The 72089-nt window shown below is 44.7% G+C and overlaps 1 protein-coding gene across 1 annotated transcript; it reads right to left on the reverse strand.

Annotated features, from left to right (window-relative positions):
• Window positions 1-586: 586 nt before the first annotated feature.
• KIAA1958 (KIAA1958 ortholog) lies at window positions 587-24616 on the reverse strand. Its single transcript, XM_056848400.1, has 2 exons — window positions 23458-24616; window positions 587-1675 (listed from the first exon to the last, which is right to left on the reverse strand). The coding sequence occupies exons 1-2, from the start codon at window positions 24614-24616 to the stop codon at window positions 630-632; spliced, it is 2205 nt and encodes a 734-aa protein (XP_056704378.1). The 3' UTR covers window positions 587-629.
• Between the last annotated feature and the right edge of the window lie 47473 nt (window positions 24617-72089).

Consider the following 72089-nt stretch of genomic DNA (forward strand, 5'->3'; position numbering starts at 1 on the left):
GGACTCCTAAATCGTAGTCTGACACTCATAGAATCATACAGTTGGAAGGGACCACCAGGGTCATCTAGTCCAACTCCCTGCACAATGCAGGAAATTCACAACTAACCCCCCAACACACACACCCAGTGACCCCTATTCCATTCCCAAAGGATGGCCAAGATGCCCTCTCTCTCATGATCTGCCTAAGGTCATAGAATGATTCTAAGCACTACCAATGATTACAGTACAAGTAGCCATTGGAAAAGTAATGACAGCTAGGGTAAATTTACACTGGTTTAAATGTGCAGTGCATATCTTTTCTCAGTTGATTTTACATAAAGATTACGGTCTGTCTCATATTTGCTCAAAAATTATTCCTCCCTCCTTTTAAAACCTGTCATTATATTACCATCCCATGTAGATTTCATTCTTTTTTCATGTAAGCACTATAAATACTATATAAATAATACTAAACTATTTCTATTCACTCAGTTGTATAAAGAAAAATATATATATTATTTATTTCAATAAAGTGAATTGATACTGGGGAAAGGTGATCAGGGACAGCAGTGTACAGTCACAGTTGATATGTGTTACCGGGCACAGATCCAAAGCTTAAAACAGAAGACTGTCCTCCACTTCAAGTCCTTTCAAGCAGTGTCCGAGGAAGAGTCATAAGAGGCAGACACGATGAAGTTGCCAGAGCTGGAGTGGCTGGCCATGGACTGAGCAGCTTGTTGGCTTAAATTGTTGCAGATTAGCACCAGCTGGTTGCTCTGAGCTTCCGAGAGAGTGCTGCAGCTCTGGTAGACACTGAAGTTGGTCTTCCTACCAGGGATGTTCCCCTTCTCGCACATGGTCTTAACCATCTTGGCCAGCTTGTTTTTACCGAGAGCTTGACAGTTGTACCAGTGAAGCGCAGCCAGATTGACAACTGGCTTGATGGACAGGTAGAAAGGGGCATCCTCGTACCGCATGGCAGGGGGCCGCCTTTGGGCATACTCTTTGTAGTCTTGCACCGGGCAGGTCTGTGGCGCATGCTGTGTTGCGTACACCCTGGAGTCTGTGCCCCCTCTCTTGGTTTTGGTGCTGCCGTCGCCGCTGTCTTGGCCCATCCATTCCAAATATTCCAATCCAGTCTCTGTCACCCGAAGCCTTATGTCCCCCCATTTGAGGGTAGACCCATGGAAACCTGTACAGTGGCCAAAGGCCTTGGTATTGTTAAGCCAGACAAGATTTAGCAATCCTTCAGGATTATATCGGCTCAGCAAGCCTCTTTTGCGCAGGATAAGCTCATCGGCAAAAGTAAGCTTCATGGACTTGTGTGGCTTGTTTCCTTTACCTTTGCACCGTAGTTCTATCTGCTTTTGCTTCAGTGCTTCTTGCGACCTCTTGAATTCCTTATCCCGAGTAATACTGTATCCATATCTGTGTTCCTTGAGATACCGCTCCAGGCCACACTGGTAGTTGGCCAAACTATTTGGCTCATATTCTGAACCATCCTTCTGGCGGGCGTCAACAAAGAATGAAGCCAGGTAAGCATCCAGTTCTTTGCAAGGAATGACATAGATCTCCCGGGTTTCTGAGGGATATTTAGAGATAAGGAATTCTCTAAAGTTACGGAGAGCAGTTTGGGTGCTGCGGATCGTTTTCTCGTTCTGCTCTCTGCTCAGTTCAGCTGCTCTCTCATCTTGATCTGGGACAGGCAAAAGAGAGAAGGCAGGAAATAAGTTTGGGACATGTGCCTTTTCACAAATTAAATTATCCTTAAAACAAAAGAAAAATTAATTTTTTCACAAAGATCACAAGGTATTATTCATTACATACCTGATATGTCTGAAAAGCCAACTTCTGTTTCACAAATGATGTTATTTTGGGGTAGTTGGAAATCATTTTCTGTATATGCTTTTGTATCAGTTCGGCTATTAGCCGTATTTTTTAATAAACCCAAATGCTGTTATTAAGGATATGAAAAACAAATCACTATGTGTTCTTCACGTCACTGGCACATATTTTAGTGCATGAAGATTTGTAAGGGGGAAATTCAGAGATCTGAGTTGGTCTGGATTTTAGAACAAGCTAGAAAATAGAAAACTTTATATTGACTCCACTGTTTTGTGCAGAGGCCTAATTAGAAAAAGTAAAAACCATTCTGAACAATTTCATTTGTGAAACCAGAGGTTCCCATTTTTTAAAAAAAGAACTAAAGCCACATTTAATTACATCAAAACTGCTTTTAATGAAATGCTTTTTTCAACCTGCTAAATAAACAGTCTGTTGGTGTAATACATATTAGTGGTTGCTACATAATTTTAAGGTCAATGTGCAATGCAGTTTGCTACAAGTGATCCAATCACACAACCCATCATTTTCAGAGATAAATTAAGAAGTCACAACAATAGCACTACCAGTTATGTCATAAGTCTAATGGTCTGTTGAGTGAAGCTTTCCTCTGACAGAATAAAGTGTGCTTTACAGTCCATAAACAAATAAGATGCCATCTTAAAGATGTCTGTCTGTCTATCTATCCATCTGTCTATCTATCTGTCATGGGGTTCTCCATTGTCTCCCATCCAGGCACTGATCAGACTCACTTCTATTTAGGTTAGTCAGGTGTCCTCAGACCAATCACAGGGCTACAAAATCAATCCTTTGCTTTTGATGTGTTTACTTTTATGTGTAGAAGGACAGCAGAAGAATAGAATTGAAATATTATGGTATAATGGATCTCCACCATAATCACTTCTCCATTGTTTTGATTTTTCCCTATTTTGACCAGTTAATTTTAGTTGCTTAAAAATTTCAGTCTCTTGAAAGATGGGGTGTCTCAAAGATAGGGAACCAAGTCATAAAAGTGACATACATCTGCTGGAATCTCCACTTAAATGAAGGTGTGATGTTGCTATTACTTGTGACTGTTAAACAAATATGGGCACCCCTTCTGCCTCCTGTTCACTTAAATATATTTTCATCTCTCAATGGCCTTTATTTGGTTCCATTAAGACAAATTCCATACAACCACACTTCCACACCCCCAGGGGATTCAAACCTGGGTCTCTCAGATCCTAGTTCTGCTCTCTACCCGCTATACCACATGAGGAACATGTGGGGAAACAGTCTTCCTTTCAGGTAAATATGGTAATACGGATAGACATGCACTTCAGTGTATGAGGGGGGATGCACTTCAGTGTATGCCGCCAAAGCAACAAGAAATCAAACTAGAGATTCACAAAAGATTTGGCAACAGTGCAGGTGTAGGTTGAAGGGAAGTTACAGGACCTTCAAAGGTTTCACATATTCCGCTGCAAGACATGGAGTGGTCAGATAGATATGCCTGTGAATTGCATCAGGGATGATATCCTACTATAGCCTGGGACTCTCAAACAATCACATTCTAAATCAGTGGTTCCCAACCGGTGGTCCGCGGACCCCCAGGGGTCTGCGAGAACTAAACCAGGGGTCCGCGAAACAAAGTTATACCGGTGGTCCGCGGACCACCAGGGGTCCAGCACGCAGCTCTCCCCCTCTCTCTCAGTTGAGCTGCGGCCGCGGCTCAGGGGCCATGTGTGAGGTAAAGCGCCCTCCTACTCCCCCCCTTTCCCTCTCCTCACAGCGCGGCCGGGTTTTGCATGCGGCGCTCGAGGGCCGGCGGTGCCAAGGCGGGCGGCCGCTGGTTTTGGCTGGTGGAGGAGGCCGAGGCGCTGAGGACGGGCAGATGGCAGGCCCCCCGGGGAGGGAAGGTAGGAAGGAGCCCAGGCGGCGGCAGCGAGGAGGAGGAGGTCTTGGATTTGCCTTCCCGTGGCGATCCTCCTCGGCCTCCACCCCGTTCCCTCTTTATAGGGCCGACCCCCTCTTAAACGCCTCCCCTGCCCCCACACCTGGCTGGGCCGGGACTTCCATCAGTCTGACCCTTCGCCATCCACCCCGCCCTGGCCGGGCTCGTCTGACGCCCAGCTAGCTGGCAGGCCGCTCAGAAGCTGGCGGCGCGTGTCTTCGACTCGCTCGTCCTCCTGTCTCCCGGCTGTTTGTGGGAAGGTCCCTCGCTGTGCTCCTCTCTCGTGACGGCTTCCTAGTGGAGAGGGGACATATTGGCAAGGGACCGGCTGGGCCTTGGTTCTCCCCAGCCCCCAGGCCGCTCACGCGGCCACCGTCCTCCCTTGCCAGCGACTCGACCGGAGGGGCGCTTGTTGGCGCGCGTGCCGCCCTCCCGGCTCCCTCTGTCGGAAGACGGCCCCCAGGGCTAGCCTCCAGGCATGGGTTGCCCCCCTGTGCGGTAAGTGTGCGGCGTTGTTGAGGGCCTGCGATGGAAGGGCTAACAGCCGTCGCGGGACGGGGTTATTGGCCATTTGTGAATGGGAGGTTTTGCCTTGGATTTGCCACTCAGATGCACGTTTTCCCCATCCAGATTCTCAAAACTCTGCATGGGGGGTTATTGGCCATCTGTGAATGGGAGGTTTTGCCTTGGATTTGCCTTTCAATAAAAAGTTGTTTGTATCATTGAAAGCTCTGCTATTGTGTTTTTCTTTTAAGGCAAAAGATGTTAACATATGAGTTGTTTTTTCTAAATTAAAACGTCAGTATTCAGGTTAAATTGCCGCATTGGCACTCGGAATTTTTAATTTGAACCTTGGGGTCCCTGCACCGAACAAAAAAGTTCTAGTGGTCCCTGGTCAAAAAAAGGTTGGGAACCACTGTATAATCACAAAAACAATAATTGATACAAAACCCAGCTAACAAAAATATTGCATGTTGGTTCTGAGCCAGTGTGCTATTTCTGCAGCAGAAGTGTTTCTTCCAGTGGGGTTACAAATGTACGCTTGGTGTGTTGTAATAGTCAAGATCTAAATTTAGTCATTATGGGGTTAATGTATTTGCTTAGCAACATCATAGACCTGACCTTGAAGTATAATCTGGCTTTTAGCCAATCCTATGTATTATTTGGTGTGCTTGAGAAACTGATTTGCAAATTTGAATTACATCATTGTTTGAGTTGGTTAATGAGCTGAATTGGTTTCCTGTAGAGATTTTTAGTAAAATGGCTAATTTGTAACTCAGTCGTATAGCCACTTGCCGGCTGTGCCTAATTGCTTGTTGGTATGTAACTTAATGTTTTAGTAAGCCGACTATGTAGAGCTTAGGAGTTTATTATTTTATCAGGAATTTCCCATTTTACCTTTTCCCTATAGACTAGATAAAGTTTGTTACCTTGATTAATAACTATCGTCTCAGTGTTATTATTTTCAACATGGTGCACCAAAAAAGTGGTTGTGTAGACAGACTCTTCACTATCACCATTCTTTATGATGCAGAGATTGATATGCCTGTACACTCGAGTCTTGAAAAGTTTGGGAGAAGCTGGAAGAGCTTCAGCAGGGCTGGCCCAGGGTTTTTTGGCACCTTAGGTAAACTTACAACTTTGGTGCCCAACCCCACTTCCAATATGGATACAATTTAGAGGTTCAGAATGTACTTTGAAGTTCATTTACTTGGCATTTGAAATGAACAATATAAAGATTAAAAAACACTAACATTTTAACTGATTTTTACTATTCATTAAATTCACTTCTGTCTGATTTGGTGCCCCTGGCAACTGCCTAGTTTGCTTATATGGTCAGGCTGGCTCTGAGCTTGGGCCAAGTCCTTGAGGAACTCCCTGTTGGAGCAGGGGATTGAAAACTGCTGTGAAGTTAGAACAGGTTCATGCCGTGGGAGGCAGGAGATGGGGTGTATCCATTCCCAAATACAGTAGGCCCTATTCTGACCACAAGAGTAGGGTTGCCAGTCTCCAGGTGGTGGCTGGAGAGCTCCCTCTATTACAACTGATCTCCAGGCGACAGAGATCAGTTCACCTGGAGAAAATGGCCACTTTAGAAGGTGGACTCTATAGCATTGAAGTCCCTCCCCTTTCCAAACCCTGCTCTCCTCAGGTTCCACCCCTAAGATCTCCAGGTATTTTCCAGCCTGGACCTGGCAACCCTATATAAGAGAGATGTAGGAGAAGTTGATATCACTGAGAAATGGTCACTTGACAACAGTGTGCCTTCCCTGGCCTACCTCTGAGGAGTTACTCATGTAGTACAGAACGTGTGTGCTGCCCATGAAGGTAGTTATAAAACAGGAGGAACCATTCAGATCTCCTTTTCAAGAGCTACAATTTCCCTTACTCAAGGGCGACTGATAACAGGAGAATGCAATCTACAGAATAGCAAGAAGACCCAAGAATCATTGTGCAGATACCGTTTCCTTCTTTGGTTGCTGTTAACTTTACATTTGTTGTGAAATGTTGACTGGCATGCAATTTGCATGTCAGCAATTTTGACAAGATGTCATATTTAAAGCTGATTGCTGTGACAAGGACTAAATGTTTTCTAAAATAAGCTTAGCCTATGCAAACAAATTATTATGAAGGGCTGTGACTTAACAGTGCTACCGTAGGGAGAGTTACGCCCTTCTGAGTCCATTTACTTCAATGGATTTAGAAGAGAGTAATTACTTAGAATTGCACTGTAAATAGCTTTAGGAGATTTATTGTCCTATTTTCAACAAACACGTGCTCTATTATTATGCAGTGCCATTTCCTCCCTCAAAGAAATGTTATAATTCCAGTTCTGTTTAAAACTTGTACAAAGAAGATGATCTCAAATAAGATTCTTTATATATTTTTAAAGACAAGGGAGAACCACCCATAATTCCCCTGGTTCTCAATGGAGACACTAAGACTAATAAGTGTAATTTGCAGGTAGGGCTGGTCTCAGCCTTCTAGCCAGACCCCTCCGATTTTAACCACACAGCTGCAATAATTGTGCAAGTCAGTAGTGTGCCTTTCACACTACTTAAGGCTTAAGGGCTGATCTACAGAACTATTAAGTCATGCTCCAACGAAGGATTTGAGGATCCAGCTGCCAAAATGTAGGCTATAAATAGATTCTGGCGAGCTCAGCGAGCCCATACAGCTGGGAGTTCGGGCACTGCAAGCCCCTGAGAAAAATTTGAAATTTGACCAGTTACAGGGACATTTTGAGGCCATATGAAATGGGTATTAGAGCATATTCTAAGGTCAATGTGAAATACTTCAAACCCATTGGCTTATGATTCTATCACTAAAATAGCCTTATTTTAATAACAACCACTTAAAAAAAACTCCATCCATTTTGTTGAAAAATTCACTCATTAAAAAAAATTTGCTTCAGGGCCCCTCCGGGATTAGGGTCCCTGAAGTTTAAGCTTCATTAGTTTCATAATAGATCCACCACTGGGTCAGTACAAACAGCAACTGTTGTGAGTGAGTGCCCACGCCACCCCACAGGAGCCTTCTCTTCCTTCTTTCCCTTGGGTTTTTTTCCCCCAGGGCTCTTTTTGCCTCCCAGTCTACCCCTGGATGTGGAGGTGGGGCAACTTCAGAGCAGGGGTCAGTAGCAATCATCTATAGGGTGGTCAGGCCCCCCCACCACTGCCCTATGGATGATTTCCCTAGCTGCCGCCCTTAAACTGCTGCGGCCTGACATGGCTCCAGAAATGGCAGAGACTGGTGGTGGTGCTACAGCAGCTGGGCGGTCAGGGGCCTCTGAAGCAGTCCCCTTCCCTGTGCAGGGCCTGGGGCTGCTACCCCACTTGCCCCATGGCTAAGACCCCCGCCCCAGCTGATTCAGATTATACATTTATAGGGTTGCCAGGTCCCTCTTTGCCACTGGTGGGTGGTTTTTGGGGTGGAGCCTGAGGAGGGAGTGGTTTGTGGAGGGGAGGGACTTCAATGCCATAGAGTCGAATTGCCAAGGTGGCCATTTTCTCTAGGGGAGCTGATTTCTATCGGCTGCAGGTCAGCTGTAACAGCAGGAGATCTCCCTCTACTACCTGGAGATTGGCACAGTGACAAGAGATCATTTTAGGTATACTGAAAAATCTTGACACTAGCTGATAACATCACATGGTTGGCTACAATATGGTTATTACTATCACAGCCATTTTTAGAAGAATTCACAATATCTTTTTTAAAAAAGAAGAAAATACTGGTATTATTTGCTGATGTCAATACTAAATTCATCCTATTGTTCTAGTGAATATTCAGGCATCTATGTTGTTCAGAATGCTCAGACTCCAGAATATTTCACACCCACCCACCAATTATTTTGGATTTTCTCAAGCCATCAGAATCTGACAAGACTACCATTCTAAAATATGCCCCTGTCTAGACATCCTAAATGGCTCAGCTTGAAACACACTAAATGCTCATCACATTTTAATAGATGGGCTTGTCACAACACAAGAGAGTCACTCCGTCATGTATATTTGTGTTGTGGCTTGTTTACATTGCCTAGTAAAAGGGACCGACGCATCTAAAGTGGGGCCATAATATCTTTTGTGCATATAAAGCTCCACCATATGAACTCACCAGCACCTCTGGAAAAAACAAACATTATTTGAGCTATGCAGATAGAGGGCCTAATCACAGTTTAGGGATCAGGAATGAGCTGAGTGAAAGGCTCTGAGTTTAGAAGCAACCTTCACCAGAAATAGCACTTCCTTAACCAAGCCTGGAAGTAATTAGATGCAAATCCCTGCATGTGGAAAAGAGGGAGAAGGGCAATGTGCACAAGAGCACAGAGGAAAGGGGATGGTGGTAGCCTGACCACTGTGTAGAGTGAGCTGGCCACACATCATAGCAGAAGATTTTTTTAATGTATGTGATGGATTTTTAGTCAGCCCTTCCTCTAAGGAGCCCAAGATGTTCTCCCTTCCTCTATTTTATTCTTACAATAACCCTGTGAGGAAAGTTAGGATGAGGGTGGGGGAAAGCATGTGACTGGCCCAAGATCGCCTAGTATAGTAAGTATAATGGGAAGTAGGAATCTGAACATGGGTCTTCTCAGTTCTCATCCAACATCCAACTATACCATTAAAGGGCAAGCAAACTACCAACGATTTAAGTTGTTATTCTGTTTTTACCACCACGAGGCAGGCTGTTTTGGTTTCATTCCCAAGACACCAAAAATGTCTTGGGCTATCTTGGGCTACCTGTAGCAGTGCTAATAGCTCAGACTGGCCTGATCTCATAAGAGTTTGTGAAGATTAGCAGAGTGGGCCATGGTCATTGCTTGGACAGGAGACCACCAAAGAAGACTAGAGCTTCTATGCAGAAGAAAGCAATGGCAAACCACCTCTGCTCACCCCCTTGTTTTGAAAGCCTCATGACATGGAACTTCATGGGGTCGCCATAAATTGGCTGCAACTTGATGGCACACGTATCTATGGGAAGGGAAAGAAGCAGGTCTGGCTCCGCCTTAAAACCAATTTATGTGGTCGCCTCGGGTGGTGGATTTTGGTAGGACAGCAACCTTACTTGTTCTGCACCAACTCAGGAAAAAATGAGAAGCACTTCAGGCCAACCTACTTTTGACGTTGCAGTGCTTCCTGTTTTTCCCCCTAAGTTTGTTTTACAAAATGCAGATTTTAACTGTTTCCCTCTACAGCGGTTTTCCTTTTGAATTACAATTAAATGATGGTGTTTTGTTTTAAAGGATGAAAACAAGAAAAATGAAACACCAACGTGTCTTGAGCAGTGACATCCCGAGCAGAATAATAGCGCAGTCCTAACCAGAGTTAGGACAGCACTGTTAAACATTCTAAATCTAAGGGTCAAATGAGATGACTTCTTGGCAACCATATTCTTTTGTTCTCATGTCTATCATGTTTGTGTATAAAGTAGAGATGGGGCCCCCTAATTTTATCATCAAAGGGGTCGCGCAGCTGTGGAGAACTGAATCCTTTCCACCACGGTTGCCCCAGACACTTTTCTTCCTGGCCTGCTCATTTATGTTATTAAAACCGAGCTGCCGGGAAAGGGGGTTGGGGGTTGGACTGTGAAGAGATCAGGATGGGGTAGTTCCAGTGCCCCATGCTTGGATGTCCCTTTGGATGTTAAAATTAGACCTTCCCCCAACTTTTTTGGAGAGCCAGCATGGTGTAGTGGTTAAGAGCAGTGGTTTGGAGCGGTGGAGTCTGATCTGGAGTACTGGGTTTGATTCCCCACTCCCTCCACATGAGCGGCGGAGGCTAATCTGGTGAACTGGATTCATTTCCCCACTCCTACACATGAAGCCAGCTGGGTGACCTTGGGCTAGTCACAGCTCTCTCAGCCTCACCTACCTCACAGGGTGTCTGTTGTGGGGAGGGGGAGGGAAGGTGATTGTAAGCCGGTTTGATTCTGCCGTAAGTGGCAGAGAAAGTCGGCATATAAAAACCAACTCTTCTTCTTCTTCTAAAACAGGGGCAGGCAAAGTGGCTGCCATCTTCCTCGCTATCTCAGTTTTGGAATCAGATCCTCTAAGTAGGGCACTAAGCAAAGAAACAAAAAAGGAGGGCAGGGGAATATGCAATAAATATTTTATTACATTAATCATAATAAGCTATGCTCTAGTTGTAGCCAAAGAATATTCTTAAATCAACTTTAGAATGTGATTGTAATTTCAGGCTTAGCAGCATGAATCCACAAGACTGTAATTAATATAATAAATCACGCTCTGGGTTTTTAACAGAACTTCATGGTAGTTGGCTGATATATGATTTATAAAATGGCCCATACGGTCCTTTGCCCCTGATTCTTTTTATTACACCGCCAAAGGAAATGAATCAAAAGTACCAAGTTCTGATTTATCTGTAATATCCACCAGATATGTAAATATACAGTGTGTGCAATGAGATATTGCTGTCAGCTGCTAATATCACAGGAAATCATAGATGCTTCTTAGGAAATCTAATTTCCACATTTTTTCCTCCTTAGAAGGAGCATAATAACATAGCTACAGCCCTACTGCTGTTACAGAATTCGCTTTTTCATCTCAAAGTTTTAATCAGATTAAATTACTCATTTTTAAATACGTTGTCTTAATTTTCCTCAGTGTACATTATGCATAATTATCAGTCTCTGTAAGTCTCAGAAGGAGCAACAGAAATTTCTGCCAGTAAATGCTGCTGATAGTTGCAAGAAGGTTTCCCTTTGAATAAGGATTATCTAAAACCAGCTGCTCAGTCAATGTCCCATCGGGATGGAGATACTTTATTGTAATAACATTTTCTCGGCCTCCAGATCTTTTGAACTTTTCATTAGTCAACTGAATCCTGCAGCTATGTGTGGCGTGGACTCAGATATTTTGCCGGGATTTTTTAAAATGGAATGCTAAGGTTCCTCCCACCGATACTGGTGTATTTATTCAGCTTCATAATGTTTGACATGTTAATATCAGTGAATTTATTTTAAACTGGCTGAGTTCATAGATAATACTAAACCACCTATACTCAGGTATTCTAATTCCTTCATAAACCATTGGCCTATTCCACACGTATGGTTTTTATCAGTTTGGGCCCTGAACTACTTCAACAACTTTTTTTTTCCTGCATATGTTTTGCCCCTAAAGAAGAAGCTGCGATTTCCCCTCAGCTTTTCTCTGGCTTTTTTACGAGCGCTTTTACTAAGAGGTTTTCCCCCCAAGCCGATTCTGTGTTGGTTTCACTCAACATGCAGAAATGCTCCTTTGGGGTTTTTCCGCCACCCATTGATGCCCACTGTGAGGGTTCGTCTTCCCTGAACCCCACAAATTTGCTGCCACTAAGAAATGTGAGGGTTTTTAATAGTTCTTAAACCCTACACCTGGTCTTTTTTGTTTGTGTGAGAAGAAGCTTCTCTTTCCTCCCCCCAGATGAAATTCAGAGGCTTAGAGGCTGTAGCTGATTTTATGATAATGAAGATAAACTGAAATTTATTATTTACAAAGAGGTAGACAGACTGATTGCTTTACTTCAAGAGAGGCACAAAGCTTAGTTGGTTAGGAACAGTTCAACTCTTGAATGGTTACAGGCACAGCACTTAGTTTTCAATTCGGACTCTTCAGGCTATTCAGTAAATATTCAGACTTTGTTCATTATATTCAGTGTGGACTCGGTTTACCCTAGCACAGAGAACACCAGAGAGTGGAGGTTTATCCCCAACCTTTCCCACTCCTCACATTTGCCCACATCTTGTGGAAAACAAATCTTTCCCCCCCAAAACACTGAATCAGGAGTCTCCCTATTTCAGAAGCCACCTTCCACTTTGTGACCGAAAAAAAGGGTTTATGTACACTAGGTAATATGTGAACACACAGGTTCTAAGAGTCTCAACACACAACTGCACAGTTTGGGAACTCAGAGCTAAAAGATCTCTCCCTCCAAGAAGACTCCGGTCAGCTCACCAGACTCTGCCCACTGCCTGATGGCCATTGGGTGACAGAATTCCTCAGTCTCAGAGTTTACATTTAACCCTGTATCCATCACACCCACCCATGCCCACATCCAACCTTCCCAACTGATTCCACACACCCCTCCCACCTTCCCTCTCCACCTCACCTGGGGTTCCTCACTCCTTTTTAAAAAAAAAAAATTAATCGTGCAAGATTAATGATCAAACACTGAGGAATCTGCCTAAACACAGGGAGGCTCTTCTGGTTAGCCTGGCTGCTATGAAACTGACCAGAAGTAGATAGCACAGGTGTTTTTTTCCCCTCTCCCCTGCAATCTGGTCAGTTTCATGGTACCATCGCTTTCTGGTCGGTTTTCTTAAAAAAAAAACACACAATAAAATATCGCTCGATTGCCAGAGCATTAAAACAATAGTCTTAGCAGATTCTCTGAATTCCCAGCTTTGATTTTCCCCCCCAGTAAGTCTCTATTCTCTGTCTTCACAGAGATATAAGGGAAAGGGTATATATCTCCACAAGAGAAGGGGCTAGAGACTTTTTTAAAAATTACAGCTGTGAATTCCAAGACTCTACTAACACTATTTCTTCAACACTCCAATGATCTAGCGATCTGTTGTTGCCATGTTTTTTCAAAGGAAATAACTTGTCTTCGGGGGGTGGGGGTGGGGAAGAGCGGGTACTTCATATACTATTTAAAATGGCACCAGTTAATGCTGGCTCAGGAGTCATTTTCTTTAGCGTTCTGTTCCCTGACTCATGTGCATTCGCCTTCCCCTCAATGTTCCATCGTTAAACTTGTCCTTTAAAAACAAACAAACAAAAAAGCCACTTGCACCAGCTACTCTGTAGGGAGACTCCTTCTGTTCATTGCTACTACTTGTTGAAAGAGTTTTGCTTCACAAATTATTTAAAATGGCTCCAGTTATTGCAGAGTCAGGAGCCATTTTGTTGAGCGTTCTCCAACCCTTCCATATGTGCAGAGAATTGCCAGTGACAACAGTTTTGGTAGAGGAGGAAATGTCTCTAGCTTTTCTGCTCAGTAGAGCAAGACTCCATGTGCAAAAAATAAAAAGAGGGATTCCCAGGGGCACCCATGCCGCGACAACCACAACCGATGGGGCCCGCGCTGCCGCCGCACCCATACGCCCCACCAAGGGACTTACAAGCGGAGTTCGATGGGTCAGTGGAAGGGCTTCCCTGTTTCTTACATCAAGTTGACAGTTTTATGAGAGAGCAGGGACCCATCTTTTCCACGGAGGACAGTCAGGTCAGGTATGTGTCATCCCTACTGGAAGGAGAAGCAGCAGAATAAATGATTCAACAGTTTGATCTTCGGGCCTGATCCGTACAAACTTTGAATGACTTTATATGGGCGTTGCGGAGACGCTTCGACGATCCCTTCCGGAGCGAGAAGGTTAGACTGCCATCCTCCAACTGCGCCAGGCCACTAAGTCAGTCAGGGAGTATGCGAGTGAGTTCCAACAACTTGCCAGTAAGATTGTGGACTGGAGCGAAGCCACACAGGTACAGTATTTTCGGGAGGGACTGCACCCCGAAATACTGTATTGGGGCCTTATGCCAAGAGACCCTTGAAGAATAGATACTGCTGGCAGAAGAAGTGGAGAGTCGTCAGCAACTCCTTTTCCTCTCCAGGCGTAGAGCGAGGGAGAGTAGACAATACTGACCTTTAGACCAATTGTCTGATTCAGTACAAGGCTGCTTAAGGTATTCATGAGAAGGGAGCATACAGCCTGAGGATAGCTCATGTAACACCAAACCATGGGCTGGCATTCCAAAGGTGTCCCGCACCCGGGCAAGCCCGTCGCGGGCCTGCCCGGCGGCCCACTCACCGAGTGGGAGTCGTGGCCGGCTCGAGTCGGAGGGGCGGGGCCGGCTGTCCCACGGCCCGTGCCTACCCCGGAGGGCTCGACGTCCTGGCCAGAGGGGTTGGGGCTGGACAGCGAGGTGACGTCGCCCGGCACCGGCAGGGACCGCGAGGGGGCTGGGCCGGCTGGGCCGTGGCCCTGGAAGAGTCACCGTCCCGGCTGGGAGGGCTGGGGCCAAGCCGCGAGGCGGCGCCGCCCGGCGATGGCAGGGACCACAGGGTGCTGCCTCCGAGGGCCACGTTGGAGGTCCTGGCTCTGCGGCAGTCTTCCCCAACAGAGAAGGGGCCGGGAGGGGCACAGGCCGCAGGGCAGTCAGCCGTGAGTGGGGGGGCGGAGCAGGTGCTGCCGATCAGCCGGGACAGGGCCGTGGTCCCCCTGAGAGGGAGGGTGGGCTGACAGCGCTGGCGGGGGCTGACTGGTGGAGCCCCTGCCCGTCAGGAGGAGGAGGGGAGAGGGGCGGAACCCAGGGGGCCTGGCCTATATGACCAGGAGGGGCGTGGAGGCCAGGGAGGAAGCGGTGATGGTCTACTGTGGAGCAGGTGGCTCAGTGGAGCAGAGACCGACCGAGGGGCTGAAGAGGAGTGAAAGACCTTCTCTCAGGAAGCCCATTCTGAGGCCAAGGAAGCCCCCTTCAGGTCGAGTTGGCCAGGCCACGGGGCAAACAGGCGGGGCCTAAGGGACGGTTCCTCACAAAAGGAGATTCATGTGTTCCAAAGGAAGAAATAGTGTGTATTTTATTTCATTTTACAAATTTTCTGCTCTGCCTTTCTGCCCTCACAAGGGCTACCAAGGCAGCTAATATGTATATCTGTATTATATACAGTTTCCAGAGGTCTCGTCATATGAAGTAATAAATATTCATAATTTTATTTAAGAGTGAAGCTGGAATTATACTGTTTATGTTGTTATCCATGCTTCCTTTGCCTGACAGCAATCACAGGCAGAGAGGAAGAATTCAGTACAACTAGAAAATACTATGTATGGGTGTGAGAGCTGGACAATGAAAAAAGCTGATAGGAAGAAAGTAGATTCCTTTGAAATGTGGTGTTGGAGGAGAGTGTTACAGCTACCCTGGACCACCAAAAAAACAACAAATCAGTGGGTTTTAGATCAAATCAAGCCTGAACCCTAGAAGTTAAAATGACTAAACTGAGGCAGTAGTACTTTGGACATATTATGAGAAGAGAAGAGTCACTGGAAAAGACAATCATGTTAGGAAAAGTTGAAGGCAGCAGGAAAAGAGGAAGACCCAACAAGAGATGGATTGATTCTATAAAGGAAGCCACGGCCCTCAATTTGCAAGATCTGACCAAGGGTGTTAAGGATAGGACACTTTGGAGGACATTGATTCATAGGGTCGCCAAGAGTCGGAAACGACTTGATGGCACTTAACACACACACACACACAGAGAGAGAGAGAAAATAGAGAAAGTAAATAACAGGATTGTAATCCAAACAGAGAACAGCATGTAGAGGCCCAGTTGAAGCGAGACTGCCAAGATCAGCCTCTCTGCCTCGTAATTTTCTTTCCCTGGACTTCCATTAATCAAATAAGTTACGCAGGAAGTGCTCCATCTCATTTTACTGAGGTGACTGTACTGATGGGCGGAGGGGGTGGCCAGGAGATAACAAATGTTCAGATTGCTGAGCATGGGAGCAAACAGTTGCCAGAGCCCCTTGCTCCGCTCCCTCATTTTTTGTGCGGAAAAAGACGGGTGACCTACGATTATGTATTGACTTTCACAGACTCAATGCAGTCACCCAAACTAATGCCTACCCCCTTCCATTGATTCCAGACCTGCTCAGCCAACTAAAGGAAGGTCACATTTTCACCAAATTGGATTTAATCGAAGCTTATTACCGTGTTCGAATAAGGAAAGGTGATGAATGGAAAACAGCTTTCTCCAGTTGCTTTGGGATGTTTTAAATACCTGTTTATGCCTTTTGGGTTAAGTGGGGCTCCTAGTGTCTTCATGCAAATGATTAACGAAGTGCTGCATGACTTACTGTTCAAAGGGGTGATTGTTTATCTAGATGACATTTTGATTTACACAAAAACTCATGAGGAGCATGTAAAGTTAGTCAAGGAAGTCCTGAGGCGTCTCAGAGACAATCATTTGTTTGCCAAGTTATCCAAATGTGAGTTTCACCAAGATAAGCTGACTTTCTTGGGGTATGTGGTTTCGTCTAAGGGTCTAGACATGGATCCTGAAAAGGTACGAGTGATGTTGGTTTGGGAGCCGCCAACCACCGGCAAACAGCTGCAGCAGTTTCTCGGTTTCGCTAATTTCTATAGGGGGTTTCTCAACAACTTCGCGCAGGTGGCGCTGCCCATCACAGACTTATTAAAAACTAAGGGGATGGGGGGTGCAGCACTCGAGCCTTCCGCCCGGCTGGATTGAACACCAGCCTGTTAGCATGCATTTGATACCGTGAAAAAACTGTTTACTTCAGAGCCCATAGTCAAACACCCTGACTGTGAGAAACCTTTCATTGTGCAAGTAGATATGTCTGATGTAGTGATGGGGGGGGCGGGCTCTGTTACAAGAGGGGGAAGCAGGGCAGCTGCAGCCCGGCACATACTTTTGCAAAAAATTCTCGTCGTCTGAATTGAACTGGCCCATTTGGGAGAAAGAGGCAGCCGCAGTTAAACATACTCTCACGGTGTGGAGACATTTTTAGAGGGGGCTGAGATTCCGTTTGGGGTATGAACGGATCATAAAAACTTAGAAGCTTTAAAAGGAACTCGCAAGCTCACAGCAAAACAGGTGAGTTGGGCAGAATTCTTCTCTAAGTTTTGTTTTTGTGTTGAAGCATGTCCCCGGTAAACAAAATCAGTTGGCAGATGCGCTGTCCCGGTTCCCTCAATATCAGAGCAAAGTGGACCGTCCTACAGACTCTCTCTTTATCCCCGAGCAGCGGGGGGTTGTGCCCGGGCTAGCCATTCTTACTCGGTCCCAAGTGCGGAAGTCACCCACCTTAAAGAGACCACCAGACTCTTCCAAAGTTGGAGGGGCTGCCGGACTCTTTTAAAATCGCTTTAGCCAAAGCCTGCCAAGCGGAAGAAGCCGCAAATAGTCTGTCAGATAAACTGACTCAGCGGGGGGAGTTTTGGTTCAAAGAAAACAAACTATACGTTCCTGCTTCTCTATGGAGGGAGGTGATGGATCGGGGCCATGGCTCTAAGATAGCAGGGCACTTTGGTTTCGTTAAGACCCTGCATTTGTTGTGCAGGCAGTTTTGGTGGCCAGGAATGAGAACGGACTTGGACTCTTTCATTTGCAGTTGCCCTACATGCGCTACAGCCAAAAGGGTGGTGGGGAAACCAACTGGACACTTGAAGCCTTTGGAAATGCCTTCGGCTCCCTGGGAAGTCATTGCCATGGATTTTATCACAGATCTGCCCCCCAGCCGGGGGAAGACGGTACTGTGGGTGGTTACAGACCTTTTCTCCAAACAGGTGCACCTAGTCCCTTGCATGGGACTGCTCACAGCATAAAAATTGGCTCGATTGTTTGTGTCACGTCTTTAAATATCACTCTTTTCCGCGCAAGGTGGTCACGGATCGGGGCCCACAATTTGTGGCAACGTTTTGGAAAGCGTTTCTTAAACTGATGGGGGTGGATCAGGGGTTATCTAGTGCCTATCACCCTCAGACTGATGGAGAGACTGAACGTGTCAATTCGGTACTAGAATGTTATTTGCGTTGCTATGTGAATTATCACCAAGATGACTGGGTAGATCTCCTGCCTTTCACAGAGTATGCCTATAACAATGCCTCTCATCAATCCACAGGTTTCAGCCCGTTCCAAGGGTGTATGGCAAAGAGTTTGGGCCTTTTGGTAATGTGATTCTATCAGCGAAGGAGGGTGGTACTGAGGTGGCTGACTGGATGAAGGTGTTACAAAACACCTGGCCCTGGTTACAAAAAAATCTAGAATGGGCCAAAAGCAAGTACAAAGCACAAGCTGATAAACACAGTTCCCCGGGGTGGAACATTAAGGTGGGGGACCAAGTGTATCTCTCCACCAAAAACCTACGCTCTCTACACCCATGTAAGAAGCTTAGTGAAAAGTATGTGGGGCCTTTTTGTGTCTCACAAATCATCAATGAAGTCACAGTGGAACTAAGTCTTCCCAAATCCCTGAGGGGAATCCATCCAGTATTTCATGTCAGTCTTTTAGAGAGAGCTGTGCCCGCGCCAGAGTGGCACCCAGAGCCTCCTCCTGAGGTCCCAGTGTTGGTAGGGGGGGAGGAACATTTTGAAGTGTCCAAAATCCGGGATTCCCGCATTCGCGAGGAGGTCCTCTACTATCTGGTTCGCTGGAAGTACCTAGGTTCTGGTCATGATGAATGGGTTGCAGAACATCACGTAGCAGCCCCCTGGCTGGTTCGTCAATTCCCCAACGCCTATCCCCACAAGCCTAGCTCACCTGCGGAATGTGAGGGGGGGCCTTAGGGGGAGCAGAATGTCAGGCCTTCCTGGCCTTTGCTGGTTCAGACCCTTGGCATGAGTAGGCCAGTCTCTGCCTTCGGGTCAAGTCCTTGGTTCACATGCCTGTTAGATTTGTGTACAGTTTCGTTTGTCCTGTTTTGCTGCAGCTGTGATATTGTTTAGTCTATGTTTCCTGGGAACTCTTATCTAGGAATTGCTCTGCTTAGTTTGCCTTCACAGGCTAGAATGCTTTTAAACCTGTACTCTGCATCAGTATCGCCATTAACAGCCTTTTTCTGTTTGATGACAGTCAGCTCTTTTATTTACCTTTTTGCTTCCAATAAAGTATTGCTTCTTCAGGATTACCTGCCTGGATGAGTTTGCTTATGGGATGCTAGGGGTAAACGCCTGAACCTCACATGAAGCTGCCTTCTATAGAGTCGGACCCTTGGTTTATCAAGTTCAGCATTGTCTACTCTGACTGACAGTGGCTCTCCAAGATCTCAGGCAGAGGTCTTTGACATCATCTACCCCCAGGCTCGCCATGTCCTCCACTCCTCCGGCAGGAGTTTTTGGGGGCAGAGGTGAGGCAAAGATCGCACATGTGTGCGGACACACCAATGCGATCACGTCACTTCCGGTTTACACCGGAAGGGGACTTTTACCACCCAAACTGGGGTTTGAGTGGTAAAAGTCCTGTTGCAATGTGGCACTTCCGGGTGTAAACGCATCACAATGGGCCATTTACCAGTTCCAGTTTGAGTGGTAAAAGGCCCCTTGCGATGCATTTACACCCAGAAGTGCCGCATCACAAGGAGCCTTTTACCACTCAAACTGGGAGTTTGAGTTGTAATAGGCCTGCTGTGATGCAGCGCTTCCGGGTGTAAACCGGAAGTGACGTGGCGTAGTGGGCAGGCGCGCTTGCCTGCCAACCCTCAGCTGGTCGACGGGCAGCCAGGTGGATTGGCAAGGGTTTGCCTACTACCACCTGGCACTTGGCAACCCTATCTACCCCTGATTATTTGAGATACTGGGGTTGAATCTGGGACCTTCTGCAGGCAAAGCAGATGCTCTACTACTGAGCTATTCCCACCCAGCCCTCCCCAACAACTACATAAGCATTTCAGGAGAGAAGGTTAAGCATTCACTAGAGATTACAGAGGCATTTTGAACAGTCAGAATTACAAAATATCAGAATTTAAACCTATGTTTAAGTTCAATAGACTTTTTTACTGCATAGCTGCTTAGATAACCACGGATATATAACTGGTGAACAGAAAGTTTTATTTTCATCATAAAAGGTTTGTAATGGACTTTGGCTAATCAAACTTCCATCTAGGAAGGCTGCCATATAAAGGATTCTAAAAATCATATAAAAAAATCACTCAACATTTGAAATGAATCACTTTTTTGTTCAAAACAATTTATGCCTCTGGGGCGTTCAAAAACAAATACTCTAGACAAGCATTCTCTTTTCTCAGTTAATAAAAAACCTGCCATTTGTAAACATTCCCATTTCTTCAGCTAATTGTTTGCACAGTTATATGTACAACAAGGGGAAACATGCAGGATGTAAAGCATAGATATTAAACCAAAAAAATCCCCTACTAGCTCAATAGTAATTTCAAACATTTTAAAGAACTAAAATCAAATTAAAGTTGCATCATTAGAAAAATATGATTTCAACACCCACTGCACAGCAGGAAACTTAAACGAGTGGAAGAGAAGTATTAAGTTAATACTGCAGTCCTATGCACATTTATCTGGGAGTAAGCACCACTGAATAAAGTGGCATTTATTTCTGAGTACACTGTTTAGAATTGTATTGTCAATCCACTCCATTTGTAAAAATTGGGGGCAAAGATTTGCAACAGCCAAACAACCGCCATGTTAATCCGGTACCTTTTGGGCCCTGAATTGGTAGGGTTGCCAGCTCTGGGTTGGGAAACACCTGGAGATTTTTGGGGAGGGACCTGAGGAAGCAGGGTTTGGGGTGGGGAGGGACTTCAATGCCATAGAGTCCAATTGCCAAAGCAGCCATTTTCTCTAGGGGAACTGATCTCTTTCGGTTGGAGATCAGTTGTAATAGCAGATCTCCAGCTAGTACCTGAAGGTTGGCAACCCTATCTTGAGGAGATCTGCAACCTAGAGGTTGGCAACTCTAGGCCTAGACCAGTGGTGGCGAACCTATGGCATGTGTGCCAGAGGGGGCACGTAGAGCCCTCTCTGTGGGCACGCGCACTGTTGCCCCAGCACAGAAAAGCAGCCCCAGCAGCAGCAGGAGAGGCGGCAGGAGGGATCCCCCGAGCAGCCTCATGGTGGCAGCCTCTCTCCTCTCCTTCTTTTGGCAGTCACGAGGGGAGGGGTGGGGGGAGAAAGTTGAGCTCCCCGGATCCTCTTGCCGTCGCTGGGGCACCTGCGAGCTTCCTTCTCTCTTCCCCTCGGCAGTGCAGGACCGGCCAGGATGGCTGGCGGCATGTCCAGGCTCTCCTCGAGCGGGTGCCGCTGTGCCGCTCCTGCTTTGCCCTGCCAACGTCTGTCCCGCACGGCGCGAGCGGCGGTGAGACTGGAGCTGGCTCCAGCTGCCTGCGCGGTCCCCGGCCCTGCCCTCGGAGGAGTTCCGCCGGGGCAACCTCCACCCTCGCTTCTCACCCAGAACTGCTGCTGCTTGCGCGGCCTGGCCAACTTCCCCGAGGCTGCAGTAAGTGGGTGATCCTGAGGTAATACGGCGACGTCGCCTTGCTTGCCCGCCATCGCAGGGATTCCTCCCCTGGTACGATTGCCAAAGACAGGACTTTTTGGAGGACTTTGATTCATAGGCACTTAACACACACACACGATTGCCAACCTCCAGTTGGGGCCTGGGAATCTCCCGGGATTACAACCGACGGCCGCTCTACACAGATCAGTTCCCTCCCCAAACTCCCCTGTCCCCCAGATCTCCAGGAATTTCCCAGCCTGGAGTTAGCAACCGTATTCAGGTTAAATTGCCGTGTTGGCACTTTGTGATAAATGAGTGGGTTTGGGGTTGCAGTTTGGGCACTCAGTCTCTAAAAGGTTCGCCATCACTGGCCTAGACAATCCGGAGGCCTCATTCTATTTGCCAAACATACAAGCTGATGTTACACTTTTATTTTCCATTTTGTGCCTGTAGAAGACAGACTCTGGGATACGGGTGCAGGAGAGTGACCACTACAGAGACACCTGGCAAAGATGATGAAAGTGTGCATTATTTGAGGCAAATCAGGATTTGAATGATTGTCGGTGAGCAGAATCCTAGTTTCACCCCCCCCCCAAAAAAGCTATAATAAACTATGGTTTTGAGTTATGTCTGAACTGAGCCAAAGATGCAGAAGTGAGCTGTGAGGCAGATGCTTTCAGATCAGATTCTGTAGTGTAGTTAATACAGACAGATTCATCCATTCTCACTTGTCCTCTTCCAGAGGAGGAAAATTCTCTTCCTTTCCTATCTGGATTATTTCCAAGAAATCCCAGGAAGGACCAACAGATTAACATAACAGTGCATAGATTTAAATAGGTTTAGACAGCAGTAACTCTGCATGAGATTGCACCATTAAACTCATACTCACCTTGCTTAGGCTATAATTATTCAAGACACCTGAGTCCAGGAAAGGTGGTGCCAAACAAACACACTCTTCCACCAGCCACTCTAACCCCAACATTGTTACTAATATGGTGAATATAGTACAAATATTGATATTGGCACATCAATGTTTTTCACAAGGCAGAATTCAACATTTTGGGAGAGATGCAAGGACACTGCCAAAGCTGTAACCATTCTTCTAGGTCTGCTTCCCCCTTCCCTGCAACATCTACTGAAAACACCATGCCATGGAGCATGGAGCTGCTATCCAAAGATGGGTGGGGGGAGGACTTGCAGCATGATGTCATCACATTACAGGAAAAAGGAGGACGACTAGATAATGAAGCTCCTGTTTTCAATCAAAGCCCCATAGCTACTACTTGGTCTATTTCTGCTCACAGTCCTCTAGTACTGGTTCCCTAAATGAGTCCAAAATAAAGTTCTTCCCCAAGAAGAACTTGCTGTATATACCCCAAGAAGAACTTGCAGGTATACATTCCCCTTCCTAGAGGCATGCATGAGGTCCCAAAAACCACTCTATGGAAACAAGTTATGGAGGAGCCATGGTTTAGTGAAAGAACCTCTACTTGGCATGCAGAAGGTCCCAGGTTCAATCCCCAGCATCTCCAATTAAAGGGTCTAGGCAAGTAGGTGATGTGAAAGACCTCTGCCTGAGTCCCTGGAGAGCTGCTGCCAGTCTGAGTAGACAATACTGACTTTGATGGGCCAATGGTCTGATTCAGTATGAGGCAGCTTCATGTGTTCTTGTGTCCCAGGTCCAATCCCTGGCATCTCCAGTTAAAAGGACCAGGCAGTAGGTGATGTGAAAGACCTTTGCCTGAGACCCTGGAGAGCTGTTGCCATTCTGAGTAGACAATAATGACCTTGATGGACTGATGGTCTGATTCAGTATAAGGCAGCTTCATGTGTGTGCATAAGTCCCTTTGAAATGTATTCTTATTTCTGAGCAACACTGGTTCCTGGTGCATTTTAAAACTTCAGACAAAATGTGTTCAAGACTGTGCTCAAGACACATCAAGTCACTATCCAAACACAACCAAGCGTGCACCACAGCAAGTCCTAGTGTGAAAAATCCCTTAGTGCTTATCATTATGAACTACCTTTGCATCAATCACGTCATTCCCAAATTGCACCGATTCTATACCAATGTTAATACTTTCTTGCATACTTATTTCCCTCTTAGCAGCAGCCAATCAGTACTTGAATTGTACTAAAACCTTGACCTTCAGAGCACACACTGAATTTTTTTAAGCCCTCGCCCCCAAATGAATACATCTCAAGAAGCATCGTAAATGTTGATACCTGGTATTGTCTGTGCCAATGGCTCAGTGGTGACAGTGGGAGCAGTGCTTGGCTGCTGCTGGCTCGAGCTAACTTCTGGCTCTGTGCTAACGGAAGGCGATAACGCCACATCGCTGGGAACTTGGTTAGACACAGGATGGAGGAGATCTTCCGAGGCGGCTTGCTCTTCTTGCCCAGGGAGCTGCAAAGCCGATAAAGGAATGCTTATTTGTTTGCCGGCGTTGGAAGTGCTGGCTGGCATCTGGAGGGCTACCTGAGGGTTGGCTGCTGGGGTGCTACCAGGCCCTCTGCTTGGAGAAGCCAGAGTGATTTTGGGGGGCTTTTGAACTACTGGCCGTGGTATGACAGACGAAGAGGCAGAGACGCTTTGTAAATCAAATTCAGCACCGAGCGAAGGTGAGGTATGTGGAGTTGGCTTAGGTGGCACAGGGTAGGAAGCTCCGGGGTGAGTTTTGGGTTTTGACATTTGTGTCAGTGATAATGTAGGCCCATCAATGCCGCCAGTAATCTCTGCATTAGCCACGATATAATAATCCTCAGGGATTTCTTGCTTGATTTTTTTTACTATAGGATCACCGCTGCTCCCATCGACAACCTGAGATCCTGAATGAAATGAGGAGGACAGGCCCGGGCCTGGCCTTTTACGTGAAACAGTCTGAGTTCTTTGTGGATGAGGTTCAAAGTCGCTGTCTTCATCTGTCACTGAGGACTCGCAGACCATATCGAAAAGTGTCGCTTCGTCTTCATATTCCTCCACAGTTTCATCTAATTCCGAAGGCTCGCTGCAGTAGGAGAAATCATAGGAATCTCTGGTTCTGTTGCAGTCCAGCTTAGCTTTCCCTGGCCTTCCAGCGTACCGTTCCACAGGGCTGGTCTGTGTGTCGGAGGGCATGCCTATGATGCTGGGGCTGTCCGAATTGAAGCTTCTGTTGTCCTGGAAACACACTCTTTCCTGTGAACCAGCCCTACAGGTTGCCGTGAGAGGCCAGTGATAGGCGTGGCCTGCACTGCAGCCCCACATAGCTGTCAGGTTGCCATGGGACCCCTCTGACAGTAGATGTTTTAGATTTGGAATGAGACTACAAATGGTTCCATGACTGTGGGCCCAGCTGACCAGTTTAGCAAGATTTTCAGAGGAAGTGTGAAGGCAGTCCTCCATGGTAATGGTACAGCCACTGCTGTTTCGTTCCTAGAGGGTAAAGAAGAAAGCTTTAGGTGGGAACAGAGGTTTGTACCTATGTGTAGTCAAATTTGAACTCCAGTTTTACATATGCAAACAGATGAGGGGAATGAAATGTGGTCTGTTACTTGCATAAAGATGTAGAAGAAGAAAACAGCCATAGTCAATCATAGGTAAATAACCAACGGGCTTTATGTCATAGCACAGCGTTTGCATTTATTTTTATAGAAGCTCAGTGTTTTTACACCATATAGGAAAGAACTGGGAGTAGCATAAATATATAGGTTGCATTCAATATGCTTAATGCTGTAGTCCTATGCACACTTATTTGAAAGCAAGTCCCACAGAAATCAGTAGAATTTACTTCTGAATAGATATGTTTAGGACCAAGCTGTCAGTCATGCTGTAAGCAGTGGGACTGAAGTATGTTCAGTTATGGACATGATCCAACTAAAGTTTAGCAATCTTAGATCCCAGAGATTTCAATAGTGGAGGATAAGGATTTGTTGGCTGACAACGTCTTAGCTGAAGATAAGGTTGCTTCTTGAAACCCAGAATTCTGGATGGAGCCTGGTCGTGAATTCTTCTGGTTCAGGGTGCAAACCCCAGAGCAGACCCAATACAGAGGCTCGGTTTGGGGGGTTCCAGGGACAGAGCTTAATCATGATTGGTGAGTCCAGGGGGTGCAACTCCAACAGAGCAGCTCTCTAAAGACTGATAGGGGGAGAGTAAGCCTCTTGTTTTTTTGGCATCTAGCCCAGAAGTAAGCAAACAAAGCAGGCCAATTTAATTCTGGCCAGTTGGCAATCATACCCTAAGTAGAATGGAATTAGTTTTGGATTTACTCTTTTTTAGCATGGTTTTGTGGTAAATCTTTTTTCTGGACTTTAGAACTTCAGGCTGCAGGTGGAATAACATTAATTCAATGCTCCCCCATCAAAAAAATAGAGCTATGTCAGATAGAATAGTTGTAGCTGTTGCACATTATAAAAGGTAAAGGTCCCCTGTGCAAGCACCGGGTCATTCCTGACCCATGGGGTGGCATCACATCCCGATGATTATTAGGCAGACTTTGTTTACTGGGTGGTTTGCCAGTGCTTTCCCCAGTCATCTTCCCTTGCACATTATAACAACAACATAATTATTTCCCACCTTTCTCACTGAGACTCGAGATGGGTTACAAAATATAAAAAGCCATTCCATCAGATAGCAAAGACCTCCACTAAACAATGCAATAGGACTAGGATTACAGAACTGGAAAAAAATACAAACGAAAAACTAAGTCAACAAAAACTGTCTGAGGCATGACATAATGAAAAAAAGAGCGTTTTAAAGGTAGAGCACATTGCACTAAGAAGGGAGATAATATGTACAATAAACATTACAATAGATTAAAGTACTATCCTTTATAGTAGTGCCTTCTGAGCTATTCCATTATAATACGGCTCTAATCTTTTAATAAAAATGCCCGCCTGAACATTTCTGTTTTGTTCTTTTAATTTGTTCTTTAAAATGACAGAAATGCAAGGGCCTTCCTGACCCAGGGTTGCCAACCTCCAGGTAGTAGCTGGAGATTTCCTGCTATTACAACTGATCTCCAACCGATAGAGGTCAGTTCACCTGGAGAAAATGGCCGCTTTGGCAATTGGACTCTACGGAATTGAAGTCCTTCCCCTCCCCAAGCCCCACCCTCCTCAGGCTCCACCCTCAAAACCTCCCGCTGGTGGTGAAGAGGGACCTGGCAACCCTATCCTGACCGCTTCAGGCAGGGCGTTCGGCAAAGTGGGAGCCACCACAGAGAATACATGTGAATGGACTGTTGCCAGCCTTAACTATTAGCAGAGAACACAAGTCTCCACCTAAGTGGCTGTCATTTCGGTGCCACTCCCATTCCGTTTAGCCTTTTCCATTCTCCGGCCCCAAACACCCTCCTTCGAAACCCTCCCCTTCCTTCCATTCATCAAACCTCTTGGCTGCATTTTATTTAATGTTTTCTTGCTCTTGTGAGAATTCATTACTGTTCCCAGTTCAGTTTTTATTTATTACCCTGTACGTCGCAGTAACTGCTTTAAAATTCACTTTGCCTGCGTCTACACTCAACACAGTAGTAACTGCAGGTTACTTTTTTTAAAATTAATGCGTTTTAAATTGCTTCAACTGTGCAACAGCATGCTCATACGAGAACTCCTATTCTTACTCCTCTTATCAGGATAGACTGTTATAACAATACAGCATCACTAGAAGGTGATCTCATAAACGGGGAACATTTCTTTCTTTCTTTCTTTCTTTCTTTCTCTCTCTCTCTCTCTCTCTCTCTCTCTCTCTCTCTCTCTCTCTCTCTCTCTCTCTCTCTCTGTGGTATTTTAATAAAGTATTTTGTTTTCCATTCATTTAAAGACCAATGCACTGCCACATTCCTTCTAGTCTACCACTATCGTTCTTCTAAAATGGGCAACCCGTCAGGGAACTTAGCTTCCTTGCCAAGAACGGCATGGCACAGTTTTCAGCTAAGACTGCTCAACAGGTGTCGAACAGACTGCAAACAGATTGCCTGGGAAAATAGCTTCTGCCAGAACAGGCAAAAAAAAAAAAAAAGGACATTTCTCCTGAAAATAGTTCGGGTAAGATTTGCCCAAAATAAGCCCAGATGCTTTATAAATCTCTAGTAAATAGTAAAGTTTAAGCAAATTGTGTTGCTTGTATTTCAGTTTCCACTAAAATTCTGTTTTTTCTTCTGTGAACAATTTCCCCAGAGGCTTTCAAAACATTCAGAAATTTTGCATCTGTACCCCATGCCTATTTTTTTATCTCAGTTCATGTTCTTATTTCCTTAATGGTGCCCTATGGTACCCTTCCTTAAGATTCTCTATATGTAGGGTTGCCAGATGGGTGGTTTCGGCTGGCAATTTGGGGCTTTGAGTGCTAAAGCAGCTATGGCAATGCTGCGCTTCCAGAAGTAAACACAGAAGTGACATCATCGCATGCGTGCAACCTTCCCAGCCCCTAATATCTCCCATTGATCAAGAGGAGGGACCTGGCAACCCTATCCATATGGCAGGGCTAGCATCAGCATATCCTGGGTAAGGCAGTTGCTGAGGCTCAGGACTTGTGCTGGGGCCCGTTGATGCCACCACATCTGCCTGCTCACCCTTCTATGATACCCAGCTGTTTGTTTGCATAGGCCTTCCTACCCCTACCCTCATGCTCCTGGCCACCCATGCTATTCAGCACTGCAGGAGGACCAGTATGTGGGTGGTACAGCAGCAGCAGGATAGTTATACCAGTACAAGATCACAGCTTGTCATGCTGCAGCAGTGCAGCAAGCTAACAGTTCACTTGGTAAGAGCATCAGGTCCCCACAGAGCTATCCACAGTATAACAACCTAATGCCTCTGTTACATATTGCCATAAGCCTTCCTAATGGGAATGCAACTGTTAGGCATCACAATAGAACAGTTCTTTCTCAAATGCTTTGCAAAAGACACAAAATAAAGGAGGGGGATCCTGTATAGGTACTATTTATTCATACTATTTATAGAATTTAGTCTTTCTTGGTACCTTGGTAAATTATAGGGTATACACAGCCATACCTATGTTTGTGTTCCATATATGCTATTAATTAGATATGATGTAAACAAACTGTAACATTTATCATTTATAGTCCAATAATATCTATTAATTAGCTGATTAGCAATATATCCCTTAGCTACGGTATATCTATGCATAAGCACAGATGGTCTTTAGTTCACAAAATGCAGCCTTTTGATAATTAACTAACGACTATAAAGGGCATTGTTATTCTAGGAACAGAAATAATTACATCTATCCTCTAATGTGAGCAGGCCATGAATGACCTATTAGCTGATCATTAGAAACACTGGAGCGGGGGGGGGGGGTGGGCATTGTTTTAAACGGAATGATTCTTACTTAAGTCCTTATTGGGCAGTGAGCAACACAGAAGAAATGTTACATGATGTACACAGACAGCAACTGCCCAGGACTAGTCCACGCACATCTCTTTTCATCTACTATATTATGAATTCCTTCCTGTGTTCCCATTGCCGGGATATTTAGGGCTTAAACCAGGAAACCTCAGGATCTGAAGGTTAGACCAGACCCGATGAACCACCATAGAACATGCATGCTCATACCCTTTTCAACATGAAACATCAGATAATGTGAATGCCCCAGGCCTCACATCTTTGTCTTATCAAAACAGCAATGTATTCCTTTTGATGCTATCCAGCTGAGGCTATTGTCCTCCAGCATCACAGGCTTGATATGGGACCTTGACAGGACCATGATACCTGTTTTTTTAGCCAGAGTGCTCCTTACAACGAGAGTTCTGTAAATCAATCATTCAGTCTGCTGAAGTCACCTCGGATGCCACACTTTCTAGGAAGCAAAGAGACTAACTACAGGAGGAAATGCAAGTGCCTTCAGATGAGCAGTGAATGGCTACAAAATGGGACTCCTTGATTATTGCATAGCTTAGCAGCCAACAAGAATGGGTGCAAGAAGACTCAAAAGTAACTGGAAATGAGTGTTGTATTACCAAGAGAAGGAAGTAATTGTAAGCTACATACTTTCCCCCTAGGATTGCCAACTTCCAGGTATTAGCAGGAGATCTCTTGCTATTACAACTGATCTCCACCCAATAGAGATCAGTTCACCTGGAGAAAATGGCCGCTTTGGCAATTGGACTCTATGGCATTAAAGTCCCTCTCGTCCCCAAACCCTGCCTTCCTCAGGCTCCGCCCCCAAAACCTCCCACCAGTGGCAAAGAGGGACCTGGCAACCCTAGGCCTGTAGATCTCCTGGAATTAGAGCTGATCTCCAGACTACAGAGATCAGTTCCCGTGGGGGGAAATGGCTGCTTTGGAGGGTGGACTCTATTTCCCAAGCCAGAGTTTGCAAACCTATGCACCCACCCCTAGGGTTGCCAAGTGCCCGGTGGTGGCGGATAAAATCCCGCTGATCCACCAGGCTGCCCACCAGCCAGCTGATGGCTGGCGTACACATGCGCGCACACGTCACTTTCGGGTAAACCCGAAAGTGACACGGATGCTCTGGCAATCTTGGATAAAACTCCATGGAAACTATAGAGTTTTGACCGAGATCGCTAGAGCGTCCGCGTTGCTTCCGGGTAAACCCGGAAGTGACATAGGCGCGTCGCGCAGGGTGCATGCGCATATCGCATATCGCATGCCGCAGCCACGGCCCCGGAAAGCTCCCGCCGGTGGAGCTACGGGGCCTGGCAAGCCTAACCACCCCATAGCTGCTCAAGGCTTGGAAAGGAACTACCACCTGGTGATGCCTTTTGCTGGGGGGAACTTGCCATCCAGGACTAGGTTTTCACATCTGCTCAGCCATGACCCCTAGGTGCTTACAGGTAAAATAACTTAAAAACTGACACTGTTATTAATTAATGTACTTCATTTATTCCTCACTTTTCTCCTCAACAGGAACCTAAAGTGGCTTATAACATTCTCCCCTTCTCCATTTTATCCTCACAATAGCCCTGTGAGGTCAGTTAGGATGAGAGTATGTGACTCTGGCCCTAGGACACCCAGCAATCATCCATGACAGATAGGGTTGCCAACCTCCAGGTGGTGGCTGGAGATCTTCTGCTATTACAACTGATTTCCAGCCGATAGAGATCAGTTCACCTGGAGAAAATGGCCGCTTTGGCAATTGTACTCTGGCATTGAACTTCTTCCCCAAACCCCTCCCTCTTCAGGCTCTGCCCCAAAAATCTCCAGGTGTTTCCCAACCCACAGATGGCAATCCTAATGACAGAGTGGTTATTCAAACCGGGGTCTCTAAGATCCTAGTCCTACTCTCTAACTGCTACACCACACTGGCTAATTACTGATTAACTATTTGCTTTTTGTATTTTATTAGGATGCTTTGTACCTGTTAGCTGACTTGGCTATGCTATTTGAACAGAAAAGTGGGTTCTAATCACTGCAGGATTTTTTCCTTTCTCCCTGCCTGCCATCTGCCTCCCCTCTACTGCCACTGCATTTCCTAGGATAGTGTAGTCTCTGTAACACCAGTATGGAGTGATGCAGTGCTGCTGCCATTTTCATTTAACATCCTGATAAGATCTAAAATAACACTAATGTTTTATGAACCTTGTTAGCGGCTGGTCCTGTTTTTCATAAGATCAGCAGAAAACAAATGCTGGAACTTAATTTCCAGGATCTTAAAAACCAGAACAGTGTGCCTTAAAAATAGCTCTTAAATATATGCACATATATGCAAAACCAAGTAAAACATTTTTAAAGGCTTATGTTCAGAATAGCTTCCGGGCAGGGTGGGGGATTAAATCTGCCAAAGCAACAAATGAAAACTATGATCTCCTTATTTTGTACTAACACTAATTGTTGTACAAATGAGCAAGCGAACATTTCAGAATTAAGAAAGCCATGGCTACAACCGTAAGAATACTTTCCTGTGAGTAAGCCCCACTGAATAAAATGGGACTTACTTCCAAGTAGTAGCCCAAATAGCTGAATGGATCCAAGCTCATCAGAACATGGCTGCTAAGCAGGATTGGCCATGGTCAGTAATTAGATGGGAGACCATCAATTCATGAACACATAAAGCTGCCTTATACTGAATCAGACAGTTGGTCCATCAAGGTCAGTATTGTCTACTCAGACTGGTAGTGGCTCTCCAGAGTCTCAAGTAGAGGTTTTTCACATGACCTGTTGCCTGATCCTTTTAACTGAAGATGCTGAGGAGTTGAACCTGGGACCTTCTGCATGCCAAGCAAATGCTCTACACTGAGCCAGTGCCACCCCCCTTCAAGGAAGAATGGGGTTGCTACATGGAGGAAGGCAGTGGTGAACCACCTCTGCTCCTCACTTGCCTCAAACCCTCCATGGATGGGGTCACCATGAGTCTGTTGTGACTCAATGGCACATTCTTCTTCTACTACTTTGTAGCAGACTTGCTTAAACTTTCTCCCTATGTTTTGTTAGCACATGCTGGTAAGGATCTGGCAGCCTTGCATTGAGTGTGCGGCTCTTCGCTCATGGACAAAGCATCCCGAAGATACCAGGCATATGTAGATGCATGTTCTCAAGTGGCAAGGTTGGGAAAGGTCCCTTTCTAAGTTTCCAAGTCAATTGTCAGGTCTTTGCTATCTTTGGAATAGGAGTTTGGCAATTGCAGGCCAGAACCTGGCCTTGACAGGAAGCCAGCCTCTGGCTGCTAGTGAAGGTTCATGAGGGAGCAGGGGGCTACCTTTGTTTAGGAGAGAGTTGTGTGCATTATGTGGCTTCGCTGCTGGAGGAAGAAGCAGCGAGCTGGGTGGTCTAGCAGTTCGACCTTCGTTCCAGCGCGCTGCGCTCCCTGGATGGTTTCATTTTGGCGCTTAGATGGCGCTTCGAGGTCCCTTTGCAGAGTGAGAGGGCCAAGACGGCTCTCCTTCAGCTTTGCCAGGGAACCAAGATGGTGATGCAGTATGCAAATGAATTTCAATTGCTTGCTAGTAAGGTGGTGGACTGGAGTGAAGCCACCCAGGTGCAGTATTTCTGAGAAGGACTAAATTCAGAAATTCTTTGCTGGGCCTTTATGCAAGGCGACCCTCCCGATCTGGAGGGGTGGATTTTACTGGCGATGGAAGTGGGGAATCGCCAGCAACTCTTGAACTTATCAAGGGAGCGAAAGGTGCTAGGTTCAGAGCCGCGACCGCCAAAGAGGGCAGTCGACTCGACAACAGAGCGAGCGAAACGTCTCTGGAGTGGAGCGTGTCTGGTGTGTGGTGGTATGGGACACTTTGCTGCTGTCTGCCCTTCCCGCCCCGAGGGATCTCCAACCGCTCCGCATCTGAAGGCAGAGAGCGCTGCAAGAGTTCCATGCTCAGAAGCTGAGGGCCTCCGCACTCAACCTCGCCCTACCCGGCAGAGAGGACAGGGCACAACACCACCCGATCCAACGGGATTGCGGAGTACAAATCCAGCCGTGCTGAGCTTAGACAGCTCGTCAACTCCAGAGGAGGACGGGACTTGGGGATCCTTCACACTCAACCTAGTCCCAACCGGCCAGGACCCAGCACCACTCAATCCAACGGGATTGCGGATTACAAATGGGACTGGGTCGAACCCCAACAACCCATCAACCTTCGAGGGCAATCGCCAGCCAAAAAATGGACTGGGTCTGCTATTGTCGGAGCTCCACAGCAGACCGCTTCAGTTGAGAAGCCAAGAGCTCCACAGATGGTGAGTGACCAGGGGGGAAATGTGTTCCTAGATGTTGTGTTACAGGATTTTAGAGGGCCCCCTCAAATGACAGTGAAAGCTTTGATGGACTCGGGATGTGCACGAACCTTAATCAACGAAGAGACTTTCAAGGCATTAAGAGTGAAAGCCGTGCGCTTACCCCAACCCATACAGTTTGCCCAGATGGACGGCAGGGACTTTCGGGGGGGGGGTCCTGTAGACAAGCGCACCAGCCGAGTAGCCATGGGGGTGGGGGCCCATTGGGAGCAAATTCTTTTTACCATTGCTCAGGGCATTCGGTATCCAGTTGTGCTGGGAGCAAACTGGTTGCAAGGACACAGTCCTACCATAGATTGGGCAGCCAAAACGATTGCTTTCAATCATCCACAATGCGACCGCCATTGCAGGGAAGTGGCGGTCAGAGACAGTGCTTTGTCAGCGGGGGTTGGGAATCCTGGTACCCCCCCAGTTACCTAAAGAGTACGCAGCCTTTGCAGACGTGTTCGATGAGAAAGAATGTGATGTTCTTCCTCCCCATTGTAAGACGGACTGTGCTATTGAAGTGGTGGGGGAAGGCAAACTACCGAAGGGAAAGATTTACCCCATGAGTCCGAAAGAGAAGTCAGTGCTCCGGGACTTTTTGGATAAGAATTTAGCCCATGGTTTCATTCAGTCCTCCACGGCTCCTTGTTCTGCTACAGCCTTTTTTGTGTGGAAAAAGATGGGGGACCTGCGCTTATGCATAGACTTCCGCAGACTCAATGAGGTCACCCAGACTAATACCTACCCCATTCCACTGATTCCGGATCTGCTCAGCCAAATAAAGGAGGGCCGTATATTTACTAAACTAGATTTGGTCGAGGCTTATTACCGGGTTCGAATCCGGGAAGCTGACGAGAAGCGGACAGCTTTTTCCAGCTGTTTTGGGATGTTTGAGTACCTGGTGATGCCCTTCTGGTTAAGTGGCGCCCCTAGTGTCTTCATGCAGATGATTAACGAAGTGCTACATGATTTGCTATTCAAAGGGGTGATTGTGTATCTTGATGACATTTTGATTTACTCTAAAATGTATGAAGAACACGTAAAAAAAAAAAAAGGAGGTCTTGCGACGCCTCCGAGAAAACCAACTGTTTGCAAAGGTGTTCAAGTGTGAGTTTCACCAAGACAAATTGACCTTCTTGGGGTATGTGATTTCGCATAAGGGACTGGCAATGGATCCTGAAAAGGTGCGAGCTGTGGTAGAGTGGGAGCCTCCCTCTACTCGTGAACAACTTCAACAATTTCTCGGTTTCGCAAATTTCTACCGGGGGTTTCTCAACAATTTTGCGCAGATTGCATTGCCCATTAATGACTAGTTAAAGATGAAAGGGAAGGGAAGTTCAGCTACACTGCCGTCTTCCCAGTTGGCATGGACGCCAGACTGCCAACGAGCCTTTGAGACTTGGAAAAGGTTGTTCACTTCTGAACCTGTGCTCAAGCATCCTGACTGTGAAAAACCTTTCGTGGTACAAGTAGATACTTCCGATGTAGCTATGGGAGGGGCGCTTCTACAGAGGGGGAAAGCTGGACAGCTGCACCCTTGTGCATATTTTTCTAAACAGTTTTCCCAATCGGAGCTCAACTGGCCCATTTGGGAAAAGGAGGCAGCCACAGTTAAACATGCCTTGACAGTATGGAGACATTTCCTAGAGGGGGCTGAGATTCCCTTTGAAGTGTGGACAGATCACAAAAACTTGGAGGCGTTAAAGGGGACTCATAAGCTTACTGCAAAACCAGTGCATTGGGCGGAATTTTTCTCAAAGTTCCGTTTTGTGTTAAAACATGTCCCCGGCAAACAAAATCAGTTGGCAGATGCATTGTCTCGACTTCCCCAGTACCAGAGTAAGGTGGAGCACCTGACCGACTCTCTCTTCACCCCAGAACAGAACGGGATTATGCCCAGTCTGGCCGTGCAGACTCGTGCTCAGGTTCGACAATCCCCTGCCATAATAGGGGGACCAGAATCTGCAAGAGACCCTTCCCCTGGGATTCAACCACCAGGCGCCTTCCGAGAGGAGTTGCTGGTTCCCCCCAACAGTGTTCAAGGAGCTCCTCCCTTGGAGGGGCTGCCAGACCCTTTCAGGTTGCCTTTGTCCAAGCCTATCAAACAGAAAGCACTGCTAATACTCTGCCAGACAATATGACTTTGAAAGATGGTTTCTGGTTCAAGAACTCTAAACTGTATATTCCTGCGTCCCTGCGGAGGGAGGTGATGGATCGTGCCCATGGTTCTAAAGTAGTGGGTCATTTTGGTTTTGTGAAAACTTTACATTTACTCCGCAGGCAGTTTTGGTGGCCGGGAATGAGAATGGACTTGGACTCTTTTATTCGCAGCTGTCCCACCTGCGCCACTGCGAAACGGGTGATGGGAAAGCCGCCTGGACTATTGAAACCTTTGGAAACACCCTTGGGCCCCTGGGAAGTGATTGCCATGGATTTTATAATAGATCTTCCCCCCAGTCGGGGAAAGACAGTACTTTGGGTGGTTACAGATCTGTTCTCCAAACAGGTGCACTTAGTTCCTTGCACGGGGCTGCCTACAGCCCAAAAGTTGGCCTGATTGTTTGTGTCACATGTTTTCAAATATCACTTGTTTCTGCACAAGGTAATTTCAGACCGCGGGGTCCAATTTGTGGCTAAGTTCTGGAAGGCTTTTCTCAAGCTAGTGGGGGTGGAACAGGGTTTATCTAGTGCTTACCATCCCCAAACCGATGGACAAACTGAATGTGTCAATTCTGTGTTAGAATGTTATTTGCGTTGCTATATAAATTACCACCAGGAAGATTGGGTAGATTTACTGCCTTTTGCGGAGTATACCTACAACAATGCTGCACACCAGTCCACAGGTTTCAGCCAGTTTCAAGTGGTATATGGTAAAGAATTCAGGCCCTTTGGTAGCGTGGATCTCTCGGGGGAGGAGAGGTGGCGGACTGGGCGAAAACGGTACAAGACACCTGGCCATGGCTACAAAAGAATGTTGAATGTGCCAAAAACAAGTACAAGACACAGGCAGATAAGCATCGCTCCCCAGGTTGGAACTTTGAGGGGGGGGGACTAGGTCTATCTGTCCACAAAAAACCTGCATTCCTTACGCCCGTGCAAAAAACTGAATGAAAAGTACGTGGGACCCTTTCCAATCTCACGGCTCATAAACGAGGTCACGGTGGAACTCAGTCTTCCTAAGTCCCTGAAGGGAATTCATCCGGTTTTCCATGTCAGTCTTTTAAAGAAACATGTACTCTCTCTGGAGTGGCATCCCGAAGCCTCTCCCAAAGTCCCGGTGCTGGTGGGGGGGGGGGGGACACATGAACCTTTTGAAATGTCGAAGATCCTCGATTCCCATATCCGCAGGGGGGTGCTCTATTAGCTGGTTCGTTGGAAACATTTGTGTCCGGGTCATGACGAGTGGGTGGCTAAGCACCACGTCGCAGCCCCCTGACTGGTTTGCCAGTTCCACGCAGCCTACCCTGATAAACCTCACCTGGTTGAGGAAAGCGAGGGAGGGCCCTAGGGGGGCAGAATGTCAGGTCTTTGCTACCTTTGGAATAGGAGTTTGGCAATTGTAGGCCAGAACCTGGCCTTGACAGGAAGCCAGCCTCTTGACAGGAAACCAGTGATATGGTTTATCACTGATGTTCGCATGCTGCAAATCCTGTGTATGGTTTATCACTGATGTTATGTCTGCGATTCTCTGGGAACTGCACTGTGGTTTCACTTTGTTTTACTTTCTTGCCTAGAATGCTTTTATACTGTAACCTACCTGCTTAGACCCCATTAGCAACCTCTCCTGCGTGAGAGGCAGTCAACTTCTGTAAATCTGTCTTTTTGCTCCTAATAAATTGGCATTGCCTAGGTTCACCTGCCTGAGCATGTCTGTTTATGGGACGTTAGGGATAGACACCTGAGCTGACATCAATACTATGTTATGCAGACCAATCATCTGACTCCACATAGCATACCTTCATGTGCTCAACTCTAGCTTATGAAGACACAGAGCGATGGCAAGTGAGCTTGATTTGTAAGTGGCTAGTGGAACCATCCTTCCTTGGTAACCAAAATGTGCAGCACTTACTTCTTACATGTTCTATAGCAACTACCTCCCTCTTCCATCCATTTCTGTGTCAGAGGACAGCTAGGATGGACTGCATGAAACAACTTTTGACAGTAGTTGCTCCCAACACAATAATGCTGACTCAGCTTATCCTGATTAGATGTACCCGGCTAGCTTATGACACATGTGCAACAAAATGGGGCAGGTTGCTGTACCGTCACCATAGTATGCTCGCCATAGTATGCCTTGTCTGTATGCTCATTTGTGAATGAAGCAACTCACAGGACTTCAGTCATTCTGATTGAGACTAATAATGGGTGATCATGTAAATAACCTCCAAGTTGGCTGCAACTTGATGGCACTTTACACACACACACACACACACACACACACACACGAGAGAGAGAGAGAGAGAGAGAGAGAGAGAGAGAGAGAGAGAGAGAGAGAGAGAGAGAGAGAGAGAGAAGTTTGACAACTTCTGGGCAAACACAGAAATAACACAAATAATCCCGCAAGATAACGATCTAATTTCAAGAATGCTATACTGATGTGTGTGTTTTTTAAAGATTAAAAACAAATTCATTATTTTTATACTTCAGTTGAAACGGGCATGAGAAACAGACTCACCAAGACCAGCCAGGATGTCTAAAGCAGTTTGGGGAACTGAATCTGGATGTCTTCAGGTATAAACCACTGCCGTAACCACAAGGCCATCCATTTCTCCATCTAAGGGGGGAAATGAGCAATAAATATCAAAACAGTGTGTTACTCCATTCTGGGGGTTTTCAAAAGCCAATAAGGATTAATGTCTTGACTGGCCATCCCTGCTTGTTCTCCCACCAGGTGAGATAATGGAAACCCCTTTGTTCTGTCCTTGGAGCTGCTCTGCCCGCATATAGGGAAAAACACAGGATAAGGGTTTACAATGCAATCCTAAGTAGAGTTGTACCAGAGTAACACAGTTGACTTCAATGGATTTAGAAGAGTACAACTCCACTCAGGATTGCACTGTTAAGGATTGCACTGTTAATCTTTCAAGCATTGTTAAGTGTCAAGTGTTTACTCATTGTTAAATGTTCAGTTGTTCACTCAGCCATCAGAACCAATAGTATACCAGAGGCTACTGACTCAAATGTCATTGCATTGTCAGAAGTAAGAGTATATAACATTATTTATATATTTATTTATACTCTGCCTTTCTCCCCGATGGTGACCCAAGGTGGCTTAAATAATTTTCATCTCCTCCATTTTATCCTCACAACAACCCTGTGAGGTAGGTCAGGCTGAGAGGTGTGTGACTGGCCCAAGGTTACCCAGCAAGCTTCCATGGCAGAGTGGGGATTCAAATCTGAGTCTCCCAGATCCTAGTCAAACACTCTTACTACTACACCACACTGGCTAACGTAAGCTGCCTCAGGCAGGTTCCTATAGAGGTGGCATAAAAATGTTCTAAGTAAATAATTTGATTTTGTTTCCTTTTTAAAATCCTTTATTATTCCTGTTATCATTATTCAACTTATTTGCTTTCGTTATACTTTCATCTTACTTCCCTTCCTCCTCATCTCCCACATTGCACCTAGAGTCATGTGTGGGAGGGTTCAGGGCAGAGAATCTGTTACGCTGCGTGCAACTTCACTGGCAAAAGATGTTCTTTCAGGCAATTCCAACATGGTGCACCATTGGATGGAAACTGTAGTCCTCAAGTATGAACTACATTTCCCATGGTGCGTTCAGGTGCCACACCTAATGTGCATCAGAAAGTGTATCTGAAGTGCAAGAGAATATCTGCCCATTAGTACCTGCCTGGTCTGGCCAGCCCAGCACCAAAGGCAGCAACTCTAGCATGCAATACAATAGGTGGGGAAGGGGAGGAATAAATCCTTCACTGTCAATAATATTGTCTCCTCTATCCTTCCCCTCTGATCTCCAAGAACTTTACACTAGATAGGTTCCAGAACAGCCACTCCAAGTAATGGACATCACTTGTAAATATAATATAACATTAATGAAAAAAATTGTTTAGTTCTTTTATTCCAATGCAGAACCTTGTTTACAAGTTTAACCCTTAAGTGTTTCTCAGGCCATTGGGTTGGATCCAACAAGATTTTCTGCTGGAGAAAAAGGGAGGAAGGGGTCCCTTTAGAACACCAAAATGGCTATGCTGGGGGTCATGGGGGGACTGCATAGATAAAAGACACGTGGGATGGGGGTTGTAGTAAGGAGTGGAATTAGGTAAGAATTAGTGGGAAAGCTGGCTGGATCCAACCCAATGTTTACTAATATGGAATTCTGAATACTAACTGTTTTCATTTATAGAGATTTAAATGCAATACTGTTTCTTTTCTTTTCTTTTTGTACCTTGATAATCTGTTATTCTCCTTTCGTTTGGCTGTTCCATTTTCTTTGTGCCAAAGTCACTTTGAACATCTAAAACCCCAAGCTTTGGGGGCCTAAACCTGAATCCCCTTTGAACTGCCAAGACTAATAATAATATTGTTCATTATAGTTTTTATTCATTCACTTTCTTAATAATCTGTCAGTAAGCTCATCCATGTGCCTGTTTTAAATATGCGTAACTGAGGCAGAAAGTCTTGCCTAAGGATATACTAGGTCTGAATAACAGAAAGTATATTTGACCCATTTATAAACCTAATATTCTAGCTGAAGAAGCACAGTTGTCAACATGTAAGCCAAATCTAGACGTGATTTAGGGTTGCTAACTTCCAGGTAGATTTCCTATAATTCCTAGAATTACAACTGATCTCCAGACTACAAAGGTCAGTACCCCTGGAGAAAATGGCTGCTTTGGAAGGTGGTCTGTATGGTATTATATCCTGCAGAGGTCCCTCCCCTCCTCAAACCCTGACCTCCCCAAGTTCCACCCCCAAATCTCCAGGAATTTTCCAGCCTAGAGTTGGCAACCCTAAACTGACCTCTTAAACCCCCCCATTAAATTTAATTAAGAGGTGGTTTAAAAGGTTTACCCATATTTTGACCCATAACCCCCCCATTTTTATATTTGTTATGTTGTAACGCTCTTCTGTGTTTTCTATGTGCCTCAGCAATGCCCACATACTTGTGCACCATAACTGTGAACTGCAAGAAAATGCTACTTTATTGCATGATGATTTCCAAGGGGGTCAATTGATTCAACAAGATATACTTCTGGCCGCTTAACCACTGTCTGGATACAAAACGGACCCCAAGATTACAGATACTAGCCATCCTTGAACTAGAACACCAAACTAATTCAATCTATGGAAGAGCCCCACTGGCTACAGTATCAGGAGCAAAGTCCTAATTTGATAAGATTTGACATAAAATAGAATTTTGAGAATCCAATCAGGGTTATCTCTGAAAATCAGACAAGTTAGCTACCTGCCCTAGAAGAGGTATGAAGCACCACTTCTTTCCTCCTTACATCTCGCTGCACATGGTCTTGCGCTGCTTCCTGGCAGAGATGTAAACCCAAGCAGCAATTGCGTACAAGGGTTCAGACAGCATATACATATCCATCCTCGGTCCCTATCATCTCACCCATCTATACAATTATCTATGGATCTGCCACATGGTAGATCCATGTACTTTTAGCCAGAGGTGAGTAGTGTATGCATCCAGATACATATGGGTATGTATGTGCAGTGAGCAAGAGAAAGGTGAGTATGTAAAGGTGCCATCAAGTCACAGCCAACTTATGGCAATCCTGTAGGGTTTTCAAAGCAAGAGATGACACAGGTGGCTTTGCCATTCCCTACCTCTGCATAATGACCCTGAATGTCCTTTGTGATCTCCCATCCAAGTACTAACCAGGGCTGACTCTGCTTAGCTTCTGAGATCTGATGAGATCAGGCTAGCCGTCCAAGTCAGGGCTAAGAGAAAGGAGGGGGGTCTTATTTTATCCAATTTAACAAAATTTGCTATCTCCAATCCTGAATCAGGCTAAAGAAAGTTGATAGCTTGCAAAAGCTGAAAGTAGTTTGAGAGAGGAATTGCATCTTACGGCACATAATGCATACTTCTTTTGTCACACTGTCACCTGGTATCAAACAGGAGTTCCATATTTTCAAAACAGTACAAAAGCCAGCCAAACCTGTTTATCAAAGGTGAAACTGGGATGAGAGTCCATACCATGAGCAGAAATGTCTCTTTTTAACTAACTCAGTTCACTGAAATTGGTCTCCTACCTATTCTACACTAACCTTTCAAGTCCTAAAGATGGTTTTAAAGGAATTAAATGTTAAATTTATCACCCACAAATGCACTAGAGCAATGGAATTGTTTGAAACATGCCTTTGTGCAGATAGTTAAAATAGCATTTGTTCTGTGTCTGTCATTGAGATACGGCATATCCAGTTGCATGCAGATGGCAATGGTATCATGTATCTGCTGTACATTTACATCAGATATAATAAATAATACATACCTAATGCAAGAAAATATCTATTTAATTCTGAGGCTGGTTACTTGAGACCGCACCACATGCATTATCTTATCTCCAACTGAATGCAGCTCATCTGCCCAAAACCCATCATTGAGGAGTGAATTAAATTTCCTTGGCAGTAATGTTATTATATGTGATGCTTGTTTATCTGGTTCTGGCTTTTCAGTTCCTTCTCCTAAATGTCTGGAGAATGTAAACGCAATACAATTTTCCTCCTACTCAAATTCTTCCTAGTAACAATTGTAGTGGGTCAATCTATCTGAAAAAGGAGCTGTTTTTTGTTTCTTTTTTTCAAACCCCCTGAAAAACCTGCTCGGAGACGCAGAGAAACTCTGTCAGCATACATCATAACACAGTTTCTGCTGTTGTGATACAGTATGAAACTCTGTATGGTACAATTATCATTGCTGAGGAAATGATATTGTTGCATTCACTTTCGGAATTTACTGTACATTTTCACAGCTTGAGTGGGTAATTAAGGGTAGAGTAAGAGCAACACTTGAACGCTGCCACATGACAAGCTTGATACCAACCTGCTTTCTTTAGCGGAAACTTGAATGTCATGTTAATGATCCTTCAGAATAGTTTTGAAACTGCTTCAGCGATCTGGTGATTCTATAACTTTATATACCAGCAAGCAAGCAAGTTCTCAGGACAGTGACTCCTGCCTAATATCACAAATTACTATGTTATTACAGCAAGGTTGGAAAATCCAGCCTCTTTATACATTCAAAATGTGGGAAAACTGGACAGCGAGGAGACCGACTAGGATTGTGTCTAATGTCCCCACTCTTCACACATTAAGTAGCAGAGCCCATTCATGTACGTGTTCATAAGGGGTCACTTAGGGCTGCCAACTTCCAGGTAGTCCACAAACAATATAGGCTATAGGCTCAGTGCTGTAAGAATCATTGGAGTAACCCAAAACAGCACTATAATGAATTCAAATACAAATAAGAAAACTACGTGAATTTTATAAAAGTTAAGAAGTGCAAAAATGAAACATTATATACAAAATACACAAGGATAGTACAAAATAGAAGTACAACAAGATACAATATTTACAATATGCAATCCAGCTGAAATAGACCAATAGAAGGATATCTCAAATCCTAATAAGCAGGTAAGTAATTTTTATAATCCACTGGTGTATATTCTTGAGGTAAAGTCTTAAGCAATTACAAAGTTTTTGTTTTCAGGTTCCAAAAGGCTGAATACCATGCATTAGGAGCAAAGCCACGAAGGGAAGATGACCGGACGTGTTGTCTAGATCGGGACCACGTTTCGCTTATGGCTTCATCAGCTATCCGTATCTGTGTACCACAAACCGTATAATAGAATCCTAACATATTATATTTATCAAAATTATAAATATATATAAAATAAAGTAAACCCAAAACTATGTCTACATGAATAAAAATCAATTACTTACCAGTAACAAATATGAATACCTAATAGGTGATGTCTCGTTATCCCCGCATGGCTTAAACAACGAAATTGATTATTCTTGTTTTTTAGGGTAATATCTCTTTAAGAATTCTGCCTTAACACTTACACTTCGTTCCAGCTGCAAATGATTAAGTGTGGATCTTTTACTTTTAACTTCATGATTATTCTCTCGCTTTCATTCTGTCCTTTTGAGACCTACATACAAACTTATTGCGGTCCTGACAAGACATCACCTATTAGGGTATTCATATTTGTTACTGGTAAGAAATGTTTCATTTTTGCACTTCTTCACTTTTATAAAATTCACGTAGTTTTCTTATTTGTATTTGAATTCATTATAGTGCTGTTTTGGGTTACTCCAACATCCAGGTAGTAGCTGGAGATCTCCTGCTATTACAACTGATCTCCAGATGATAGAGATCATTTCCCCTGGAGAAAATGGCTGCTTTAGCAATTGGACTCTATGGCATTGAAGTCCCTCCCCAAACCTTGCCCTCCTCAGGCTCCACCCCAAAAACCTCCCGCCAGTGGCAAAGAGCGACCTGGCAACCCCAGGGTCACTGAAGGTGTGGTGGCTGGGAGTGGGGAAAGCAGGCATGGTCTCCCCCCTTCAAGCATTCAGTGTTCCCCAGTTGAAAAGGGCTATCGCAAAAAAACTTATAAAGCAGATAAACTGGACAATTATTTTAGGATTGGAGTACAAAAATTGGAGTTGATCCATTTCTTCTAATTCAAGAATTTTCCACATGATATAGTTATCAGAATGTCGGACTAGGATCTGGGAGGCCCAGTTCTGAACCTCCACTCTGCCATGGAAGCTTGCTGGGTGACCTTGGGCCAGTCACACACTCTCAGCCTAACCTACTTCACAGTACCATTGTGAGGATAAAATGGAGAAGGGGAGAATGTTGAGTCCCCACTGGGGAAAGAAGTGGAGTATAAATTAAACATATATACAAACAAACAAAATTCCACTTCTTCATTCTGTAGACAGTCAGTTTTTTATTTACCTTTTTGTTCCTAATAAAGTATTACTGTTTCAGGACCATTTGCCTGGATGAATTTGCTTTTAAGGGATGCAAGGGGTAAATGCCTGATCCTGACATTAGGCTGCTAATCGCTCTATTCTTGATTAGATCTCTCCCTCCGCCCTTGCAAAAAGCTGAGTGAAAAATATGTGGGACCTTTTCCAGTCTCACAGATAGTTAATGAAGTCACGGTGGAACTAAGTCTTCCCAAAGCCCTGAGGGGAATCCATCCCATGTTTCACGTCAGCCTTCTTAAGAAGTATGTGCTCGCGCCTGAGTGGCATCCTGAACCTCCGCCCGAGGTTCCGGTATTGGTGTGGGGGGAGGAACATTTTGAAGTGTCCAAGATCCTAGATTCCTGCATATGCAGAGGGGTCCTCTACTAACTGGTTCGTTGGAACTTAGGTTCTGGTCATGATGAGCGGGTTGCCGAACATCACGTAGCAGCCCCCCGGCTGATTCGTCAGTTCCACGACACCTATCTCCACAAGCCTCGCCCAACTGCGGAACAGGAGGGGGAACCCTAGGGAGAGCAGAATGTCAGGTCCTGACTAAAGTCACCCGAAGAAGGGTTCTTGGCAGGACCAGGCCAGGCTCTGGCTTCAGGTCAAGTTATTGGTTCACATGTCACAAACTCAGGTCCACTTTTCACGGAAGATTTTGATGCTCTCTTGCTGCAGAGCAAAAAAACAGCGATTTAAATTTATTTTTTATGGGCACGATTTAAATTAATGTTTAATTTAAGAAGTAGTCAATCCAGAAGTAGTTTTGGTTTTTCATGGGAACAAAGCAAGCAGTATTCTACAACAGTTTGGTCTGTCCCCTTCTGATAAGCTCATGGTTTATGCCCGCCCCCAACTCCGCCCCAACTTCACCCAGTGGATTACCCAGTGCAGTTCACCTCTGTAGACACAGCCCCAGCCAAAAAAAGCACGAGTCCCTCCAGTTTCCTTATATAACTTTTCTATTTACCATGCTCCCCGTTCCCCACCCTCGTACTTGGCCACCACCCCCCTTTCCCAGACTTTGACAGACGGTCATCATTGTGCCCCCCCCCCCGTAAAGCTCCGGCCATCCATTGCCAGGAACTTCCATCCAGATAGAGAAGGGAGACTCAGAGCAGACTGGCTGCCCCTCTTCAGAAGGGTGACGGGAGTTTTGGCTTTGATCTGCCGTTCTCAGGATGCCCCCCCCAACACACACACACAGGATCGCACCAGCAAGAGGGAGACCCAGAGCAGACTGGCCGCCCCTCTTCAGAAGGGTGATGGGAGTTTTGGCTTTGATTTGCCGCTCTCAGGATACCCCCCCCCAACACACACACAGGATCGCACCGGCAGGAGGGAGACCAAGAGCAGACTGGCTGCCCCTCTTCAGAAGGGTGACTGGAGTTTTGGCTTGGATTTGCAGGAGGGAGATCTGTCCTGCCTTGGAGGGAGGCTGTCCCCTGGGCTTGAAACTCTCCCAGCCAATCGCCGTTCACAGGGGAGGAGAAATTAGCCGACATGGGCGGGGACAATTGGTCCAAACCCAGGAATGTTTTTCATGGAGTGAAAAAAACACGTAGCAACCACAAAGAATGGACCAACACAGGTTTGAGAAGACGTGGAGTTGACACGGTTTTTCGGCTAAAACTCAAAGCGTTCATGAAAAATGAAAAATTTTAAGCAAGGCAAAACAAAGGCAAAATTGTGCCAAACCTCCGTGAAAAAATGACTTGTGTGTATAGTTTCTCATCCTGTTATCCTGTTATTCACTCAGCCTGCAATCCATAGCTGTTGTGTTGTCTACCTTGCCCTGGGAACTGTTATCTCGGAATTGTTTCACTTTGTTTTACTTTCTCAGGCTGGAGTGCTTTTAACCATGTATTCTACCCGTGTCATGCCATTAGCAGCCTTCTTCGTTCTGTAGACAGTCAGTTCTTTTATTCACCTTTTTGCTCCTAATAAAGTATTATTGTTTCAGGACCACTTGCCTGGATGGATTTGCTTTTAAGGGATGTTAGGGGTAAACACCTGATCCTGACAGTGTGTAATAGGAAAGACCTCTTCATAAGATGCTGGAGAGCAACTGCCAGTCTGAGTTGACCTGGATGGACCAGTGGTCTGATTCAGTATAAGGGAGCGTCACATGTGTTCATGTACCCCGTTCAGCACTCAGCTTCCGTAGAAAAGGCTGGAGTTTCATCAAAGAGGTACAAAGCTTACTGAGAATGGAGTGGATAGAGCTCTTATTACGTGTCCTTTCCTCACAATTATCCTGCTGGTACGCCAGTGGGTTGGAACCAACCAGCCCTTCTCCTAGTTAAAAAAGGAAGCTTTGACCCCTCCCACAAAAGCTATGCTGGAAATCATGGGATATGCATATATAAAAGCCATGGGGGCTTCCATAAGAAGGGGAATTTGGCAAGACTGAATGAAAAAGCTGACTGGATCCAATCTACTATTTTAACATTTCAAACAGTAAAAACCTCATTCCCTCAGATAACCAGCACTGAGATCTTAAAAGTCTATCCTGGCTTCACCACTAGGATTGCCAACCTCCAGGTGGTGGCTGAAGGTCTCATGCTATTACAACTGATCTCCTGCCAACAGAGATCAGTTCCCCTGGAGAAAATGGCTGCTTTGACAATTGGACTCTATGGCATTGAAGTCCCTCCCCTCTACAAACCCTGCCCTCCTTAGGCTCCACCCCAAAAATCTCCAGGTATTTCCCATCCTGGAGCTGGCAACCCTATTCACCAGTGCTTGCCCACCCACCCAGATTCCACAGTGGCTGTGACCCTGAGCCACAATACTCAGCTCCTCCCTGACACAGAGAGAGGGAGAGAAGGAGAATACTCCTTACATTCCCAAGCATCTGGAATGCCTGTCCTCCCTTCAGATGGCCAGTAGGTCATGCCGGGGGGGGGGGGTGTTTGGAAATGTTATATCCAATGCACAATCAGCTCAGACTGTGCAATGGACTCCCAATTGGTTTATGGGTAAAATCAGCCACACAACATGAGCCTATGCATAATGGATTTGATACATTTGAACATGATCAGCAGGGCAGGGGGATAAGTAAGATGCGCTTGCTTTATCTCTCTGCCACTCTCTACCATACATAGGACTGTGTTCTGATTAGTCCCCCTCTCTCTCACACACACACACACTAAGTGCTGCCCCATTTCTACCTCCAGAACCCATCCAGTATTTGCTTTTACATCCAAAATTGACAACCCTATCCATGCTGCCTATCACTCTTGCATGGTAAATCTGTGCTACTGCTCTCATTAGCCCATTTACCAAAACTCTTTGTTAACCGCTTCCCTCTATTTCTTTTTAATTTCCATTTCGTTGCACTAGAAGCTGACTTTGGAAACTCACACACTGAGCATGAAGGTGCATAGCCAGCCCCATCTCCAGTGTCAATCCCATCTGATCTCAAGATTTCCAACCACACACCCCAAATTAAACAGTTTTGGTACATTGCATTCAATTTAATGGAAGCATGTAATTTTAATGTTGCTTAAGAGGTTACAAAAAAAAAGTCCTGATCTAACAAGAAAGATCCCCACATTCAAGTGACCTTCTGGTCATTTCCTGTCCAGCACATTCTCCCACTCACAATCTTGCTTAAAACTTGCATGGCACACTGGAGATCTGTACAAGTTAATGCTGCACTGTGTAATTCTGCATTCTCAAGAATTTGTGTATAGGAGCACTAAGCGTCCCACACTTCCTATCAAGGTTCATAATTCCCGTACAAGCATTCTCACACATCTGCCTACTGTCGAGCATAACTGAACTATCTGCTTGGGTATTGCTGCTTGTGGAAGGATCTCTTGTCATTTATAGGCTTCAAGTTCCTTTCTTCTGCTCCCTCATCCCACCCCCCAGTTTTTTCAATGCCAGAATTCTCTATTACTTGGAGAGGACTCGTTTTGACACTCAAACAAAGAGCTTAGGGAAGAGAATAAAACCTAAAGGATACCTCTTTATGCTCTGCCTTGGTGTGGAAGTTATCAACTATATAAAGGAAGAAGTTCATGTTTTTTTCTCAGATTCCCAAAGCAAATGTTGTTTCTGCAGATCCTGAGATCGCTTCTGGCCCAGTTAAATGTCACATGAACACATGAAGCTGCCTTATACTGAATCAGACCCTTGGTCCATCAAAGTCAGTATTGTCTACTCAGACCAGCAGCGGCTCTCCAGGGTCTCAGGTATAGGTCTTTCACATCACCTCCTTGCCTAGTCCCTTTAACTGGAGATGCCGGGGATTGAACCTGGGACCTTCTGCATGCCAAGCAGATGCTCTACCACTGAGCCACGCCCCCTCCCCATGCTGAAACATCCCCAGCTCTCTGCCTCCTTTCTGTCTCCCACTTCAAACTGCAAAACTGCAGTTTCTTCTGCCCCACTATCTCCAGTCATGGGATTCCATTTGGAGAGCATCAATGGATCATCCAATCATCCGTCATTCAATCACCCATGACTATCTACCTAACAAAAGATAAAGTCACACCCAGCAGCCATAATAGCATCCTCATTCCGCTGCTGCAAGTGGCTGTTTTGCCTTAGTTCCTGGTTAAAACAAAACAGATTTTAGCCATCCATCAGAAAATGTACACATACACACTCAAAATGAACCTGTTAAAGCAGGAGCAGCTGGCTTAAAAGGGCTCAATTACAGTGTAGCACGTTTCTTGTATATTAAGGCCCTGTTGAATAACAGCCTCCCATATAAATTGTCTGTTTCTGTACTGGAGAAAAGCTCCACTGCAGTCACGCATAGATAGTTCACAAAAGCATTGGGGGCCATAAACGGTGGGAGCTTCTCATGCCAAAGGGAAAAGTAAAAAATAAAAATCCCACTTTACACATTTTCCTGTGCCAGAGAGCTCTTTTTTATTGTACCCAGAAGGTGCCGAACCTTAATTTTCCACAGACTGGTATATTAGGATGCTGTGCAATGCTTCAGAATAGCTTACTTAACAAGACACTTGCTGGAAAAATAATGAAAGGGGAAAGATTGCAAAAAAAAAAAAAAAAAAAGGAACAGGAACAGGAAGGAAATTCAATATACCAAGATACAATACTCACTGATAGTATCGACCAGCATCAAGTTAGAAGCACACTGATACCTATAGGAATGGGTTTTTTGTACTGGAAAAGGTACAGAGTGTATTGCCATTCAGAGCCCATATTGTATTCCAAATTCATGTTATTGCATGCGAGCATATTGGCAAATATTTTCCCACCAACTTCACTTCATAAAAGCTGTACAATAAACTCCTGCCAAACAAGACATCTGTTATCCATGATTTGATTCAAGATGAGGCTACTAATCTGGCATGTGTTCCATTGAAAACTGGCTGGTTGATACTGAAGGACTACATTTGACCAATGTAGTTCCATTCAGTATCCAATTCAGCCTCCTACCAGAGTAAGCGTTTGGGAGAGAATGGTTCTGCAAAGATGCCATCCAATTTCCACCGCAATCAGTGTCAAGCACATTGCTTTCAAGCACATGTTAGGGTACAGTTAGGGATACTGAAGCAATGGGGGTCCTTACTGGAGTGATCTTGGAATGTACAGATCCTGCAGGCATGTAGTTTGGGGGTGGAGTCTGCATTCACCCCAAGGCTACCTTGAAGCTTGGCTATTCCTGTACATCTATGTAGACTCAATACATAACACAGGTCAAATGTTGTTTTTCTGCATTGCTAGGAGTCAGGTGACCTGGGAACTGGGAACTTCTGTATTGTACCCCTTGGCAGATTATAATGAACAGATCATTGCCCAGTGAAGGACAGGGGAAAGACACCTCAGGGAAGATATTGGGAGATGCAAAACTTCTTCCCTGCCACCCCTGCCTTTATTCAGGAGCTGGAAGAGGTAACATTCCTCATCTCCTGCCTCCCAAGTCTCTCAAAAAACAATGCAGCAAGCTGTGTGCACCCTATAAGACTTTCTGAATTCTTGCAAAATTCCTTCCTCACATGAGAGGTCAGCCATCTTTGTGGTTACTCTAGCACTGTTGCCAGGGAAACCAAAATTAACAGCTGAACTCTTACAAGAAGAGGGAATCTTGAGAGAGTTTGCTAAACCCATTGGGCATGCCATGCTACTTTTACAGTAGGCTGGGGGAATGAAGAGGCATTAATGTCTATGGCACCTTGGGTGGACACGGTGGTGGAAAAACAGGGACCAGGACAGAGGCAGCACGGGTCAGCAAGGCACTGCTGTGAGTTCAGGGGGGGTGTCCTCAGGCAGCAAAATGCTTTGGGGAAGAAGTAATGTTAGATTCTTAAGGGCTTACTGCTACCATTCAGAGGGATCGGATCGTTGATCTTGGTCTACTGAAAATAAAGCTTGATCACACACACGCACAAAAGACACAAGACGTTTGTCTTAGTAATAAATAATCTTTACTCCAAACTCACGGTTGGGGAAAGATTGTTTATTACTAAGACAAATGTCTTGTGTCTTTTGTGCGTGTGTGTGATCAAGCTTTATTTTCAATAGACCAAGATCAACAATCCGATCCCTCTGAATGGTAGCAGTAAGCCCTTAAGAATCTAACAAGTGGTAGCCTCGTACAGTTGGATCATTGGCTATTGAAATAAAGTCACACCGCACATATTTTTTGCTTTGGGATTTTTCACTGGAGACGAAAGGATTTATAATCGCCTGAAGGAATCTTCTGTGCCGGAGCCAGCAGCCTGTCTGCAAAGGATGACAGAGGAAATCACCCCGCGCTTGTATCCTGAGGAGAGCAGCCCCGAGCCGCAGAAATGAGCAACGACCAGGGAAGTATGAATTCAAAAGGGGCCCAATCCGTAGCTATTCCGCATATCAGCCAAACCTCCTTTCCTGTATGGAAACGGATGGTAGAACTTGCATTAACTGCAATTGGGGTGAGCCACGATCTGGACGAGGACCCACCTACAAATACAAATGGGGAGGACTATAAAAAGTTTAAGAAGGCTGACGCACAAGCTATGTGCCTAATGGCTAATGCAATAAAGCCAGATGAGACCAGCATCATTTTGAATAACGATACAGCCGAGAAAATGATGTCTGCACTTAATGAAAAGTTTGGAGTCTTATCTAATAACCAGAAAATGATTCTTAAGGCAAAACTATTTTCAAGTAGAATGTCTGGAAATATAACTCTCTTGCAACACCTAAAGATTATGCAACATTTGGAATCAGAATTAAAGTTTGCAGGAGGACAGATTAGTGATGAAGACTTCCTCACAATATTTATCGGGAGCCTGCATCCAAAGTTTAATGCCGAGAAGTGGAATCTCTTGGGCAGAGTTGATCACTGCTCTTAAACAGTTTGAAACGGACAGGAGCCGAGAGGATGAGCTGTCTCAAGGGATGTCTGTATTGCGTGTGAATGAGAAAGGAAGGATTAAATGTTTTACTTGTGGGAAAAATGGCCACAAATCCTTTGAATGTAGACAACGGGATGCCAAAGGAGGGATTTCCCCCCCCTCTCGTCAAGAGCAAAAGCCCGCCAATTCCACACAAAGGGAAAGGCATGACAGGCAGCAGCGCCAGTCAGCCACAAGAGGGGGCCAAAGCCAAGGCAAACCAACAAGGCCACATCAACTCACAGCCTTAATGGTTAAAAATGTATTCTCAGACAAAAATGATTCAAAGTGTGTACAAAGGTTACTTCTAGACAGTGGAGCAGATGTCCACATTTGCGGAATAGAAGAGGCATTTGATTTTATGGAGCCTTGCAATGAAACGCTCATAATGGCAAGTGGTGAAAGATATGTGTGCACTCAAAAGTAGGGCTGTTGGAAAAAAAATTCGGTAAAGTTTGGCTTCGGCAAAATTTGGCCCTTTTTAATTCGGGCCGTGCCGAAGTCCGAACTCCCCTGCTTCGGATCTGTGAAATTTGGGACGAGATCCGGAGTTCGTGGGAATATTCGGCTGGGTCTTTGAAGTGCTGGGCGCCGCCTGCCCAGGCGGCGCCCACCACTTCAAAGAGTCGGGAAGGGGGCAGGGTCTTTAAGGAGCCCCCCGCGGGCCTTCACGGGGCTTCCATGAAGCAGTTGCTAAGCTTACACTCGAGTAGGCATTCTTAAATGGCAAGAAAGCCTCTCCATCCTAGCAGGCTGGTATCCAAAAGGTAACTACAGTACTGCTTTCACTTCCAAACAAAGGATATAGAAAGCAGTTAAACATGCAAATTGTTTGTGTACGTGACCAGCAGGCACGATTGCAATGGTCACTATACTGACCACTTGGTTAATTACAATATTAACCCTTAACTGTCTGACATGTAGCAAAGCTCGCTATCTAATACCCAACAATGGTTATGTCAACGATCCGATCCCTCTGAATGGTAGCAGTAAGCCCTTAAGAATCTAACAAGTAAGTTGATTGTTCCCCTGAGGCGCACAGATATAATTGGTTTCCAGAACATTTTGGGGGAACTTCCTAAAGATTGCAGTGATTGTCCTGTTGATGGCATGGTATTTTTGAAACCAGGATGGCATAACAAAGTAGTGCTGGTTCACTTATTCAGGAAAAGGCCCCACAGCAAAGAACAGTCACGGTCAGCTCCCGTGGAAGACTTGACAACAGCAGTGGCCTGCTGAGGCAACTGGTTTCTCAGGGGAGAACAAAGTGGCAGCTGCTGACTCCTCCTCTGCTGGCTGTACCTCCTTTTTGCCGCCTGCTCTCCTTCTGAAGCCTTTTCCCCCCTACATAGCCAGTTGGGTTGTCTCTTGTGTCCTAAGTAAATTTTGCCTGGGTATGGCTTGTTACTCTGGACCCTAGCAAGTCTGGAGATTCAGGTAGTAGCTTACACCAGAGAGGAATAGAAGGTGCATCAAAACAACTGCTACTGCTCCCTTTTGAATTTTCCCTTCCTGTAGGTTTTACCTGTGCCACAAGGTAGAGCCTTCTTTCAAAGCTACCTTCTCTGTAGCTAGGGTTGCCAGTTCCCTCTTTGCCACCGCTAGGAGGTTTTTGGGGTGGAGCCTGAGGAGGGAGGGGCTTGGGGAGGGGAGGGACTTCAATGCCATAGAGACCAATTGCCAAAGTGGCCATTTTCTCCAGGTGAACTGATCTCTGTCGTCTGGAGATCAGTTGTAATAGCAGGAGATCTCCTGCTATTACCTGGAGGTTGGCAACCCTATCTGTAGCCCAGTAAATTCACATCTGGGATGGCCTTTAGATCTGGGGCAGAATGCACAGCTTCACAGACCCAAGTGGTTATGCAACAAAGTCAACTGTGTACTGAAGATTTTCTAAAGCATCAACACCATGTATTTTTAAAAAAGTTTTTAAACAGCTTACATAAAAACTAGTTATTTGGGGTAACAAATAACAAGGAAAAATACATCCAGCCAAAGTAATTCTTTCAACTGATAACTGATTCTTTTGGATATATTCTTGTTGAATTTTGGTCTAATTCTCCAGACAGCCCATGGTATGAAACCAAGCAGACAATCTGATCTTGGTAGTGGACAGTGCCATCAAGTAAAAACCATCTTATGGCAACTCTATAGGGTTTTCAAGGCAAGAGACAAACAGAAGTTGTTTGACTTTGTGTAGCAACCCCAGACTTCCTTGGTGGTGTCTCATCCAAGTACTAACCAGGGCCGACTGTACTTAGTTTCTGAAATCTGATAGTATGACAGATATGATGGTAAAGGTTGTGTTAAGCGTTTCATACATAATTATGAAACTGGTTAGCAGCATGGCGGGGAAGGTCCAAGTGGTCTATCCTAGGCAGGATAAATTTGTTACACATAAAAAGAAATCTTAGCAAATATGGTTACCAAATATTTTCCTATCCAGGCAGTACTCAGGAACAGATCTTGCGAAAGCAATAAAGTTACATCATTTACCTTAAAGGCAATCCTTGAAGACAATTTGGAAATTTCAGGAGGTACAGAACAATGCAGTCCGATTACTATCAGGAACTAGGCTGAATGCAGGCATTACATTCATTCTGCATAGGGTTTCCAGGTCCCTCTTCACCACCGGCAGGAGGTTTTTGGGACAGAGCCTGAGGAGGGGAGGGAGAGCGGAGGGACTTCAATGCCATAGAGACCAATTGCCAAAGCAGCCATTTTCTCCAGGTGAACTTATCTCCATCGGCTGGAGATCAGTTGTAAAAGCAGGAGATCTACAGCTAGTACCTGGAGGTTGGAGAAACCTATGCTGAAAATAGTAAAGACTGTATAGAGAGGCAGCACGTGGCTCAAAAGAAATGAAAAGAAAAGAAAATGGAAAATATACAATTATTACAAGAATTGGAATTCTATCAAAAGATACACAACCAACAAGAAACCAAAAACATGAAGTGTTGAAATCACAATCAGTGCAAAATATTGTCGAAGGCTTTCATGGTCAGAGTTCATTGGTTCTTGTAGGTTATCCGGGCTGTGTGACCATGGTCTTGGAATTTTTTAAAAGGGAATGCTGGTGTAGTTTTAATGTTTGTGGAATATTTCTAGATAGTTTTATTGCATTTGTTTTTCAGTTTTTAATTGTATTTACGGTTTTGATTGTACTGTTTGCTTTAAAAAAATGTATAATCCACCTTAAGTCTCTCTGATAAACGCAGACTATAAAAAGTAAATTTAAAAAGAAATAAAATCATTATCTGCGTTTGCTTAATGCTCCTCTCAGGAAGGTTTGCACCTGATCTTGTAAAGAGGCCATGGTACTGACCGTAGGGTCATACATGGGCTGCAATTCTACGCAGAGTATCACCCTTCTCAGCCCATTTAATTCAAATGTTATAACTCCTTAGGATGGTACTGTACTTGTGCAATCCTAAGAACATTTTCCTGGGAGTAAGTGCCATTGAATAAACCTGAGTAGGATTCTGAGTAGACTTGTTTAGGATGGCACTGTTAGTAAACTATACAGCTGTATAGTAAGAGTGGGGAGAGGGTTACAAAGTTCTTGTGATAAAAGAGTGCATAATGGTTATTTTAATATAGTATTGTTAGTCAGTGCTCTCACAGGCGCAAACTTAGGCATACTTACTTCACAGTGAGCCCAGTTGAACCTGCTGCTGAGTAAACATGCATAGGATTGAGATCCATGTCAGACTGAGTGAATTTATAGGCTTAAGATTCAGGAAGACAAAATGCATACACATTTTGAACTTATACTTTTAGATGCAAACCTTTCATTCTGCGTAAATATTTAGCGTTATTTACACTGCATCGTTTATGAAGTTCATCACATTGTATTTCTTACAATAAATTCCTGTATATGGAAGATTTGGATGTTAGTAGTAATTTATCTTTGGCAGCATGTGTTTGAATCGTTGCATAAACAAGACCTTTTATTTACTTCAAGGCAGGCTTAATGAGCAAGGCAACATACATGGTCACTAACAGACTGAGAACCTCATTATGAAATCTGTGTAGTATATTTGTTACCAAGGAAACATACTAGAGCACTGAGACACTGTGATTTCTACCTTGCAAAAGAATTCCCTCAATAATCCTGATTTTAAAAAAAAAATCAGCAACACAAATATCAACATTTTGGGAACAAAGGTCAAGGAATTTATAGGAAAACGGTTGTTGCTTCAAGGCAGAGCTCGCCAGAGAAACTTCAAACACTTACACAGACATGTTAAGGACACATATGGGGCACAAACTGTTGGGCTGATAGTATAGAAATTAAAGTCAGGATTCAGGGAAAGTTAACCACTTTTAAAATCTCACTGAGAAAGAGCTAAGCCTATGCTCATCTCCCCTATTTAAATCAACAGGGGTTACTTAATTTTGGCCAGATTGCGTCTGTAATTTTTACACTATCCACACAATACTTCGGGCTGCATGGCACAGATTGCTAGAGAAATTAAGGTCAAAATCACACATGCAATGAACTACAAAATTCAGGAAAGCTGAAATGTGACCACAAAATCATCCCTATTGCACAACCATCAATCATTTCAGGAACATGATAACAAAAAAAAATTTAAAGGTCAGCTGTTCACACATGTGCAAGCAATATTAAAATCGCCTTTCTTTTTTTTAAAAAAATGTATTCCTACAGGAGACGGGAGGGAAAATGCTTTATGTGGCACATAATTAAGTTGATCTAGGTCTGTATGAAGGTTGCAAGGGAAGGGATGTCAATGCTAGATTCTGTGACTATTTTATGCTTAAATATGGAAAGCTTGCAAACAGGATGTAAGGACTTACTACAGTGAGTCCCTATCCCTCCTCTCCCCTCAGTCCATATATATCAGTCTCTTTACAAGCAACAATGGATCCAGCAATGTCAAAGCTGCTGCCTCCTCCTCCTCTTCCTCTGCATTCCTTTGTGCCCTTTGATTTCCCATTACAGCACATTTCTTCAGGTCACATGACCTTGGTGCTGCACAGGTGTGCTCATGCAGTATTATGCATATCTAAGGAGCCCAGAGTCTATGGTTACTGCCCCACAGAAGTTCCGCTCTGGTTTGGCATCCCAATGGAACCAGTTTTGTTGAAGCATCCATATGGCATTCCATATGACATTCCTTCCCTAATTGTCCACTTTCCAGGTTTTTCCCTGCTTTGCTCTGATCTTTCCCAAACCTGGTTTGATACAATCTTTTTGGAAATTTCACAGTCAAAGCATATCTGCACCCCATGTAGATAAGAAGATGCACATTTTAGAAGTTCCCATTCACCATGGAACCATTTTGCTTGAACAGCTACCATTTCCCCATTGCCAATGAAGGATTTTGGAAGGGATAAAAAATGGATTATTGCTAGATTGTTATAACATTATAATGCTAAAAGCAAACTCTTGTCATGATCTACTTTTTTGAGTGCAGTCAAGTCACAGCTGACTTCTGGTGACCCTGTAGGTAGGGTTGCCAGGTCCCTCTTCACCACCAGAGGGAGGTTTTTGGGGCTGAGCCTGAGGAAGGCAGGGTTTGGGGAGGGGACAGACTTCAATGCCATGGAGTCCAATTGCCAGAGCGGTCATTTTCTCCAAGTGAACTGATCTCTGTTGGCTGGAGATCAGTTGTAATAGCAGGAGATCTCCAGCTACTACCTAGAGGTTGAAAACCCATACGGTTTTCAAGGCAAGAGACATTTGGAGGTGGTTTGCCATTGCCTGCCTCCTCATCATGACCCTGGTGTTTCTTGGAGGTTGTCAATCCAAATACTAACCCAACTTTCATTTTAGTAACCTCAAAGACCTTTTTCATTACAGTGATAAACCTTTACCCTTATATCTATGTGGGCTAGAAACATCCTTTTATTAAAATGAAAGCTGAAAATTCAGAGGAACTAGCAGATCATGGCAATAAATCATTATAACAATCTAACAATTTCTGTTCCTGTTTTTAAGACCTCCAGTGGCTCAATGGGAGAAAAATGCAGGGGAAATGGCAATTGAGGGAGGAAAGGGCACACCAAACTCCTATGTGAATGCTGTTGCCAATGCAAATGACCCTGAATTCACAGCAGCAACGACTGGGAATAGAATGTGTGGATGCAGCCTATGTCAGCCAATAGCAGCCATGAAACTACTGAATGCACACAGAGAAACACATGAAATAATGTGCATGCACAGCCATTGTTTTAAACATTAGGCCATCTAGTTAACTCTGCATCAGAGGCTACGAGTTGCTTTATAAAGCCACAAAAATGTCAAAAGGAATCATCTATTCGGTCCCCAGTCCTGTACTAGAGTTGCTTCACACATCACTTTTTACAAGTGTATGCTTAATATGTTTGAAATGTAAATTTCAAAATGTAAAGTATGAATGTGACAATACATACACCTGTTGAGGTCAAAGCAGGATGGGCTATAACTCCTTGTAAATACATATTTGCTGTTATTCAATATATGAAGCAATTCTGAAAGGCTGCACACTGTCAAACCGATGGGTCCTTTGTAAAAATTTTAAAAAGACATATCAAGTAATCACATTACTACAGCTTTCCGCTCAATTAAAATCTGTTGCAGCATTACTCCTTTGAAGAATCCAATTAAAGTAACATCAAGAGGAATTTTTAAGCAAACCTTAATAAAATGCGTTTGATTACAACCACATATGACATGGCAGAAAAGTCAAATGATTCTTCCAACCACATCTGATGTTACTTTCAAAGTCAATGTCATATTCATCATTTTGGGAAAGTAACACAAATATTGTTTTTGCTAAGATGAACATTTGGCAAGTGCTGGGACACTGGTTCAGAAAATGTGTGTCAAACCAAAAGATTTTATAACTGCGTATTCTATTGTTCTACTTGGAGTTTCCACTTAGTGCTCAGGTTACAAAATTGAATCTAACAAGAACAGCCAAAAAGTAATCTGATTATCAGCCATGCCAGACTTGAGTCTGCAGAAAACAAGGCAGAAACCAAAAATGGGCATGTATCAGCTGAACCAACATTTCAGGCTCTGAATGTTCATTTTGTCTGATTCAGAGTTAAGCGAAATTCAAAACTCTGCACATCTTAAAGCTGGTTGGTTGATCTTATAAAAGATAACATCTCACTAATTCTGGGAAGTAGGTGTGTACATTTGAACACATTGTAAAATATGTGTAAGCACCTCAGGTTTTTGTTTTTTTTAACAAGTCGTGCTGGCAAATGTTGGCAAACACTGGGCCATTACCAGCACCAGAAGAGCTAACCATTCAGTTTCTCTGATCTCAGATTAGGGATGCCAGGTCCCTCTTTGCCACCGGCGGGAGGCTTTTGGGGCAGAGCCTGAGGAGGGTGGGGTTTGGGGAGGGGAGGGACTTCAATGCCATAGAGTCCAATTGCCAAAGCAGCCACTTCCTCCAGGAGAACTGATCTCTATCGGCTGGAGATTGGTTGTAATAGCAGGAGATCTCCAGCCACTACCCTCAGGTTGGCAACCCTACCTCAGATCCAAGACACATTTAAATGCCTGCATAATGAAGAAGATGTGAATAAGAAGAATATTTCTATGTAGTTCTTATTCACTTATTAATTAGATCTGTATCCTGCCCTTCCTCTAAGGAGCTCACAGAAAAGCATGCATAGTTCTCCCCTCCCATTTTATATATGCAACAGTCCTGCGAGGACCCTGACCTGGATAGCCAGCATTGATTATGGGAAAAGCTAAAGAAGTACAGCAATGAATCTTGCCTCCTTTATTTAATACAACAGCTTTATAGGAGTTCAACTGCCCAGGTCAGGGGTGGGAAGCTGGGACAGTTGTCTGAGGTAATTTCCCTAGACAAAGGTATTAAACAGAAGAAGGGTTGGTTTTCATGTGCTGACTTTCTCTACCACTTAAGGAAGAATCAAACCGGCTTACAATCACCTTCCCTTCCCCTCCCCACAACAGACATCCTGTGAGGTAGGTGAGGCTGAGAGAGTGTGACTAGCCCAAGGTCACCCAGCTGGCTTCATGTGGAGGAGTGGGGAATCAAACCCAGTTCTCCAGATCAGAGTCTACCGCTCCAAACCACCGTTCTTAACCACTATACCATGCTGGCTCTCCACGCCTGCTGTTTAATTTATATATTAACGATCTCAGACCTTGTCTTTTGAGGAATAACTTTCATCTTCTATATTTATCCAGTTGCAAAATTCCAATTCTTTTATATGTAGATGATACAGTGTTAATGTCCAGATCAGTTGTGGGGCTTCGTAAAATGATTAAAATTTTTGAGGGGTACTGTACCTATGGAAGTCTGTCTATTAATGTAGCAAAGTCTAAGATTTTGGTAATTAGTAAAAGTAAAAGAGGGGAAATCTGGCATAAAGCAGGCCAAGAGGTTAATCAGTTTAACTACTTGGAAATCCATTTTGATGCGTAGCTTACATGGAAATCACATTTGGACCTGGCAATTAATATTGCCTTGGAAGTTGGGTGGACAATTGTAAAATATTTTTATACAACAGAAGGCGAATTTGTCCCCTTGGCTTTAAAGGTATATAATGCCAAGGTCTCAAATCGGTTTTGGTATGGTGCGGAAATTTGGATTAATGCTGTCTCTGAGAAGACGGACTATATTCAGTATATTTTTTCCCGACACTAACTGGCCACTCCTAGATGTGTCTCAGGCATAGCGCTGAGAGATGAATTGGGTAAATTATCATTGGAGGCTAAGGCATGGACAAAAGCATTCCTTTTGAAAGTAAAGATATTAAAATCTGAGAGTGGGCCTACCTTATTTGGGCTCTTACAGGCAGGTGCATACATTAGCCAATGGGATCATTTATTGGAAAAGAAAACGAAATGTCTAGGAATTACAAATGATGTGGTATAGACCACAGAAATAACTAGGCTAATTAAAATGTGTGTAAAGAATTTGGATTTTAATTGTACATTCGCTAGGGCCCATAGGGTATGCTCGGCATCCTTTTGGGGTGTTGCCCTTCTGATGCAACTGCTGAAGTGTTTCTATCATTTAACAACGTCAAAGCTCCAAAAAGCTTTTACTTTGGCAAGAATTAATGCCCTTCCTTTGTTTTGGAGGGCAGATATAAAAAATGCCAATAAATGTTTACTGTTTACTATTAAAAAAAAGGTGCCATACTCAAGTAGAACCTGTAGGTGCTCACATGACAAAGTTGAAACTATTGAACATATGGTCATTGAGCATCCTATATTTAATGAGTTGAGGGCTGGTTTAATTATTCCTTTATTTAAAAATACGGAAATATCCATTGGGGCATCTGGCGGTACGATGGCACAGATGACATGGCTATTATTGGATATACATGGTTTTGTTATTCTGTCCATGGCAAAATTTATTGGGGCAATAATTAAATATCAGAAGAATAATACTAAGTAAGGCATTATTTAATTTCTTTATTTTCTACTCAAGGCTATAGCTGTATGATCAGTACTGAAAGAGGGGGTCTGGATGGCCAAGGCTAGCCCAATCTCATCAGAACTCAGAAGCTAAGCAGGGTCGACCCTGGCAAGTATTTGGATGGGAGACCTCCAAGGAATAGCAGGGTCAGAGGCAGGCAACGGCAAACCACCTCTGAACATCTCTTGCTTTGAAAACTCCAGCAGTGGTTACCATAAGTCAGGTGTGACTTGACAGCAAAATAAAGTCCCTCAAGGTAGGTTTGGATGTGAGCCAGTAAATAGAGATGCTATCTCTGTTATTCCATGCTTATTTGTTACACCCTGCCTTTTTCCCCAATGGGGACCCCAAAGCAGCTTACAACTGTCTCCCTTCCTCCGTTTCATCATCACCACAACAACCCTTTGAGGTCAGATAGGGTGAGAGAGAGACTGACTGGCCCAAAATCTTACAAGCTTCCATGGCAGAGTGGGGATTCGAACCTTGGTCTCCCAGATCCGAGTCCAACACTCTAATCATGATACCACATTGAATCCATGACCTGCAGAGACCTCACAAGGGGAATGAAAGTTCACTTTCCCTGACTTCACGTTGCATTCGCTTAGTCTCCTCCAGTTCACAAAGAGGAAGGAGTGAAGGGGATATCTTTGGAATATACACAAATTACAGGATGAGGGGCATTCACCAATGTGGAGCCTAATGTCTGCTTTTCTAAGACTTGTATCTCTAATACCAGCAGGGCAAACGTATGATTGTTAAACAATCAATTGAGTGAGCTGATGGTACTTTTATATTGTACTTCACAAAACCATAAGAACATAAGAAAAGCCCTGCTGGATCAGACCAAGGTCCATCAAGTCCAGCAGTCTGTTCACACAGTGGCCACCAGGTGCCTCTAGGAAGCCCCCAAACAAGACGACTGCAGCAACACCATCCTGCCTGTGTTCCACAGCACCTAAGATAATAGGCATGCTCCTCTGATTCTGGAGAGAATAGGTATGCATCATGACTAGTATCCATTTTAACTAGTAGCCATGAATACCTCTTTCCTCCGTGAACATGTCCAGTCCCCTCTTAAAGCCTTCCAAGTTGGTAGCCATCACCACATTTTGGGGCAGGGAGTTCCACCATTTAACTATGCGTTGTGTGAAAAGATACTTCCTTTTATCTGTTTTGAATCTCTCACCCTCCAGCTTCAGCAGATGATCCCGCATTCTAGTATTATGGGAGAGGGAGAAAAACTTCTCCCTGTCCACTCTCTCCGTACCATGCATAATTTTATAGACCTCTATCATGTCTTCCCTCAGCCGCCTTCTTTCCAAGCTAAACAGCCCTAAGCGTTTTAACCGCTCCCCATAGGGCAGTTGCTCTAGTCCGCTAATCATTTTGGTTGCTCTTTTCTGTACCTTCTGAACCTGAGAATGCTAACCAAATACTGTGGAATGGAGTATGCTCAAAGCCTACAAACATACACATTAAATAGGATCCTGAATTTTAATCCAAGAAAAGCAACAGAACTACTGCCAAGATGCACATAAGAATTGTATTTTTTAAAACCAATGAAAATATTTGTACCCCCATTTTCCCATGAAGTAGACAGAAAGATGTCATTTCACGTCCTATCCTCCATCTCCTCCAATTCCCTAAGCAATTATAATGTTTTGGCAAAATTGAGAAACAGTTGGTAAAAACAGATTATTTACCAAGTTACATGTTGAAGGACACTTTGAAGAATGCTTGAAGAGCTAAACGGTACACGATTATTACTCTGCATTAGTTTGTCACGAATGCAGAAGTGATTTAAAAATTCTTTGCATTTTTGGTACATATGTTCAAATCATATGTACATATGTTCATTTTTGGTACATATGTTCAAATCATATGTACATATGTTCATTTTTGGTACATATGTTCAAATCATAGAAGCATTAACAGTTGACATATTACATTAGTGGTCAGCAACCTTGTTTGTTTGTTTATATAAATGTCAGTAACCCATACTGCCTAGAAGCTTGGCAAGGGTGGGATGAGGTATCTGTTAGCAAGGAATCTTGGGCAAGGTTCTAGTTCATTCTGTTCTTAATTCTACCTTAAGAAATATTACTGGTTCGCAAGAGTTGGATGAATGCTGAAGGAAAGATGGCAGAAAGAGAGTGGTAGTAAATGTGACTAGAACATACAGATCCTGAGGAAGATTAAATGATGTTGATGAGCTGTTGTGGTAAAAACTCTCATCTGAGAACCCACATAGCACGCAGTGCCATCCTAAACAAAGTTACACCCTTCTAAGCCTGCGGAAGTCAATGGGTTTACAAGGGTACAAGTCTGTTTAGGATGGAACTGCTGAATCATGTGGGTCAAGCTATTATCTTCTCCTAGTCTTGAAAACAGGGGTAAAAAAATAAGAGCAAGGATAACTAGCATGGATCCTGGACTTTACCAGTTTCGGTTTATCTGTTGTCATTTGAACCAAACCTTAATTGACAGGTTGAAAAACAGAAAGAAAGAAAGAAAGAAAGAAAGAAAGAGAGAGAGAGAAAGAAAAAGAAAGAAAGAGAGAGAAAGAAAAAGAAAGAAAGAAAGAGAGAAAGAAAGAGAGAAAGAAAGAAAGAAAGAGAGAAAGAAAGAAAGAGAGAAAGAGAGAAAGAAAGAAAGAGAGAAAGAAAGAAAGAGAGAAAGAAAGAAAGAGAGAAAGAAAGAAAGAAAGAAAGAAAGAAAGAAAGAAAGAAAGAAAGAAAGAAAGAAAGAAAGAAAGAAAGAAAGAAAGAAAGAAAGAAAGAAAGAAAGAAAGAAAGAAAGAAAGAAAGAAAGAAAGAAAGAAAGAAAGAAAGAAAGAAAGTCCTCTCCCTCAACTTCTTGGGTCTTCAATTAACCCTCAGTTCAACTCCAGCAGCCTCTGGCTTTGACTTCTCTCTGTGGATGCCTGGTGTTTGCTCCCAAACATTGCTTGGCCAGCAGGCTCACAGAGCAATACTGCCTGCTCATTTTGCTTTTCTCCTCCCGTTAGAAACAACAAATAAGCGTAGGGGACGAAGAAATGTGCAAGTGAAAGAGAAATCACAAACAAGCAGGGGAATCCCGCCCCATACCCAGGCTCTGTCGACCCGGGTTCTCCACGCTCGACCAAACAGAAAGCTTTTGCCTTGCAGCGATTTCTTTCCCGCCGCCCCTCCTCCTCTTTTTCGTCTTTTTAGGTCAAAGTCAAGAGTCTGGTTTGCGCTGGACGAAATCCCAGCACTAGGACGCACGATCCCGTGTGTCAGCGCGACTCCGTATTTCAAAAGAGAAAAGGAACCGGGCGAGAGTGGAGGAGGGAACTTTGTCGGGTTCCCTACCTGCGGCCCCGCCACCTTCTTTATGCACTTCTCCAATGTGACCTCTCCGATTCAGCGCTAAGCAAACCTCAACATATTCTACATCCACAATTTCACACCTGTCCCGCCACACAGGCACATGTCTCCGACCAAGCGGAATCCGATCCACGAAAGCTGATGCGCGAATAAAAACTTAAAAGATGCCACAAGATACTCCTGTTCAGCGTGACTGCAACACACTAACGGGTTGAGGTTCTGGAATCTATTCTAAACATTCCTTGCTTCCTGGATACACACACACACACACACACACACACAAAGAGACCTCTCAGCACGCAGTCTACACACACACACACACACTTCCTTGAAGGCTACACAAACCCACCCGTTTTTGCCACACCTTGCAACCTTCTTTCTCCTCCAACACACTCAATCTGTCACCTTCAACCGCCCAGGGATGTACTTTCTTCACGACCCAGCCCGGCCAACGCACCTGTCCACACCTGCTTCCCTCCCCACAGACAAGCTCTAGAGGCCCCCCCCCCAATCCCCCCTTCAAACCTCTCACATCACAACAAAGATGCCTCTCCTCCGGCCAACTATTTCCCACCGCGCCAGAGAAGCGGGGGGAAGAGAAGATACCCGCACCCCATTCCTTCCATGCTCTAATAAACTTGCTCACGGGAAAATAAACACTGGGCAATAAAACAAAAGCCCTGACCTGGATGGTCAGAGCTCAGAAGCTAAGCAGGGTCGGCCCTGGTTAGTATTTGGATGGGAGGCCACCAAGGAACACCAGGGTTGCTGTGCAGAGGAAGGCACTGGCAAACCACCTCTGTTCGTCTCTTGCCATGCAAACCCCCCAAAAGGGGTCGCCATAAGTCGGCTGCGACTTGACGGCACTTGACACACACGCAATAAAACAAAAACACTGAAGAACCTTCCCTAAAGGGGTGGAGGTGGCGCTCTTCAGCCTCTTCACCTGGCCATCTCCAGCCCAACCCTGCCACCCACGAGCTGCGATATATTTGCAATACATCCCCATTCAATAACTGCCCTCTCGCCCTGAAGCCTCCCCAAGCGAGGCAGGCAGGCATCTGCACGGGTCTCTAGCAGAGCCGCCTCCCCACACTGGACCCGCACAAACCGAGAGGGGAGGCTCCCCCCCCCACCCCTCAGAAGGCATAAGCAGCAGACATCCCTTCCACAATATACACACACACACACACGCCGAGACAGCTAATAGAACCCATATATCCCCGGCGCATATATCCGCGGCTGCCTCCTGCCCCCCGTTAGTTGCCCCAGCTACCCACCTACCTGCACGTGCGGGTCCATAGGAATGTGGTGCGCCTGTGCGCGCGCTGGGGGGCAGCGGGGAGGAGGAACCCGTGGTCTATGCGTGATATTGGATGGCGCGCTTATGCACCAGATGCTATTTGTTTGGGCTGGGAGGGAGAGCTGCTGTGTCTGAGAAGGGGGGAGGTGTGTCTCTCCCAGCCCCCGTCCACGGGCAGCGGCTGGCGCCTCTCCCTGCTGTGCTGGCGGGAGGCTGCCCTCCTCCTTGGGCTCGGTGATATTAAATGCTCGGCGAGGGAGCGCGTATCTGCTACCGGAAATCGAAGCCCTGGTCGTCAATAGACCACAGGAAGTGTGCAATAACACTCTCGCCTACTGTTAGGCACGCAGCTGCCCCGGCCGCCGCTTCCCGCTGTGCCAACACACAACAACAAGCAGCAGCAGCAGCAGCAGCAGCACCTCTGTGCGGCACCTTGATCCCAGCTCACTGCTGCACGTGGGCGGGGAGACTGAACAGACGAAGGGAAGGGAAAACGTCGCCGCTGTCATATCTCATGGGTGGCTGTCTGCCAAAGCGAATTTATTACATAGCCAGCCATGAGTGCAGAGCAGAAATGCCTTTTGGAATGGCAACACAGCATAACCACAATGCACACCACTAGATATAGATATAGATATAGCAATAGATAGATAGATAGATAGATAGATATTGATAATGATAATGATAATGATATATATAGATATAGATATATCTATATATATATATAGATATTGATAATGATATTGATATTGATATATTGATATATATGTTGATATATATATATCAATATATATATCAATAAACAGCATGCAGTGTAATGTACACACACACAAACTAATGCGCACACACATATAACGTGTGCACACACACACATAGAGAGTTTGTGTGCATACATAGTGTATGTAAATGTGTGTATATGTATATAGAGAGATAGACAGATGCACATATATACAAATAATCTGGGCTTTTTCAAGGCAAGCGTAATCTTGCTTTTCAGGGATTCATAGGGGGGAAACCGACTGGAAATATTACATACGCTTCTATCCATGCTAGAGGTATTTGCCTCTTACAACTCAGCCGTGCTCCACAGAACGGTTTCTGTCACACCCTGCTAGTAGGACGGATGGAAGAGATTTCAGAGCGCGTGGATCATTCCCACACCTCGAGGAAAAATGTATAAACCCCATAAGATTTGCTAAACCCTTCAGTTGCGTAGAGAGAAGAGGCTTTACTGAACAAGTAGCAGGGACTGTACGTGAATCTATAAATGTCATTGCGTAATGCATTGGATCATATACGAGTTATGTGTTAACCGTATGGGTTAAATCCTGTAAAATTGTTCTTCTTTTTTTTGGAACCTATTTTATTTCAGAGACAATCCGATAAGTGATTCCTGATTTTCCTGAGGGAAGCCATCCCTCTTCGACAACAACAACAACAACAAATCATTAGTGTTAACATTTGCAAGGGACCAAGTTTTGCGGAGAAAGGTTTCTTAATAGTACTTCAACACTGATTGTTTGGTGGAGAACAGCCTCTCCCGCCTTTTCCCCCCCTGATGGAAAAGAACGCTGTGATGGGGAATATCTAACCGAAGGGAGTGAGAAAGATGGAGGAGCTGCGGAGAGGGAGGGAGAGAGGCTGTTATTCAATGGCGAGGCAATAAACAGCACATTAAATACGCTGTCGAGCCAATGTTCGCCTTTGGAACAGCAGCTGCGAAACCTCTCCCTGGGTCCCTTTCCTAAGCAGACACAGAAGAGGAAGCAGCAGGCGGGGGAACAGAATCTGTGCTCCTTATTAAATTAAAAGATCTCTGGTTGTGCTATTTGTAGAAGGTTTTCATTATTATTGTTTGGGAACTAGAAAAGTGGGGCGGTGAGGGGGGGAGGGAGAGCTCTGAACTGCTGGGTAGTGTTTTTCTTTCTTTCTCCCAGTTGTAGAAAAGAGCAAGAGTCCAGTAGCACCTTAAAGACTAACAAAAGTATTTTCTGGTAGGGTATGAGCTTTCGTGAGCCACAGCTCACTTCTTCAGATTTTTGTTAGTCTTTAAGGTGCTACTGGACTCTTGCTCTTTTCTCCCAGTTGTTTGTAGATCGAGAGAAGTATTTTGAGGCAGTGCTGCTGCTTACTGGAGTCAGTGGAAATTGCAGAGGAAGTCTTTTCTTGTTTACTCAGAACTCCATACTTTAGTCCACAATTGTATTTACTCAGATGGGTTTTCCCCACACCAAGGACCTGCTGTGTGAATGTCAGTTAACTACTTACTTACACAAGTTAAGAAACTCTGAGGGAGGGAAGGCAACATGGTACATGCTGATATTGTCAGATCTCAGAAGCTAAGCAGGGCCAGTACTTGTAAGGGAGATCACCAACAAAGGCTCTGCAGAAGAAGACAATGGCAAACCACCTCTGCTTCTCAATTGCCTTAAAGCACCTTGCTGGGGTCACCATAAGTCGACTGTGACTTGACAGCACTCTCCGCACACACACACAACTTTGGCTCAATAACCCACCCACCCCCCGGTGTATTTACATGCATGCACAATCCACACAACGTTTCATGAGGGCTGGAGCATGATATTTGTGTAAGCAAGGAAGTTAACATTTGGTAACTCACCCCTACCCATCTACTCCAGCCCTATGGTGGCAAAATATAACAAGTAAAACTGACCAATTTGCTGCCTTTTATAATCTCCTGGATGGCCCACTTTGGCCTGATCTCCTCACATCTTGCAAGGTTAGCTCTGGTTAGTACTTGGATGGGAGACCACCAAGGAAGTTCAGGGCTGCTACCCACTGGCAGGCAATGGCAAACCACCTCTGAATGTCTCTTGCACTGAGAACCCTATGGGGGTCACCATAAGTCGGCTGTGACTTGATGGTACCCCCACCAATGGTGCTCAAAAGTCTTGCCCTTCATAACGATAGGTTGAAGCCCTGCTTTCCATTACCTGCCTCTGGTTAGCACTTTCCTTTAATTTTTATACAAAAGCATGTATCATTAAAGAGAGACAGAGGTTCAACAATTGGTTTGGACAGAGGTCTCACCTCACCAAGGTCTCACCTCACCAGCTCCTCAATTATTGCAGCATTTTTCTTTTTTCCATATATCTTTAGGATCCGTTTGCACTAATTATCCATACATTATGGACATATCACTCCAGGTTTACTGGGGGAGGTTTAATAGAGAAGGGCAATTGCTCCCAGTCAGTATTATTTTGTGTTTTTTGCCATCAAGTCACATCTGATTTATGGCAACCCTGGTGGAATTTTCAAGGCAAGTGATGTTCAGAGGTGGTTTGCCATTGCTTGCCTCCGTGTCACAACCCTGGTATTTCTTGGAGGTCTCCCATCCAAATACTAGCCAGGGTTGATCCTGCTTAGCTTCTGAGATCTGATGAGATCATGCTAACGTGGGCAATCCATGTCAGGGGGGATAACAAAAAACATGACAAGCCCACAGTTTCAAGAACAGATAGATAATGTGTGTGTTTGTAAAGTGTTTGTAAAGTCCTTCAGTGTTACTCCTCTGAAGATGCCTGCCACAGCTGCTGGCGAAACGTCAGGAAAGAAAATACCAAGACCACAGTCACACAGCCCGAATAACCTACAAGAACCAATGAACTCTGACCGTGAAAGCCTTCGACAATATTTTCAGCATATACTTATTTGGTTTTACTTTGGAATCAAGATTTGTAGCTAATCCCCAATCTCTTCTGGTTTTATTTCTACCTTTCAACATTTGTAAAAAACAAAAACAAGTTACTAATCTGATATCAGGGTCATATATTCACCAGTTAAGTATTTTTTTGTTTTTTTACTGGATGTATTTGATAATGAGGAGCCGCGTGGCACAGATTGGTAAGCAGTAGTACTGCAGTCCAAGCTCTGCTCACTACCTGAGTTCGTCGGTTTCAGGTAGTCGGTTTCAGGTAGCCGGCTCAAGGTTGATTCAGCCTTCCATCCTTCCGAGGTTGGTAAAATGAGTACCCAGCTTGCTGGGGGTAGAGGGAAGATGACTGGGGAAGGCACTGGCAAACCACCCCGTAAACAAAGTCTGCCTAGAAAACGTTGGAATGTGACATCACCTCATGGGTCAGGAATGACCCGGTTCTTGCACAGGGGACCTTTACTTGTTTGATAATGACTCCAATGTAATGTAAAAAGTGTAAATTATGCCAAACATAAAAATATAGAGATGGTATCTGGAATCTAATATGACTCTCCCCCCACATTATTAATTCCTTTGGAGTTCCCATGAATAAACAGGAGTCTTGTGGTGCTTCTGATACTAACAACATTTTATTTTAGCATGAACCGCTGTGTACTAGAGCCCTCTTTTTTCATATACAATGAGTGGATCCTCACTATGCAGTTATTTTATGTAGGAGTGGGGGGAGAGTCCAGCAAGGCCAATAAAGCCACAACATGCAGGAAGTACACAGTTAAATGTAATGATATACAATTCAAATACAATGAAAAATACAGAGATTCTCTAGTAGTTATCTTAAGATAGTTAACACATATAATTGGGGGGCTCCTCTTGTTATTCATTTACTTTTTCTGGTTACTGAAAACATCCTGGGTGTATGAATTAAAAAATATTGAATAACAGCTCCTTAAGAGTGCAAGGGCCATAACGTGCAAAGTGTCCTGGACAATTAACTTTGGGATCTTCCGCCTATGTATACCAGAGTACCAGTTCAGGCAGCACTCCAAAAGAATGAGAAAGAAAACAGCTCTTAAATAATAAATCTTTATTTCCCTAACAAGACACAGAATGGAAAATGAAGAACAGCAAAACAAGACAGTACAATAAACAAATGCAAAACCTTTACATACTTACGAGCCATTGTTTATTGGAGGAATCTTGGGAAAGGGGGACCAGCTAGCAGTTAGCTAGAGGTGCTTTGGGGAAATAAAGAGAAAGAAAACATAGGACCCTGATCCTGAAGGGAAAAAAGATGGGCAAGAGTCCAGTCCAGGGGTGCATAATGAAAAGCAGGTCCAGGGATAAACATCCAGGGATCAAAAGAGGGAAAAGCTCACTGATTTAAGCAAAAGAGCATGGGTCCAGAAAGTGAACCAACCATAAGGCTTGGATCCAGAAAACCAGCTACAAGGAGCTAAAGGTGGGGAGGTTAAGCAATTTCCTCAAAAATAAGGAAGTAGACCAGAGACGTAAGGTCAGGGTAACTGGTAAGATCCAGAAGCCAGCTACAAAGGTTGGAGGTTCTGGAGGGTGATTTAATTATCTGGAGGGTGATACGCCTTTAACTATGTCAAAAGGGAGGCAGTGGCTTTGCTGGGATGGGCTTGGATTTAGGGCTGAAAGTTGAGATCTACTGGAGAATCTGAAAAATAAATGCTAAGGCTGTGAGCTGTACTCAGGCGGACAATGGCTGGGATAGGGCTGGAACACATATGAACCTGCCTTTTACTGGATCAGACCATTGGTCCATCAAGGTCAGTATTGTCTACTCCGACTGGCAGCAGTTCTGCAGGTTTTGGCAAAGTCAGAGCCTCAGTTATTGTCCAGCAAGTGTGAGTCAATTATTCATAGCCAGAGGGCGAGGGAGCTCTAGAGGCTTGACACAAAAGGTCTTTGATAAACATATTCCATACCACATCACAGCAGGTGGGTTACGGTTACTCCCTTTTAAGAGTGCCTAGAGGAATTCTTGTCAGTTTCACACACACCCCTCAATTTAATATCAGGCTGAATATTTTGTCCAGGCCTCTGGCAGTCTAGTCAGAAGATCTTTAGGGGTTAACAAATATGGGTGTCCCTGTGTGTGCATAGGGGAGTCTTGTATGTTTCAGTAGCTATTGTGTTATTAGAGTTTTTCTAAAAGCACTTTCCCATTGAACACAGAGAAAGTTGCTCTGAGTGGACTTGTTTAGGATTATTTCTTTGGCCCCTCAGTATTTTTTAATGTGCAGTGTTTTATTTCCACTCCCCTCAATTCATTTTAATCAAGATGTAAATGAGCCCAATAAAAAAATAACACAATGGAAGGGGAAGGAAAAAACACAGAACTGCCCCTTAATTATGGAAGAAAACATGAATTGTGCAGTGTGGGGGTGTAGGGGCTTGTGGGAATCCTCCCCCCCAGACTTCCTCTCGCTGATATGCAGCCCTATTAGGAAACTGGGGCAGAAAGGTGCCTCTTGCCCTCTCTTGTCTCCAGTAGCATGCCACCACCTCTGTTTGTCATAAATTTACCCCTCTCACCTGGTACAGCTATGTAAAAGAAAAGAACATGAAAGAAAGCTTACTAGCTAAGTGAACTTACAGTATTTGAACATCTGATCCAGCCATGCAGGAGGGCTGGCTGCTGCATACACCTACAAGCAACATCTTCCTTTACATCAAACCCTCCTTCATCCCTCCTGGATCCAACTCCAATCCTTCAACTGCCAAACAAAGGAACAGCTCCCTTTTCAGCCCCTAGCCCATGTGGGCTCACAGGGCATTAGCCAATATGGGTGCCAGGTCCTGGAGCTCAAGCCCACCAGAACCAGGGCAGTCAATAGAGAAGTGTTAACAGATTAAAGAGATTTGCATGTTTCCCCTTTGGGTTGTAAATGACCCTCTTTATCTGGTGAAGTGTATCTTTCCCAGATTCTGCCAGTCTCCGGGATGCCAACTCGGCCTTCCATCTCCATAACTGTCACAGAATATCTTGCCCTTCTGCCTCTCATCTACAACAAGGGGTCACATTAGATTCCAGATGTGTGTGCGTGTGTTAAGTGCCTTCAAGTCACT

The sequence above is a fragment of the Euleptes europaea genome, chromosome 4 (genome assembly GCF_029931775.1).
Source record: "Euleptes europaea isolate rEulEur1 chromosome 4, rEulEur1.hap1, whole genome shotgun sequence".
NCBI lineage: Eukaryota > Metazoa > Chordata > Lepidosauria > Squamata > Sphaerodactylidae > Euleptes > Euleptes europaea.

What these genes read in the sequence shown, in the direction of transcription:
- KIAA1958 (XM_056848400.1), bottom strand. Translation starts at nt 24,616, where the DNA reads ATGGAGGACTGCCTTCACACTTCCTCTGAAAATCTTGCTAAACTGGTC. An exon ending in ATTGGCACAGACAATACCAG is followed by an intron (nt 1,676 to 23,457) that starts GTATCAACATTT and finishes TGCCTGTCCCAG; the next exon opens with ATCAAGATGAGAGAGCAGCT.